This window comes from Argopecten irradians, chromosome 14 (assembly GCF_041381155.1).
Source record: "Argopecten irradians isolate NY chromosome 14, Ai_NY, whole genome shotgun sequence".
Lineage (NCBI taxonomy): Eukaryota > Metazoa > Mollusca > Bivalvia > Pectinida > Pectinidae > Argopecten > Argopecten irradians.
Genome location: NC_091147.1, coordinates 27,398,874 through 27,470,962, shown reverse-complemented (window position 1 = coordinate 27,470,962; position 72,089 = coordinate 27,398,874). Strand labels below are relative to the sequence as shown.

General features: G+C 33.2%; 2 protein-coding genes across 2 annotated transcripts in view; one reads left to right on the top strand and one right to left on the bottom strand.

Annotated features, from left to right (window-relative positions):
* Nucleotides 1–4,762, bottom strand: part of LOC138307126 (uncharacterized) — a 22,769-nt gene extending 18,007 nt beyond the window's left edge. The window contains exon 1 of the mRNA XM_069247756.1: nucleotides 4,684–4,762. Coding sequence (XP_069103857.1) covers nucleotides 4,684–4,762 — 79 coding nt within the window. The remainder of the gene's footprint in view (nucleotides 1–4,683) is intronic.
* A 47,316-nt stretch (nucleotides 4,763–52,078) lies between these two features.
* Nucleotides 52,079–69,806, top strand: LOC138307766 (zinc finger protein ZIC 4-like). The gene is made up of 2 exons (XM_069248637.1): nucleotides 52,079–53,451; nucleotides 68,700–69,806. Exons 1-2 carry the CDS (start codon nucleotides 52,584–52,586, stop codon nucleotides 69,221–69,223), a joined length of 1,392 nt encoding a protein of 463 aa, XP_069104738.1. The 5' UTR covers nucleotides 52,079–52,583; the 3' UTR covers nucleotides 69,224–69,806.
* Nucleotides 69,807–72,089: the final 2,283 nt, after the last annotated feature.

Sequence of the window (72,089 nt, the reverse complement as noted above, 5' to 3'; positions counted from 1 at the left end):
AGCAAGCTTTGCAAACACGTTCAATATGTACCAGAACAAAAATAAGTCTTTTAAACTTGAAAAGGAATTTTTCGAAACAAGAAGCAATGAGAAATCTGAAAAAATAGCCCGTCTCGGAAAAGAAATCACTTTCAAGAAATTCGTTGTTGATATTGAAAGCAAAATTCAAATTTCTGAAAGAGAAAATTGTTTTGTAAACTTTCAAACTCTCCGACAAAATTACCAACAGTATGCGCCTCCTTATTATAACCAACCATTTCGGCCAAACGATTTCGGCTACTATTAAAGCCTTTTTAGTTGCTTTGCGAAACTCGTGCTTAGACTATATTTCTTCTATATATTAAGAAGTTAGTAAATGACAATCTCTTGAGAACAAAAATATCCACTTTTATTACATATGTGTTTATTTGAAGGACAATTATTGAATGAACATTATTCATTTCCACTAACCTAACTTGTTTTATAATAAAATTCATTTAGACTCTTGGACAGAGTCTAACGGAACGCGGAGGAAGTTATCCTAAAGAAAGTTCGTACGTTTATTGTTCTTACATAATTGTTTATAATCTACCTGTGGATGTTTAATGGTTAATTATTCAAATCTTCATATCTACCTTATTTCCCTATTTTTGTGGAATTACCGCTAATTAATATGACGCTCAATTCTTTACTTTTATTACATATTTTCAAAGGTTGGATTTCCAAATAGAGAACAAGTGTGAGACAGTAAACTTATTGATGAATTGCCATCTACGGACATAATATACAGTGTCTACATTGGATTACCAATATCAGTGAACTTTAAATTTACCTTCAAAGCAATGTGCCACTATTTTGTTTATTTATGATATGAAAACCAATTCAAATTACCAATAAAAGAAACGAGTACAAGCCTATCGAACTCTTTGTTTTGTGTCCTGCTAAATTTAACCAAATACCAACGGTCCAAAAACAACAAAAAATCAGTCAACAATCATACACAACAACAAAAATCTTATGAAACAACTTTAAACCCACCAAACTTACCAATATATTCATCCTTCGATACGATGTTATACTCATTAACAGTATTCTGGGTCGATTGTGCATAATGGCTGAATGAAGTGACGGATTTCGACACCACGACACTTCTTTTTTTCAAATTATTTTATACATCAGTTGGCGGTCAAAACAAAGCAGAATGGCGCCTCTCAATTGATGTTGTAGACAGATATTGACGTGGTACCAAGAGAAGAGTAATTCGGCATTAGAACTTATCGTGTCAGCCAATTAAAATTATACGCTTATACCATGTGTAGATGATTATTTCTATTTATGTGTAAAAAAAACAAAAAAAAACAGTGAAAATTCACACCAAAAACCTGTCAAGCGTCAAAACATGGTTCGAACCTGGGTCTTCGGCGTGAAAAATCAATCTTTTATTAACGGAATTAAAGAAGCATTCTACGTCACCTGTTGAATTCTAGGGACAGTATTTATACTTTGAATAAACCACATCTACTTTCACCCCGTCTTTGTTATTGTTATCTCCTTAACAGAGCAACCTAGAGGAACCTAGAAGGACCGGAAAACTATACGTTCCTGTTGAGTGGCTCCATCCGAATCTCCGGCATGGAAAACTACGACTCTACCGACTGATCCAAAGAAGCATGCCTCGCCAACTGAGTGATGGATACCATATTTAACATTCTAAACAAGCCAAGACAATCCGCACATGTTTCAGTCGTGCTGTTACCATAGTAATTAAAAAAAGAGTACGATCTCAGCGTTTTAATTTGTTATCAAGATATATGCCAATGGAGTCAGAAATTATCACAAAAATCCTAAAAACAACAACAAAAATAAACAAAAAAACACGCATCTTCACTCTATCACTTCATGATCAAAAAGTTATTGTTGCAAATTATAATAATAATAATGACGTGTAATGTTTTCCATAATCTAGAAATTTATCAAGTATAAAAGTTTAGGATCCATTATTTAAGTATGGGATGTGTTTGCAATCACGTATCACAAATATTGATCATTTAAGAACAAAATCTTTTATGTATATTTTTTTTCTAAATAGATATTTTGCTGAAGGTTGGAATTACTTTGTATCATAAGCAAAACTGGTGAAATTTCAATGTTTCATTTCATAATTGTACACTTTATACATGTGTCTGTTCTAGTCCGATGACCATAAGAACTGTGGTTAAAATAATCTCCCGAACTTAATCTTCATCAGATCATGTTAACTTCGAACGAACAGTTTCGTAACGTTTTAACCGTTATGTTTGTTACAGTTTGCATTGAGAATTTATGTCATTTTTTCAGTTCCATCGGGTTAAAATCATAATTATTTTTCAAGCCGTAAGATTCCATTTATACTTTTGATTAATAAAAATTAAAAAGATATGGTATTTTTTTATTTATTTTATATTGATTTTATTTTTAAACTCAATACGCAACGTGGTTCTTTTTTGCGGCCATGACATTGTATCAAAAATTTGCTGAATAATTTGAAATATATAAACCTATAAAAGGATATAATCACAAATTCAATATATAAAAAATAAATTTCATTTGCATAATACATTTATTAGGTACATGGTGTGATTTCAAGTAAGGAATGTTTGCCATTTTGATAAAGCATTTGAGTGTTAGAGATAATAAAAATGAGTAATAAAATTCTAGATCAATATAATGATAAAAATACATAAAAAGTATAAAATACAACAAGTCATTGAGCTATGTTGTACAAAAGGTGATTAATCTTATCAATTGATAGATGAAAGTCTCAATTCTAGTTTGTTTTTTATATCTCTAATTATAATTATATTTCTGTAAAATGAGCAAGTAGATAAATAATGAAGTACTACGGAATTGCATACAATTTTGTTGAGTTTAGTTGACAAGAAATTATTTTATATTAATTTGAAAAATTGTTGTTAAACTGTGATATAATAAGCTTTATAATCTTTTGAAGAACAGAGCCATTTATAAAAATTATGTTTTAAATACTTACCTTTGGGTATGTAGATGAACACAACGAAAAGCATATGAAGAAACATCATGTCTTTCACTAGAAGCCACCTTCAGTCTTCAAAGTTGAAGGCAACACAAATAACAAAAGTGTTTGTCACTTACATTGAGTTTCTAAACAGCTTTGAGCTCCATCCCATTTACATCGACGCTAATTTACCTGGTTCGTTATCCCATATTAATTATCGATACAAAGATCAGCTATCGTTGAAATGAAAAGGATTGAACTGAAGGATACCAAGAACATTTTGAATTATTAAATACAATGTACAGTATCAGGGGGCTATGATAGCGGCTAGCATTAACAAATCTAAAAGAATCCATTTTTCTCACAGAAAAGGACAATAATATTATATTGAAACTAATTACGCATCTTTATCTATCTTTTTTGTATAGTTTGAATGATTCTATTCAGTATATAGAATATCAAATTGTCACCTTTCGTATCTGTATGTTTTTGTTGTAGTTTTGTTTGTCGTTTTTTTTTTCTTTTGTTCTTAATTTCATTTGGTGTGGTGTTAATTTTTGCTCTCCTGTTTTAGTCTGATATGATGTTACAAAAAAGGTCTACTACTTCTTCCACACACAAATTTTCAAAATAACAAGAAAAATCATATTAATGACTGCGATGAGATTACAAGGTTTAACAAATGGAAGAGTGAAGATTCCTTTCGCTGTTAGGACATATGGCACAATATAAGTCGACCAATACAAGGTGGCATAATATAACTCGCGTTTAAAAAAAACACATATTTTTTTTAAGATTTGAATTAAATTGTTCAAAAGGTAAGCTAATGTAAACGGATACCTCAGTTTGGTTTGTATATAGTGTTAAATACGGCCTCTGCCGCACAGAATCGGAGCATGCTTCTTCGGCTCAGTCGGTAGAGGCTTAGCGTTTTTCACATTGGAGACCGAGGTCGATTTCTGGTCGGGACGCTTTTTGTTACTCTACAAGAATTATCGATCTCGTTTTACAATCCCATTTTAAAAATAAAAAACCGTTTCAGAAGTGTAGTGGCCATTTACGACCAAACATCATTTGCAGCTATTGCAAGATTTTACTCCAGTTAACTTGTTTTGTTGTTGGCGTTATAGTTTGATTATTCGTTTAGATTTTAACTGGTGTAGTTTGGTTTGTTTTCATGTCTTGTTTGGCGCATGTTTGGTTTCGTTTAATGTTATTTGAAACTTAAGATGTGCCGTCATTCTGTTCGTTTTGTTCAGCAAATTGGCAGTTAGCACATCACTTGAGAGAATACTGGATTCTGATTGGCTACACACATGGGTACTATTTGCAATAGTGCCCGAACAAGTGGCACGAAATTGAACGTGAATGTATTGGGACGTCACAATTACATGACGTCATTATAACGTTCCGCTTCGACCAAGACGTCAAGATGGCGGACAGGGTGTTGTTTGAGGGGATGGAAGCAAATGTTGCTTTTCTACAGTAGACAGTTCACTCATGTTTTATTTGATCTACTTTTAATCTTCATGAAGCTGTACCCCGTTTAATAGAAACATAGATGTCTACGAGAATTGATATGTTGCACTTTCAATGTAATGTAACAGTAGAGGAAAAAATGAAGCGGCCAGACCGGGATTCCAACCAGGGGCCATCCGAACATAAGTCGAGTGCTCTACCGACTGAGCTACCTGATGGTCGACCCAGTCCAATCCCGCTACAAAAGTCTTCGCCCTCCAAGACATACCAGGCCCTTCCAAACACCACCATCGTTGGTTAAATTTAGTTAGGCGCCAATTTTGTAAGAGGGGACAGTTACCCACGCATGCGCATAGAGACCTAGGGGTGGCAATGTTTACATTGACAACGTCGGTACGTCGTCAACAACATGGTGAAAAGTTGCAGTACGTTGGTTGTACAAACCAAGCGAACCGGGTAGCGAGAAATATATCGTTTTTTAAGTTCCCAGCAGTCAAACACAAGAGAAGATCGTGGATCAAGTCCGTTAACAGAAAGAATTGGCAGCCAACCGTAAATTCGCATGTCTGCTCCGAGCACTGTGTCACAGGGTGTGTAATCTTGATTATCTTTTTCTTTAATTCTCTGTCATGCTGAGTTGATGTAGTGTGTTGCAGAAGTCAAACGCAGAATTGTTGGTTCTGTACTTTATTCCGAATCACTAAGTGCACAGGCATCTGCTTCTGGTTTTGCATTTTACCTTTTTACTAGTAATTAGTAATATTATCAGTAATTGTAGAGTGATTTCCGTATGGAGGTTTCCATTTAAACATTCATAAGGCATATCTAATGTTTTTCTGGGATTAATTAGTCAAACTTTGTAGGTTTCTTTATAGACTCATAAAGAAAAATTAACATGCCGAAATTCCCGCCCTGTTACGGCACATATAACTTTAAAACTAGAATATTCTAGCATTTAGGCGTCGAAACATATTGGTAGATAACGTCAAATTATTCCGAGCAGAAAATATGCATGCAACAGTGCTTGCTGTAATTAATAAAAGTCCTTTCTAAACACTGTTGTTAACGTAGGTGTATAAGTTTATGGGCTTACAGCTTTTGAAGTCTCTCAATAGGTAGGACCAAAAAAAACCCGCTTATTATCTATATTGTACATGGCAAATATTATTTGTCCATGACAAACATAATCTTTGTAACATCTCACAGTTATCGAGAACAAAACATACGAACGTAGTCTTATCTAAAATTAATGAAATCGTTGTATGTTTTGTCCCAAGGGATAGATTTGTAGATTGTGAATGGAGTAGTTTATAGCAATGACGTTCATATTTTAAATATTGGACGGTTAGTAATGGTTGGTAACACATTGTACGTCACTAAGGAGGTTCCTCAAAGCAGCCAAAGCATCAATGTGACTGCAATATTGAGAAGATTTTCTATGGGACATCACGAACGAACGCATTCACCTACCAACAGGCCACATCAGTGACATTGTTTAAAGGCCCACTACCTTTCCGGAGCAAAACATAAAAGTTTCTTTAAAACATTAATAACATCAGGATATTTATAACGATGGCCTAAGATGAGGTAACAACAACAAACATATGCAAGATTTCCTGGGTAATACATGATAACAGTGGAGAGTCATGTCGCTGTTTTGCCGTCTGGCGCAGTGAAAGTCAACTACCGCGCGGTATTTACTAAGAACGACGGCGGGAAACATAAAACGACCCATATTATGGAAATAGAATTTTTATATTAGTCAAAATTGTTCAGAAGGTGATGATACGTGTTGTATGAACGATAACTTGATAATTTTGCGACTCTACAAAATTATCGATCCCGTTTTACATTCTCAAAAAATTAAAAGCCGTTTCGAAAAGATAGTGGGACTTAAATATTGTTTGTAAATCTAGTAAACCTTTTTCTGCCCAGTTTTCTTAATGTCACTTTAGAAGTCTTAAGTTTAGGGTTCGTAGTAACCATAATAATCATTATCTAAACTGTTTTATGCAAAATTTATCAACAAAAGTCTCAACAGTTCAAAAGGATTTTAATTTTCAATGAAAAATGATAAATAAGTAGGATGATTAATTAAGACAGCTGTAAATATATTTTGAATCGATGGAGGACAATGTATCGGTATACATGCAGGTGACATTATCCCAAGCTGTATGTGTTTAGGCGACTGGCGTAACTACTGAACCAATTGATCACCCTTTGGGAGTCATTAGATGCATTCATGGTATGCTTAATGAAGATGGGATGAAAAGCAAGCAGTTGAAGTAATGATAACAGAGGACCCATGCACTCAATTTTGCATTTACAAGGGATGACAATTCAGAAAATATTCGCCAAATATAAAAATGTAGTTTCAAAAAAAATGTAGAATCATTATGACTGTTAGCTATACGGGAGTGTCGCCATTAAGTGACGGATCGCTGATCAAGTGTAGTAAATTTGGTTCATAATTGTTTATAGAATATAATATATTTACGCAGAAAGGTAGATTCGGGAGCCACATAAATATTGGATGCGTACTATGTGATGCTTGGGTTTATCATTAATTTAGATAAACAGGACGGTTGGGGTTATAATTAATTTAAATAAAGGGATGCTTGGGTTTATAATTAATTTAGAAAATTAATAATAAACCTAAGCGTGGTATAGTACGTATCCAATATTTATGTAGCTCTCGTTTCTAAAACAAATATGTCAAAATGTACCGCGTCAAAATGCAAACGTTTTGAGATTCTGCATTGCCTTATTCCGTACCATACCTAGATCATTGTTTCGCCTTTTGTATCACTCTAGCCGTACTGTTGTTAATTAAGGTAATTATCTTTAAATTTCTTTTTTCCTCAATATTTTCATACAAAAGTACAAAATATCTACAAAACGCAACCCCCCCCCCCCCCCCCCCCCCCAAAAAAAAAAAAAAAACAAAAAAAAACAACAAACAAACAAACAAACAAAACAACCGCTTTATAGAGAAGAAATTTATTAATCAATAGTGGTTATTTTTATTTTATTCCTCATCACTTCAAGTTCCGTACGATCACATTCAACACGGGATGTTGATTTTGAGACGAGTTACCTCGCTTCCAGCGCTCCTCTCAGCAGATATAGTCCAGTTGCTTCCGCCAATTGCAAGTCATCGTACGTTCCCAACTGCAGGCGAGGGCGGATGTTGAAGTGGTATACAGTCTCCTTAAAGCATAAAATCACTTTCATACTTAGTAAGGAGTTTTGGAGTATTAAATTGAATGTATGTAGTGTGCTTTTTTATCTGGTTATTTTGCTTACTATTCATAGCTTGTCAGCTCCTCAATGATGGGAACATTAATGTTTGAAGTTAGTTTATTTGTAACTGTCGAACGCAGCTGTGTAAAGCTAAACGAAATCTATCGACATTACTATTGTGTATATACCTGGTAGACATGATTTTCATAGCTTTGTTTCTATGTTTTCCGTTTATTGGAATGTATTCCAAGTCGGCACAAATTAACTACGATATTCAAGGAGACTAATCGATCGTTCGAGCCCATTATGTAATCTTGTGATACTGAATGTTTCTCTATCTTGCTATCATCTTTAAATCGTGTATACACTATAAAATACAGTGTTTATATCTGTAGTGTATTAAGATGTATTTAAGCATACCAATTTCATATTTCTGAAAATTTAGGTTGAGATGTAAAAACATCAACATTTCAAATGTAAATTTAATGAGTGTATGAGAAGCATTGTATCTGGCCAAACTATAATAATCCTGACATAAGATTAACAGAGCAATAGACTAATCCAGTGACATTAAGCTTATAGTTCCAGTAATTGATATATGGTCCGATATTAATTGTAGTTCGTATGAAAAGTTCTAATACCAGATACCAATCGACTTTTGATCACAACCAACGCTCTAGTGGCCTCATACAAAATGTCAAGGGACTGTCTACGTGAATAATCTACAATAAAATATACACGCTCTAAATTGCTCCGCCAGCCGTTTCCACACAAATTTCCGGTTCCTTGATCCTAGAGATCATCAAACCGGCCAATTAATTACAACTCCGAACGTATTGCAACGCCATAAAATAGCGACCGCGAAAACAACAATCACTAGCAATAAATGCTATTTAAATTAATGAACTTTCAGCGACGAGTTGATAAATTTCGGTAGCATAAATCACCGTTATTGTCAATAGGCCCGGAGAGAAATCACTTAAATATTCCGCCATTCCAAGGATTCACACCAAAGCTAATAATATTACAATTCAAACATGACCGAGGCGGCTGATGGCAATGAAACCAACTTTAACGTGAAATACGCCTGAGTGTCTGCTTTAAGTGACAAAGGGTTTTGTTCAACTCATTTGCTCTCCCCTATAACAGAGAAACACGGAGGTTTGCAACATCATAAACATTTAATTTTCATTTCCAGAGGTTTTTACAACGGTTTCGTTTTATTAGAACACCGACGAAATGTAGCTTAACAAATTCAGTTATAAATTTTCCTTTACGAGGTGCATATTGACATTTAATGACCAAATAAAACCTCGCCACTTAAACAAGTCCATAATGAAACAATTCAGTATCATTGCCGCTGCTAGATTATTGAATATAAAAGAAATGCGTTTTGCATGTTTTACCTTACCCCCCTTCACGGTGTATCTGTGTAATGTTTTGATCCTATATGAACACAGCTCGATAATTAAGACAGATTATAGATATTGTCTATGGTTATATAGACCTTTAATGATGTTAATGTTGTGTAATATATACCAGATAAAATCCAATATCAATCGACGATTGATGTTTTTTAAATTTTTTGTATGTAATATGTTTGAAGATAGTATTGACTGTTTTCTGAAATTTCCAAATAAAATAGTTTTTCATGTCAAATCCTCTATTTTTATTTTTACTTCATTCATATATGTTCGAACTTTTGTAAACTGAAACAAAACCCCTTTTTGTCACGGATTGAGTGCTGCGCTATCCTCGACATCGCCCTCTCATGTGTTGTAAACATTTTGTCATTGTCCAGTAGTTTGTCCTGTGACTTGCGTGGTGTATATTTGCAGTCTGTTACCCTTTAACATATGGGGTTACTAATTCTGTCCGCTGACCAGAAGTGTTCATTATTTTGGCAATACAATAATGTAAAGTAAATTTTTAAAAATATCTTTTATTAATCTAATCGCAGCATTAAACCACAAACCATGCACAGTAAATCATTACAATACTTAAAAATGTACAGTATGTATTTCAATAGGTTTTAAGTATGTCCTGAAGCTGTGGGTGTGGTTGTTGGGAATATCGTACAGTCAGTTATTTACGCGGATGAAACTTTTCGCGATTTTAACCACCGACCACGAAAATATATTGTTCGCGGTTTTATGTTATCGCAACTTGGATAATAGGGTAAATATATTTCTTTTTTTTGCTAATAAAACTGTCGTGATCCTAGCAATGTGTCGCGAAATCGCGAAAATGTCAACCCAGCGAAAATAAGTAGCTTCACGGTAGCTATGGTATTTATACATAGGTTATTGTTTTCAAAGGTATTCTCACATATTATAACAGAACAACAATTGTATCCTAGAAAGTCACGTGATGGTTTTTTTTTTTATTTTTTTTTATTTACTTTTTTATCGCTCATTTATTTAGTTACTTCTGCTGTTATTACTCGTAATATTTCTACAGTTAAATTGGTAATATCATTTATAGAGTTATAAAATATCCTTATGTCAAACGAAAGGAGAAGTATAGAGATTATTATAATCTACCAGCGAATAATTAAAGATACCACGAAACACGATACGCTGTATAGGGAGATGAAACTCAACGAAAAAAAGACCAAATGACCGATTATTTTGTTCAAAAAGCTTAGCTTCATATTTTACCAGTCGCTAACTAGAATTTTAACCTCCTATTTCGAGGATTTATTATTTTGATATTGGTAAGTAATATGAACGGGTTTGGATCGATAAGCGACACCTCACTTTGTATACTAATACGGTATTGGTTCAATGATATACATACAGGATTTTACATGAGTGGCTATGTGATATGAATTTTATCAAATGAGTTCAATAACTTGATATGCCACGAGCCTTTGTTTTTTACCTTATTTTTTTCTCTCTTTTTTGCATCTGATTTATTTAATTTTGTCCTTTTATTCTGTAAATTTTCACATTCATTTAAAAGAAGTTTTAAAACAAAAATTACTATTTCAGGTTTTTATCTCTCTATATCTAATCAACCATGAACGCGATATCGACACATTAATTAGCCGGGTGTACTCTCAGTATAAACTATTCGTCCATAGGATGATTAGTGTCAACCGATGTCCTCGCCGAGAAATCTCGGCAGGGAGCGAGATTTTGTCGAGATGTGTTTGAAAACAAATAATGAAAAATCTAAACTAAACACAACAACAATTAGAAAATAAATAACACTTTGTCCCGATGTTAAAGATTAGTTGTTCATGCCGTGAATAGGATGTTTCTTGATCTGTTTAGCGATTGCTTGTACCCAACACCTTTTGTAATAATTAGGGCCATTAAGCCTCTGTCGACTTAAAATACGGTCAATTAGCGAGGTAAGTTTGATTCATCATGTGATTAAGATTTGATAATATGGCATTAATTTTCTATAAACGACATCCGAAACCTTGTTGCGAGATAAACAGGCCACCTAGTGGAGCTAGTATGGTCTTATTATCGCCCTTGATGAAAGAGGATAATCCCTTGCACACCAGGAGGCGCGCTGACACTTCGGTGAAATCCGTCATACTTTGTTTTTACTCTGTCGATGTCAAGTTGATATCAATCGAGAGGTTATTTTAGCGGTGTTTTCTTGTGGATAAAACATTCAACCGATTTCCAATCTTTTATAAACATATGTTCGGATAGGACGAACAGCTGTTTCACAAGGATCCGTTTTGCTACTGATCAGATAGACATTTAAATAAGTATATATTTTGAAACGAAAACTGAACATGGTATACTTGCACTATCGAAATACTGTACACGTGGATATTTGCGCGAGGGTTTTAAGCATTTTACTACGAATATCTGACCCTGTTCGTAATATTTTACATTTGAAACAATGTTCTACAAAGTTGGAGATGTATTCAAAGTATAGCAACGTCGCGAAATACTTACACATACATGTACAAATCGCAAAATTAAACTCACGCAAAAATAGCCAACCATTATTCAAACTATATACCGTACATGTTATTTTGGTTTATGTTTTATTGAACGCCTATAGTATTTGCTTTTTATCAGTTTAATTCATATTGACTTTTTCTTCGTCCATAAAGATATATATTCTAACATGTACATTTACTCATTTTCAAAATTGTCTCCATAACCCTGTTTCACGGTTGAATACATTCTATTGAATTGGAATAGGTAACAAAATGTTATAGAACATGTTAATTGCATGTTGATGCTGTTTAAACTTCAAAATTGCATTTAAGATGCACCGTGGCCTACATTTTAAACGTGTTATTAACTGTTCCTGAGACGTCGACATGACTGATATTTCGAAACAAATGCGAAATCAATCTGTCCATGAGAATGAACTTCTTTGTATCTTGATTTAATTCGCTTTTATATGGAATTTCGTTTTATAATTATTGAACATCAAACAGGCGCCATGGACAGAAAATGACGAGTCCTCTGAAAACACAACGCTTAACAATTGTGCCATCTTGTTTATAATTAAAACTGATTGGAAGGCCGTGTAAAAATTGCGCGTTAACTCTGCGCTATATTAGTTTTGTTAATCGGGGATAATAGCCAAAGGACATTACGCTCGGAATTAGAGGAAACAAACAAAGTGCACCTGCTGCGCATGTCGGAACTACGAAATCTCGCTCTTCATCATACGCTGAGATTTAGCGAGATTGCTACGGCGCTCCGCGGGATTTAACGAAATTCCTCTGTTTAGGCAGTGTTCCATGTCGGCAGTCGCGTGTGTGCTTTACCGATCGAATACAGAGTTCACAGTGTGACATCGAAAGTTTTGAATTCAGAAGACATCTGAATCGCGCCACTACATGTACCATATCCTCGAATTAGAAAAACTCGCGAGAGCTGCACCAGACACGCACTGCGGTTGTGTAACCTTCTATGAGGTCTTTCTGAGGACGGATGACGACACCCGCTCCCCAAATTTGATGAGATACATGCATGAACTATGAGCATTATAAAACATGTCGCTTAACTTTACAGATACGTAAACAGACGAAAGGACGCGTCTACGATCGATTCAACGCTGCAGACATATAAATGAAACGATTTGTTTACGTGATATTGAAGATCATCCTAAAATAGATCCCCAGATATAGAGTTTACCACCACTCTTTTCTTCAATCGATACCACTTCTAAAAGCATTGTTTTTTAATGATCTTAAGTATTCATGTAATAATACTCATGATTTTCGTTTCGTACCAAACTTTTGCTAGCACAGAATTCATCACAGAGGTACTATGTGAACACCATTAACTTTTATTTCTTATCCAAATATACATAGAAAATATGCCTTTAGAACTTATACGATTTCTTTTATAAATAACAAGAAAAGACAACTAGACATTTCATCTGAACATATTGTATTCTGTTGGGAGTTGAGAAACCTTCGAAAAATATCCAGCGGTTAGCCAAAAGTTCATTGGTGGATCTATGATAGGACATTTTACAGCATGAAATCGTCCCATATGGCTTAATTTATCAGCATACTAAAATGATTTTATAGATCAAAATATTTCCTTGTTGCTTCATGAAGACTTGAAGAAATCCTCAAACTTCACATCTAAAGAAAAATAATTGTAAGCATTACGAATCGTTATTATTCTATTAAAAATGAAAATGCAATCAGAAAATACACCATGTGGTCTAAATTAAATCTGCTATAATTAGGTTTGGGAGATTGATATAACGGTAAAACCCGTGAACAAAAGCATACAATAATGACCTTCATTGTCACCTTGTGTTATGTTAATCATCAGATACAAAATAAAACTCCTAACCCTACATTTTGGGTCTATAAACATTACTCATTCTTAATTGTGTAATGTTGGTGTTTATTTTTATTCGTCTTTTCATCATCGCTGATCACTATATTATTTTTTAAACTTAAATTTAGTTTGTTTTTTTTTATAATTTTTTAAAACATTTACGGAAAATCAGCATGAGTTATATATTTTTATTATAAAAGAATTTAAAAACAATGAAAATAATTTCAAAATGAAAAATTGAAAATAATGGAATCATGTGTCAGCTAAGAAATATTATTGAAAATGTGTTATTTCTAGCTGGCTTCTTTTGATTTTGATTTTTCCTGTGCTTGAGAAAGAAGATTTGTGCAAACCGAGAGACCTTCGTATTAATAAATATATGTAAAATCTCCCTACGGGATTGCCATTTATAAAATCAATGTCAATAGCAATTAAATTATTTGACATTTATTTACATTGTAAAAAAGGAACGAGTAATTCGGGGGATATATTTAAAAAATTAAAGAAATTATGAAATATATATTGAAATAGATTATTATCACCATTCACGTTTCCTTAGCAAGATGCTTTCTACTGTAGATATTTTACAACATTTCACACCATACTCGGGATCATAATATTTTATTTTAACACAGTCCACAGTGATATTTCACAGATGCCCAACCTCTGAGGAATGGTGTTTTATGTCTTTTCTCAAAAAAAAAAAAAAAAAAAAAACCGAAGCAGACGAATTCGTATTTTTCTTCAGGTACAACAGCAACTTTCCTAACGCCATTACCACCATTGGAAAGATTCAGCTTCGTATTTCACTTCAAGATAAAAATATAAAAAAATTATTAATTTGCATCCCGAAAAATTTACATGACATTATGGCATATATAGAATAAAGCACTGATTGCACATGTACCAAAAGCAAAAATTAAGTATTTTTGTGTTAATTAAACATATACATACAGGATTAATCATCTGTTGCTCAAATGATGGGTATCATTTATGCTCTGTCGGCGGCTGAGCATCTAAACACTTGATTTCTGATACCCGCCTTCCATCGGCGTCGCTCTTCCCTCTGTATTCATAGAATAATAGTCCGTTATTTACTATCATCCGTCGATAAGATCCCGCATCTTTTCTTATTTGTAGCTCAAAACGATTAGTGAAAAAACGATTCTATTGTTTATGAACATGTTTACAAGCATTAGTTTGACAAATATCGTTAGTTTTCAACGTGATTTTTTTTGTGTAAATTGTATTTAAAAAAACAAAACCGAAACATCGCACTTTTCTTTCATGTTTGTTCAATGACTTGAGTCCCATCTGTCACTGTGGGTAAGTTTGTTTACCTTTCAGATCGCCCATAGCAACCTACTGTCATCGTCAAGCGTCAAGACGACTCAGATGATTACTGACAAATGTCTGCCTCCTTGAGCAGCTTTGGTCGATCCCCTCGGGAGTCTACAGTGTACTAGCCGCAGGGAAAATCCGGATTTTCGTTCTTAAAACGACCTCTGTTTATTTGCACAGAATCTGAAGAAATTGAATCTATAATTAAGAGGATTTGCGGTAATCTGTCAATAATTTGGGTTTAAGTCACTTCTAGATGTCTTTGTGTTTTAAAATTGTTTGCTGAAATGAAACTTCATTTCAAAATGATTGTAGCCTACTATCAAAATTTGTGTTATAAATTGATAAAATAAAGTTAATTAAAATAAATTCTTATATTAAATTCCATATTAATTAAACTACATGTAAGTACCTCCTTTATCGGGGACATCCAAACGTATTTTATCAGTTTAATCAGAAGCAACGTTACAAGTAAAATTGTCATTGGTCATAATATCATAACATAAATATTCCAGCGAATGAAAATAAATGTTACAAAAACAGAATTGGATTATATAGACAAGGCGTTGCAAATCATGACAATATTACGATGTACCCGAGTTGTTGAGTTGATCACACAGCTTTGGTTTATGAGACCAGGATGATTTTTGATAGTATGTTAATATATCATGTCGTTTTTGTTTGGTTTTTCTTTATTACTTATACATTTATTTGTTTATTTATTTATTCATTCATTCTTTTGCGTATTGATTTATATTTTGTAAGCCCATATCACTCCCATATTTCACTTCAATATACATGTATATATTTTATGAGAATATCACGTATTGTCCTCATCACAATACTATATAATTCCTTTGTGTGTGCACTGGTGGATTTGTTCGATTATAAGTAGCCCGTTAGGACTTGTCTTCGTTTCCTACATAGAATACGATATACCTAAATACCTACTACCACAAAGAGGGAAGAAACGCAAAGCAAGAATAGATACGTTAATGGATAAATGCTAAAACACACTTCATATTTGTGTAATGTAAACATCTTCCCGTATACAATATTTCGTGCTTTCCTCATTTTCAATATATTTGTGAATACGTAAATTCACAATCTACACAGACCACCTCTCGGCAATAGGGCATATCTACGGTTTGTACCTATTCGTAAATATTCGCGAGATTACGCGAAAATTCCTAACTCACTAAAAACAACGTAGTTAACAGAATACAAATAAGTGGATTATCAGGTAGGTTACACTTAGTAACCTACACGGTTTCCATTCAATGGATAACCATACATGGTTTCCATACAGCGGATTATCATACACGGCTGACATACAATGATTAACCATACATGGCTTCCATACAGTAATTAACAATACATGGCTTCCATACAGTAATTAACATCTACACAATACACGGCTTCCATACAGTAAGTTACCATTCACGGCTTCCATACAGAAAGTGACCATACAATGTTTCTTTACAATGGATTATCATACACGGCTTCCATACAATAATTCACCATACACGGCTTCCATACAGTTATTAGCCAAACACGGCTTCCATACAGAAAGTGACCATACAATGTTTCGTTATAGTGGATAACCATTCACGGCTTCCATCCAGAAAGTAACCAAACACGGCTTCCATACAGTAATTAACTATACACGGCTTCCATACAGAAAGTAACCAAACACGGCTTCCATACTGAAAGTGACCATTCAATGTTTCTTTACAGTGGATTACCATTCACAGCTTCCATGCAGAAAGTAACCAAACACGGCTTCCATACAGAAAGTGACCATACAATGTTTCTTTATAGTGGATTACCATTCACGGCTTCCATCGAAAAGTAACCAAACACGGCTTCCATACAGAAAGTGACCATACAATATGTTCTTAAAGTGGATTACCATTCACGGCTACATACAGTGGACTACCATACATGGCTTCAATACATTAAATAGCCATACATGGTTTTCGTGCATTAGATTATTGTGCACGACTTCAACACAGTTGACTACCATACATGGCCCACGCAAACTTAGTAACTTACACGGTTTCCATACAATGGACTACCATGTATGATTTCCATATAATGGATAACCATACACTTCTTTTATAGAGAAAGTGACAAAAAACGGCTTCCATACAGTGGATTACAATACATGGCCTCCATACTCTTAATAACCTACACGGTTTCCATACAATGGATTACCATACATGGTTTCCATACTGTGGATTACCATACACAGTTGTCATACATGCTAGCCATACATGGTTTTCTTGAGTGGATTTCCATACATGGCTTCCATACATTGGGTAACCAGTCGCGCGGCTTTATTTCCACGGCCACTCCCATGTGTTCATAGTCCCGTCACCGGCAGGGATCTGAACAGAGTAATGACATCGCGCGCAGCATGGCGCCTCGCGAGGACTTCCTCTCCTAGTACGATCGTAAAGGCGTGCGGTATGAAAAAATCCCTAACCGAAAGGAAATTATATCTTTTCGGGCCAATTTACGACGTCGAAGATTGCTGGCAAGGAGAAACATACACGAATTAGTGGGCGAAATTATAAATTGATTCATCTGCTTTTCTCCTCGTCGTAATAGAATTTGTAAATAAGGTCATTATCGGGTATCAAATATTGATGATGCTGAAAAGTGATTTTACGCAGAACGGAAGGGAGGAATGGAGATTAATATCAACCTTAGCGTTAAAGGGCCATCATCAATTAACCAGAAATACGTTCCAGGGGAAATTCTCTCATCAATTCCTGGGAGCTACTTTTCATGTATTTCTGTTCTCGTGTGATTTGTCATTTATCGCATTGCTTTGTTATTTTTCCAGGAAACGCATTCTTCTCCTCTTGTAAACTTGCTGTAACAAAATCGAAATTTATCTATGTGTGAAACGTTTGTTTGGTTCTAATGAAAATCAAGAAATAGTATTAATGATGTTAACATCATTTGCGAGCGATTGAATCTGACCATGGAACTTTTTGACCAATTTTACTATATAAGTGTTGTGGAAATGTGCTTCTCAAATGACATACTGTATATATAGTTTGGATTCACATGAAAATCATAATTTCCCTGTCTGCATATAATATTATATGTTATAGAAATCATTATATTCTAGAGTTATAATAAGACGATGACTACATTAAACAATGCACTTGCACATGTACTTTGATTATTGTTTTCTTACCAACATATATGTATATTGTGCTTTCTTTCAAATTTTTCGTTTCATTTCCAATGGATTACCATCGCTTTTTTCCAATCTTGGGAAAATATGTTATACAGTTTATGAAATGTAACGAGATATATAACATACAGTATTACATTTCAGGTAAACGGACAGAAGATATAGTGTCTCCCTGTAAATTTATCTTTATGACTATGTGATCAACATCGTCCGTGATATTCCGTAATATGTCGACTGATTTAACGAGACAAATAAAGCTCAAAGACAGACTACACAACACCTCGAGTTGATCAAGCCATCAAAATATATAACTGCACAATTTCAGGCAGTGTCGCTTTAAGATAGCAGTTTTTGACAAAAAACTATAATATTCGTTTCTTTTGCTCCGATTTCGAAATTTATACCCGCCATAACTGTCATTCAGTTAGTCTACCAGAAAATGATTTAAAGTTTCCCCTCACTCTCGGGGCATTTATAGCCGGTAGTTATGGCTGAACAAATGTTCCAAGATTAAAATGTAAATAATGGAAGGCCATCTCTGGCTTTGATAGAGATTCGACTTGATAAACTATTTTTTATCTCGGAAGCTCATTTTCACCCCGAATCGCGCCGCGTACTCAGCAGGACCTTGTTGTACGCTACAGGAAACTGCTTGGCGGGCGCCAGGGTAAATGTTATAACTTGATAACATGGACGATTTCGATATTTTTATCATATACGAACCAGATAGTGGAAATTGAAGTCCAAATTTTGAAGTAACTATTTCTTGTTATTTATCTGGAATATTTCATTTTATTTTACTCTTTAGATTGAAACATGGTATACACACACATATATATATGTAGTTCTGTTATGTTTTAATGCGCTTTTGTTTATCATTCTTGATTGTTCCATTAAGAGAGCGTGGAATGTTTAGAATTCATTATGTCGATAAGGGTATTGGTTCTAGCAATCTGGCTAAAATGGTTTTTGATTTTTGAATTAAGAAAACGTATCATATAAATGTACTGTAACCGCGCATACGATTAGATTAAGAGCTTATAGTTAAGATATAGCCTGATTCATTTAAGATAAAGGAAAATTTTGATGAGTTTCATGGTGTAACTTAAAATACGTCATATTACAACGTACACTAAGAGATTTTGTATTCAAATCTTAGTGCAAAACAATCCACGACTGATTATTTGGGTTTAATCTTATTAATATGAATAAAATGATTTGATTGATGGCGATATTTCAATAACAAGCGATATGACGAAATGTGATTAATAAGAAAAAAAATTACTGGTAACGTTCACTATTAAAATATGCCTACTGAAAAAGCAATCGCCAAAGACCATCATGTCCTTAACGTTTGATAAGACAATTTGATAAAGTCTCATATACACCAACTTCCTGGAAAACACAATATGAAATATCCTCAACATAAACTCTAACAGATAATTCCTATATATTCGACTTGCTTAAATATGAATCATATCCGACCAGTATATGTAGTATAAACGTGAAGTGAAATGTGAACGTCATTATACTGTATTATTTTCGCGGACCAAAATTTTCGCGATTTGATCTAAAATCGAGAAAATCACCTGTTAGGGATTTTTAAATTTCGCGAGATGGATTTGAGGGTAGATATCATTCAACCATTTCTTATTATTTCGCGGATCACATCTTCGCGATCCTATCAGTGTGTCGCAAAATCGCGAAATATCATCCCTGCGAAAATAGGCTAAGCAACTTCCTCAAACAATATTGGAATTGATGTACAGCATCAAAGCTTAAAAAAATTAAGATCGAGATTTCTCTGTCTAATGAATGTTTTATTATTTCTCTTTCTGTAGGCTTGACAACAAACAGCAGAAAGAATGTTTTGGCGATTCGATCCATCATTTTAAAACTTCTTTATAGTTGTCAACATCTTCACAGTACGATATAGGAGTGGTCTGTAGATTAAATGTTTATAAGTACCCCGTTGTCGCCGTCACAATTATCACTTAACTTATAAGATATATTTATCACCTGCAACATCGGGTTCAATGTTGATAATTTACGAGATTCGTATAATATGTGGACTGCTCAACCCCGAAAAGAATTTCTAGAAGTAGCTCTAACATAACATTTGAAAAATCGGTAGTGACCAACCCTTTACACAGCTAAAAGTAATCAAAACCACAAACCAGAACCAAGTTACCTTATATTAAAATGATTTACCACAAAATATTTTTGGGTAGGACGCTTATCTACATATTTCTATACTAGAGAAGTTCTGTCGAATGATTTACAAAGCAGTATATCGGTAGATATTTATAAATATTATTTTCCAATGACTAACTTAAAATTTTCAAAAGTAAAATAGGTATTGTAAAGGGAGACTGGTGACCAATTAAAAGCAGATTGAATTATTGAAATCCAACTGAAAAACTAAATGGAAATTAGACACATGTTTAAAGGAAAATGGAAATGATGAAGCTCTTTCAAAGGAAGATTTTCTTTACCGAAAAGCGAATTAAATGTATATTGGGAATAATGACCTGTTTCAAAGAAAACTGAAAACAGAAAAAGTTAAATCAAAAGAAAATAGAGGACCATCACTGACAATACTGAAGAATATATAGATGTTTTTGCTTCATTGATCATATTTGACTTCATATTGTTCTCATTTGATAAAGGAAATATATTGATGAAATTAAGAAAAAAATGCTTACAGTATATCTATTGGATATGCGTTGGTCTTTCCTCATAATGTTTTATAATAAATGTCACTAAACGTCCACATGACAAAGACATTAAGTAAGATTCAGTTCTTGAAACGTTCGTCAATAATTGACATCTGCAGTTTGCAAAATGTATATCAGTTCCTTTAATTCGTTTAAATAACATATTAAAAAGAAAAAATACCTTTACAAGTAATGTTTAACAAAATGGGAATTTTCACCAAATGCCGATTTTATCCGCGAAATAAACATGATAATGTATCGCTTCTTTTACCGACTTAATTTTTATAGACGTAAAAACGTACAATAAATTTTGACTTATCGTTGAAATTAGTACATCAAAACCGAGGGTATATATTTACTAGCGAATTATCACCAGACATAAAAATATTGAGATAAACAAAATGTGTTGTTAAATAGATTTACTACAATTTCCCCATTTTAACACAGGTCATACACTCCATATGCATACAGAATACATTCTGATAAAAACTTTCATATCTCCGCCATCTTGAATTTAGGAGAGCTCTCAGGAGGAAGCTCACCTGTACTGAGAGATTGCGCACCTCCGCCGCGCGATTCAATTAAGTGGTATCTTTAATACCCAGCAACTGTCGAAGAAACTCCATATTTTATTTTACATATGTCAAAACCACGCCTCACGCTGAGTGTAAAGTATCTCCATTTAATTATCTTAGCAGGGTAGATTTGAAAACGAGACCAGTCAAGTGTTTGAGCTAGCGTCTTCCACTTGGGGTCGTCCAGATGGACGGTAGGGGTGAAAAACGAAAATCCCAAGCAGCATTGAAATTGAATTATGGGATTTTTTTGTCATAGAAATACATAAGCTTTAACATTTCATATGTGTATGCACTTTGATTAAATTATCATGTTAATAAACCGAAAACCATCATCATCCTATCAAGATTAGGTTTACGATACGAAAACTAATACGTATTTAGATTGAGTCTAGGAATTTTAATCCCAATGCTATTTCCACTACTTTCGGTGACCGATAGCGCGTCGCTCACCACAAGTGTGGAGAAGTAGATCTTAATTGTATGTAATTATAAGATATCCATTACGCTTCCCATATATGCAAAGGTTTCGAGTACTTTCCGTTTTTGAATCAGTTTGAACCTCATAACAGAGTTGTCACACCCATTAAACCATTTAACTGTCGTTTAGTACTCCTCTGTCGTTCAGGCTACATCTACCTCTTTTCCTAATTACTTGTGGTGCCCCCAAGTACATTTTTGTTTCATTTCCGCATGCATGGCGACATGCGAAATATATTTTATTTTTATATAATGTCTCCCAATGCATACTTGGATATCTTACTATTACAACCGAGACATGTATACTGCAGCCTCCAAAAACACACACTCATTACATACACGCAGTACATTGCATGCTTGTACATAATAGGCAGTCCTGAAATGGACTTGCCTGATAATAGGACGTTAAGCTGATTCCATTCAAGCAACCAATAAAATTTATATGCTTGTGTATCACATGTATTGGCAGAATATTTCTTGGTAACGTCAACTCGAGGTACTGCTTGGGTAAATAAGATAGAACCTTAACATATATTTTTTTTTACTTTAAAATTCTAGCATAATATATTAATTATTAATAACCTTAGGACTTATTAATCACAGTCAACAGGAAATGGCATTATCGTAACTTAGAACAGTTAGCAAATAAAAGAAAAATAAGATGCCAGTTTAAAACATACAATTAATCCTCATTAATGCTATATCATTTCTAACGACTCCCTTTCACTGAAAAACCAAATGTATGCAACCCCTTGCTCACATATTCAAACAAAAATGATTATACAAGCATATAAACGACAATTTCATAGAACCAACAAAACATACTGTAACAGTTATACCAAGACTACGACTTACAACAACTATACAAGGCTTTAAACACCTGCGAATTGTTCGAAAGAATCATAGAATATCAATGAATTTCAAAATTGGTTAAAAAATTATTTCATTTCGCTCCTCGAAGATTATGGTATCGCACTGTGTATTTTATCCCGATAATGAAAAAAAGAAATTCCTGAAATGAGTGGGATATAGGAGATGTTACGCGAGAGAGTTCGCCAGGTTGAGTCGATTAGAATGGGAAATTGGAAATGAGTTGTAAGAAAATTATCGAAATAGAATGACACAAATTCCTCAAGGTAGATAAATAAATGATATATCACTTTCTTCATATGATAATACTGTTTCGACAATATTTTCATAACAACATTATTATAGTACTATTCATAAGACGTACTCAATAATAATATCATTATAGTCTAGAAGGTTTTAATTACAAAGGTGCCATACTCATATCAATGAATACAAATATCTACTTTTTTGTAATTTGTTCGTCTAGTATTAGTTGCATATTATTTGTTTCGCATTAGTGAGAAATATCTTAAGGCATTTACATGTTTTCCTGTAATTACAAATTGAGAGTGGAATGATGAATTTGTGCTTGGTAATTACGGTTCTGGATATCTCCAATAAATATACTATATTAATGTATTTGCGTTTGTATGAGCAATATATTAAAGAAATTAGTAACTATGTACTTCTATCTGCATCTAAATATCTAAAAAAAATGTTGCCATGACAATTAAGAACACAAATGAAGTTAGACTTATTACACTATGATCGGTGTAATAGAGCAAGGATTTATAAGTGAGACCTCATATACGTCCTTGAATAGAGCGATAAGATTTCTGATCATATGTTATTTTTATTATTTCGTTAATCTAATTCATTTTTTTATTTAATATCATCGCGTTAATCTAATTATCACTGTAATTTGTATATACAATGTATCTCTCTCAACATGACACCTGCTAGAAAGGACTTTTTGCCTTGACCGTTATAGACAGATTTAATTGTTAATTTGATTAAAATGTTGACAATAATGCTACTATAAGCACAAACTAATAGTGCAACTATCAGGATTAAAACACAGTTTCACCTTAAAGTATTAAATGTATATAGATTGAAAAAGATTAACCAATGTAAAAGTATGAATTGTGTCTACAAAACATCGAACTAAAGTGTATAACGCAATGTCTATCGTAAAATGATCCATGAGGTATCGCTATTGCATTAAGCTATGTATGATGTTATATCAATTTGATATCTGGACTACAATAAAATTACTGTGCGACCGATTGCAGAAAATAATCATACGCGTGTTTGAATATAGCTAATTTCCCAGAATGATAGAGCCCGGTGGTAATCGGAGTACTTCTTTTATAATTAATCTTTAAATATTTAACGAAAACAATACCACGTCGAATATTGAAATAAATACGACGAATAGATTATCCCCATTCATTAGTGTAGCTCTCAGGCACTCGACATATGGGTGGATTATCATTACCAGAATTACATACCCGCAGGAGTTTTGAACGCTGAGTCATTATTCATCGTTAGCTTAAAGGCTTATTCTATGTGTTATTTTGAAGTTATCAATACTTTTTATTTACGAAAAAACTTCCGTATTTTCGCTATATTATTTACAATATCAACAACATATGTTACATTGTTGCGAAATTTAATACATATATATATAATATTTTTGACATTATAAAAATAATAATATTCTGATGACTAAACTTCTTCTTGCACAACGATCAATAAAAAATGTACTTGAAACCATTGGCGTGAAAAAAGAAAATCGATTAAAGCTTTGTTATCAACCCAACAATAGAAATGATAAAATATGGAGAACTATTCCAGGACGATGCCGTGAATGTCTACGAATTGCTATTGTAATTCAATGAAAACATCATCCTTCGCATGGTAGGACCTTTTTATCCATTTCTCTCTGTGTTAATGGTGAATTCCTGTATTTTCATTCCGAATATGCCCTGCAGCAAATAATCCACTAAGAACGTCTCCCTCATTCGATGTAGTCTGCTCTTGACAGTCCCGATAGTGAGCAACCGTTGATACAAGTGTAGGAATATGGTTATCATCTCCGATAATTCAATGTTTGTATACAATAACGGATACAGAAATAAATCCATTGTATTTCTCCTTCATGTATGTGCACAAAATGTACTTTTCCTTGTCATTTAGTGGTTATTGTTGTTTTCCTCGATCCTTGGTAGTCCTTATACTTCTAATGACATTAAAGAAATCATAACCTTTGCTTTTTTTCTTTAATTTAAAGAAAAATAGATGTTGAAATATTGAAAAAAATCAGTGGTAAATAAATGTAAATACAAAACGTAAACAAAGTGTCTCATTAAAATGATAGTAACAAACATATGCAACGTTTTCATAATTTTTACGTGATAATATACAGAATAATTAAACACGAAAATCTAATAAATGGACATTAACTTATTTATTTCCTTTAATTCTTTTTTCTATAATTCAATCATATATAAGATTTTTTTTCTAGAAAAAAAAAATCTTACTATTAAATTAAAATTTCATGGAAATTTGTTTTTCCTTAATGAAAACATCATTCACTTTTTAGATGATGAATGGATATAGATAATGTACAAGACATTATAAAAAGTAGATATATCTGTTGCTGTGTCCTTCTCTTTGTAATGCTAAGACCATTGATTACAAATAGATGTGATAGACAACATACTTGAACACATACAAATTAAAATATCTTAATTGCCAAACATAATGTAGATATGAAGATGCAAATGTTAATTTCACAACCTATTTTTATAATTTCATATTTTCTGATATCCCTTCATTATTTGGTGGAAATACATTATTTGCAATGAAATATTCGTACGTTTGAGATTTATAAACAAATGTCTTTCCTTTACGAATTTACATTAAGATTGCTGGATATAACAAATTTCGCACTAATTTGTTGAACAGAATTTTAGATATAAAATATCAACTCCAAAGATATTTTTACATACTTTGAGCCCAACTTCTATGAATTATAGCAGACCTGCGTTTTGTAATGAAAAATTGACATTGACATTTGACAAGGCGTCAAGCCTTTTATATTCACCGGTCTTAATTAGACTACACAGTTTCTCTAAGATGAAAACCTATAAACTATACGATACATCACTCTCACTATCAAATTCCGCTGGGAAGTTTTTACTGTAGCCATGGGTGGTTGAATAGCTCCCAGTATGGGAAACATATTAAAAAGAAACTGAAGGTCCACTGCCAAAATATTTTACTTAACAATAGTTTCTTGCTTTTTTGTTGTTGTTTCTTTCTGTTGATACATGTCCAAGCATGGGCAGAGTACATTTATTATCCTGAATTGTTTTCTGAAGGATATTGTCTTTGAGCCTTCTCAACGGCGATGTTCTTCATGTTTAATAATCCAATATGAATACGACACTCAAGGGCAAAATCAAAACAATTTTGGACTCTTATCGACAATAAGATTAAAATGCTAATGAAATAAAATATAATATTTTCGTAAGTTTCATATTTCTGAGATTTCGAAATTTCGATAGAGTGTCTATGGTCACACAAAAATTGGAATTTCAATTTTAATACAAATTCAAATGTTTACATGCGAAAATAACTAGTTTATACGGTAGGCAGAGAGGTGTTTAGAGGACAGAAAGATAACGGGGAAACGATTATTTAGTGAGATGAAAAAGATTCAGCATTGTACGGATAGTCTTTGGTTTTTATTCTTCCATTAAAAACCAAATTAATTTTGCGGCGGCTTAATTTCGCGTTGTCTTACCCGTCGACCTAATCCAGAGCTAAAAGTTTAGAACCAGGTGTTTCAGACTTACGTGCGTTTTTTGTTTCATTGTCGACACCCATCAGTCAAATCATGATTATTATTAAAATCAGGATAGGTTAATAACAACAGAATTACCATGCATACCAATTATACGTCTGATGTCCAATATCTTGGGAAATGTTACGAAATGAGACGAATCGATTTAAACTGATTTCTTGTTTATTGAATTAAGATACGTTTAACAAGTTTTGCATTTTCTTGGTTTTTGGAATTCACAATAAATCCTTAAATTTCACGGGGAAATTAAATGGTTTGTTTTTGCCGCTGCAATGTTCGTTTTACGTTGAGATCCAAAAATAATATAATGATATTTTAACATTTAAATAAGAAATTGAAATTATGAATCTTGCTAAGATGGTCATCTAGTGCATATAAATATTCCATTAATACGTCATTAAACGTTCGCTGAACTTACTATGCCTCAATATAACCTTTGTTGATTTCAGCACCAGGAAGAGAGGAATCATCCAGTACGAAGCCTGCAGTGTTTATAATAAACTCTAAATCCCCCTGATATTAGAGGTGGAGTAGACGCGAAAGAAATACATTTAATATTAATTTCTCTTCATCCATTTGGCCAATTATGATGAAAAGTAGATTCTAAACGCAAAGCAAGTCTATTAAGGAAGACCAATTTCATTTTCCTTAATCCTCCCAGGCGCTTCCTTGATCCTAGTATTGAAAAGACATTGGTATAACCAAGATTTCTCAAGTCTGCTTAACGGACATTCTTTTCGTGATACAGAATCTTTTATTTTATTAAATAAGCAGTCCAAATATTTGTTTAACTATGCAGAAAAAAATATCAAAATTGTGAAAGGCATTTAGCTATTTCTAAATTGATGGTCAAAACTAATCTTTATTTTGAATTTATAAAGGTTGGTGAAATTGACAATACATGAGACGGTCAATGTGGATTTATATCTAGACGAAAGAGTTTATATGCGGGCTGTGACGTTAGTCATCCCACCGTTTCTCTAAGCTTTCAAGCTTTCGGAGGACTCTAACTGCTGGTTTAGCTCTTAATGTTATCACTTTATCGTGCATATAAACTTATAGAGTCCTGGGTAGCGATGGTGAGTTAATGAAACATGTCAAAACCATAGAATATTCCAATAAACATGGCGTTATTGTGCTTACTATCTGCTATTTGTTAGCGAGGCGAACCTCGCAGCTTCGCTTCGTCTGCATCTGACATATTCTTAGCTGTAAGCCATGGCACCGTCGTGAGTCCTGCCTGTAGCCCAACGGGCGATTTTTGTTCTGAATACGCGTTGAAATAGAAACTGGTTAAGAATCCTTGCTGTTCTCTCGGCAAGGATTCGAACAGTCTATGAAACTATCTCTACTGGAGAGAAAGTCAGAAAGCTTCATTTTCAAAATAAAAATGCTTCGTTTTCCACGCACATCTCGCACAATCGTCTTGTAAATGTAAAGGTTCAGATGAAGGGACCAACATACATTGTCACATTTCTGTTGTATCTAACACTCAGTCGTGTACCAGTGTTTTCTTAGACCGTGATGTGTGCTTGTTAAGTGTCATGTGATATGTTCTTAACATGTAACTGTGGTTAAAACTAATTGTTTATCGAAGTACAAACCATTAACTAATTACAGTTAATTTACGGAAATTTAAGTTACATTTATACTTCAATCACCGGTTACTTATTAATATCCGTGTTGGATCATGTTTAACCATACTAGTATCTTGTTTAAGGAAAACTACACTGATTGCATGAAGGATTAGCGTCGTATTCACCCATGTGGAACATATCTAATATTCAATGAATGTGAGAGGTAAGTTTGTTCAATGGGGCGTGCGACGATTTATTTCATTACATTGAGAACTACCATATATGGATACTATCTGCGGTCAAGTGAACTGGATTAGACTAAAGTTACATCAAGTTGAACTTCGTCTTTATTTTGGAGTCTCTGATGGTTTGACAAGCTCTCATTGTGTTATTAATGTATTATCGCATCAATGCTGTAATATCGTGATTACATGGCTTATATCGCTGGATTAACTGGTCCAAAGCCAAAATGTATTACTCTCTTGCCTTTAATCAATGACAAAATATTCGTAGCTTATAGATATCTTCAAATATCAGATGTGATGGAAATGTATTCACACAATGGATAATACACTCCTATGTAGTGACTGAGATATCTGATACATGGTTTTATGACCGATACCATCATTTCTCTCCTTACAATGTTTTTTTTCTGATACTTATTTAATACAAACGATTTTTTAAATCAATCAAAAAATGCCTTTAACAAAATTGTTTTTAGATGTTATTTTAGGCTAAGTACATTCACTGTTACATCCCTAAGTAATCAATTTTAAACTCCTAATATTTTTAGTTTTTAATGTGACAGTAAATTGTCCGGCACTTTTATGACAAGACATCTCGCGGATAATTATGTGACTGTATAAGTATACCAAATGTTATGTAAAAGCCAGTGTTTCATTTTCAACAGTTAATTAATTTCTTTCTTTAATGTATTATTATTATTCAAAATATTTTGTTTTCTGGTTACCTGCATGCGTATGTACTTACTATTGCTTTAAAATCGCTCTTCAGTAAATCCATAAAACATGTGTACCTGTTGTAATATCCTTTGTTTTACTTTATTGTTGTACCTGTTGTAATATCCTTTGTTTTACTTTATTGTAGGTAAAAATAAATATATGAACAATACCTATTGTCGTCGTTTGCCAAATTGTCGCTATCATGAATGCAGAATGGTGCATATTCCTTTTGAAATATTTCCATTCGTAGTTATTTGATTGTTTTTCAATCGTTATACAGTGTATTGAGGACTCATGACCAATACGTGTCAACATCTTAAGATATTATAGGTTACAAACTCTTGGGGTAATAAGATATATTGTTATACTAAAATTTATTATTTTCTTAAGCATGATTATATCTTGATTTTTGTACATGTATAAAGAGTATTCGAAAATAGGATTATGATTTTTTTTCTTTCTCTGAATAGAGACATGATTGCCTCTGTATTCAGATCCTTTAGTTATACGATATGTAACAGCTGTTTTGAAAGTCGGTCCATTTTTATTTTGAAAGTGGTCATAATAAGTGATATTTGACATGCTTTGTTAAGAAATTCCAATCGTCTATCAGTCTATGCATTAGCTTATAGTTTTTTTATTGGATTTGTGTATGTCCATCAGTGGCTAAAAATACTTTCTACATAAAATATACCAATGTGATAGGATTATGCGTAGGGGTATTTCCAAACAAAATCACTGTTCCCTTGCATTTTTTTCAAAATTTCACGTCAAAATTGAACATTGCATTCTCGAGTAAAGTAAAAGCTTTAACCTTGAAATTCATTTTATTACAGATACCATATTAATTTGATATTATAGCAGGTTTCTATTTTGGTTTAATATATGGCTGTAATAGTTTATTAATAACACTAAATCAAATGTTTTTATCTTGGATATAGGAATTCAGCTAATATCAATCAAAGTATAATTCGATTTCAAATACTTTAAAGACCTTACAAATAATTAAGAAGCCTGCTGAAATATTAGAAGGAATATTTTAGTATCTGATATCTGATATTATTAGATCGCGCACAAAATGGCTCCTAATTCCATATCAATATTGAAATTTGCAAACTTCTAAAAAACTTTTTTTTTCCAGATTTTATCGAGCATTTGTCCTTCGATTCATGATATTTTTAATATTTCTCCTGAGTTAACGTTCTAGAATTAATTGTCGCCTTAAAGCAATGGTCCCTAAGTTTTCTCTTTAAAGCTTAGCCTATACTTCTATGGAGAATATATTTACATCAGCAATATGCTCATGACCTAACCTGATAAACCAGTTATGGATTACCGCAAAACCCACGAGAACTAAGAATATGTATTCAGTCCATTTCGGTAATAATTCGTTAATTGATTGATAGAATAGCACGTGTGATTAATCACATTTCTTACATGCATTTTTTGTGTTGAATGTCAACACTGTCTAAATGAAGGAATGTCCATTGTTTTTTGATATCACATATCGGCTTTCCTGCTGCCAGATTCAAGTGAAACGGTTTTGGTTTAATTAGTTTGAAATGAAAACAAAATAATATAAATTTTCATTTATACATACAAGTTACACCAAGATATCAAGCATAACAATAGTATAAAGTTTGAATAGCATCCGGATACAAGTAGTAGACACTTAAAACGAATCCGTCTCTAAGTAACCATTGTTAGAGAGGCATAAACAACAAATAGAAATTATAAGATTACTCGCTGACTACATTTGGTATGAACCGCTTTCAGAATTTAAACAGATCATTTTGCAATGTATCAAGACTAGTAAACTGAATTTTATAAGAAAATCTTACATTAAATGTTAACAAAGTTGAAACATATATTCCACACAATAGTATCATGTATTCTGGTCAGATTTCAGTTTGAATAACGGAATGTCAATTTCATGAAACATCTGAAGTATGAGATATGGAAACAATAACTTAAATGAAATAACGTTATCAGGACGCAGAAATCTTTCTCTTATAAGCGGTTATATAGTTCATGAAAAAACCTGCATTAAATCGTCAGAAAAGCAACACACAATATCTAGATAAATTGTAGAAATTATAATTTCTCTTTTACTGAAGAAGTTTCTATTATGGCACAGTGTCCTTTTGTATGTGTTTTATCATATTTAATAATACTTCATTTATTACTCCCATATATTTGACATATATCAAATGATACGCATTTATGATTTTAAAAAGAAACTTTATTTTTGTTTAATATTTCACGAATACGATTTGATTTTAAGTATTTCAAACAAGGGTGCCTATTTCTAAGAATGGCTTTCAACGGACACATATTCACAAATAGATTTGATAAATCTTCACCTAAATAGAAGATAATAAACAGATTTCGAGAAAACTTTTTAATATATTTTAAATCTAAAACGCTAGTAAAATTTAATTGCTTTTTGCAATCCGCTGAACAAACTCATTTCAAGAAATAATTTATTGCGCTTTGCTCAAAACCATCATTTATTAATGTCGTTTTTCAATTATACTTTCTTCGACCAGAATGCAAAAACATGAACATTTTATTATCGCTTTCTATTAAAACTAATCTTATAGCGATATTCGCCCAGATAAAATACGAACCTGGCCGGTAAGTTAAACTATCAAATTTTCATTAAGAAGATTTGGTTTCGCCCCTGTATTTACTGAGTCTTAAGCCGAGCAAACAGCACGATACTTGAGGGGAAACACTGTAGGGCGGGAGGGAGGAAGATAGATATTTTAAGATTTGGCCGTATATCATTATGGTAGGTATACAGTTTCCTTATTAACGATGGTACAAGCCGTTATGCTGATTTCCTCCCCATCATCACTTTAGCACGCTGCAGGGAGGGGGATAAGCGCACCAGGCTGTTTACTACCGGGGCGCCAGTGCAGGTTAAAATGCTGAGAAACTGTAAAGAACGAAAATGTATTTCAGTTTACGTTGAAAACGTTCTTCGTTTAAATCTACTGTAAAAATATCATTAAGTTAGCAAAAAAGCAATGAAGAGACCATGATGACATTTGTGAAATACAATAATAACACTATTATTTTGTTTGTTTTAGTATCAGATTTAACAACAATATTTTAACAAATGCATTTATTGTACATTTACATGTATGCACATGATAATTATTAGTAATGATTAAATATTTCCTATACATTTTTGATTGTAGTATTGACGTAATAAAAGAATAATGAATTATGTATACCTATTTATGACAGAATATTTTAATTAATCAGTGTATTCATGTTTCCATCAGCAGATGAAACAGTCATCACATTGCTACTCCAATCTGATTTTCACATATCAATGCATTATAATACAGAATATTTGTCTGTTTATTTGTTGTTTGTTTGTTTGCTTGTTGTTTGCGATCACATTAATAAATGAGATTGTACGAGTGAAACAAAAGAAAACTAGAAAATCATTTTCCGATCCTTAATTTACATAATATGTAAAATAATCTAATAGAATCCCTTCAAGCAATGGCACTATACTCCCTTTCATTAATTAATACGGTCATTTTGTATGTAGAATATATAAAAAAATCAGTTATTCTAGACAATGTGCTTCAGAAAATAACCTTTATATTTTTTTAGCTGATTTATTTCGTTTCTGTTGTAATGAGTTTTTGAAATTGTATTTTTTTTTCTATTATAGTATCACGTCGCAAAGTCTTGATGTGCATTCTGTTATGTGACACATTTTTATTGTCATCAAAGTTAAAGATTTAAATACTGCTCTCAACTAATAATCAAAATAAAATTATACTGTTCTTACATAGTAATAGTCAAGTAAAACCTAATTGTAATACTAGTAGTTGTCCGCTTAACAATACCCTATATAGGCTTGGCAAAGAATGGTGCTATCTATTGTCTAAATAAGGCTCATGACAATTCGAAATTAATGATTTTTTTTTTATACATGATTACTAACAATGTTTCATGTTACTCCACCAACAGTATATGATATGTGTATTTATCGACATTACTCCAATAATACTTTCTTATAACAAACAATTCAGAATAATTGATTTTGAAGCTAAATCTCAAAATTATCTGGAATAATGCTGGAAGCCAGCATAGCTCCAATAGGCTGCGCATGAAGCCAAGATATTTTTCGTAGAGACCTAACTTTTATACATATACAATATATCATAAGCGTATCATGAAATATATAAACGTTTACCACATGTGCTGCTAAATACTTAATTTGTTAATTAGAAACATAATTAATTGAATTTATTATCCACTCAGAGAAATTATTTCTGTTACTTTTGCGAAAATATGCAGATATCATAAATGATATCATTAGTTATAGTATGCGATACTTTACTTGCATTTGACAGTTTATTAACCTAATTTAATGTTTTAAAAAATCATAAATTTATTTTTTAATTTTTAAAGTCTTAGAAAGATAAATTCAATATATACAGTCACCTTTAATAGTGTATCAAAAAAATTAATAGTGTATCAAAAATTATTATTATTTTTTGTCAATATTTCTAAAAAAAAACTTTATATTTGTGAGGTTTTTTCTTCCAACAAACGAAATAATTAGAATAAATATGACATCTGTTAGATGGCCACTACATAGAGAAGCTGCTCATGTTGTAGTATGAAAACAATGTCTATTAGATTGTATTATCCATCTTACAATAACTATTAACCACAATCTTTTGAAAATTTTAATTAAGATAAATAAAATGTTAATTTTAATAACGCGGGTCGTCTGATATTTCCAGCCGCCGTCCTAAATACCGCGCGGTAGTTGAATATTACTGCGCCAGACAGCAAAACAGCGAAATTAATCTCCACAGTTATCATATATTACGCAAGAAATCTCGCATATGTTTGGTGATGTTACCTCATCCTAGGCCTTCGATATTTATTTTCGTGCGTAATTAATGTTTTTAAGAAGCCCTTAAATTTTGCTCCGGAAAGGTAGTGGGCCTTAAACTATTAATATATATAATATAGTCATACAAACTGCTTTAAGTCTTCGTGGATATATTCCTGTTTGCACTTTACGTACATCTAAATACAAGTTTATGTTGTAAACCTACCAACTTTATGAATCAAGAAATATTTCAAATTTCAAGAGATTGATAGATTTACTTTTTATCAAAGTTAAAGAGATATAACACATTAACTTATTTAAACATGATATTTGTAGATATATATACATTGTACACTGGTCAAACAATTCGCTGTAAAAATAGATATATTTCTCAGTTACTAGTATATGTGTTAACCTCTAAATTTGTTAACCAATATTTACTTTCCGAATTTTTGAAGTACTTTATCCGGTGCATACCACCTTCAGTGTAAAATTAACAGCCAGTACATAACGGTTTTTTAATCATATAGGACTTTCTTTAAAAAACCCATTATGTTTTGATAATAATACAAAGAGAAATGTTTATAAAACTAAAGTGAAAACAGTTGTCGTTTTGGCCTTTCAAAGCGTTATGGAGTTTTTGTACTTTGCATTCTTGAAAAATGCTAATATGATATTTTTTCTCATTTATATTTGACGCCTTTTCTCACGTTCAATTAACGTTAGATAATTTTTCGCACTCAAAACTTTCGCAATAGTTTATTCTTTATCATTTTAAATGGAACTCAGAATCAAAATACTTACACTTAAAAGTAGCTGAAAATGGGGTATCTAAACATGTTCATTCTACTTATATTATTAAATAAACTATAACGACTTTCGCAGTGGGAATTAAGCAGGTTTGTATTCTTAATGTAGAGACGCATATTTTGTTCTTAGCATAACAGACCAGTAGGAGAAGAGAAGAAACATGGCGGCTAACCTACACCCCACTGTGAACGCTTCTCTCGTACACTTGACTCCCCGAACAACGGCGATTTAGCCATAAGCCTCTCTCAACAAGTTCTCTAGCACATAAGCTGCTACAGTACATGTTGAATTCTTTATTATACTGTTGATGTATCACACTGATAGTCGATAGGGTACCTGATTCCTGTCCAGAAGGATCCGAACTGACGTTTAATGGCCGACGTTCGCTCTTCAGCAGTGTGAAAACACGAATGGTCATAAGTCACGCGATAAGAAATGGCGGGAGATATGGGGCACTGGTCAGCCAATCAGCTGATAAGGCCATTCTGAAGTTTTCATCGAGTTTGGATTATGAGGGTATAAAATATGTTATATTTGACATATGCCCCAAAGATTGTGGTTTTTATTAACTCAGAAGTCTTTGAAATACGTCTTGGGCTATTTGCGAATGTCATAAGGCATTTGGCCAAAAGAAAACCGTTCTCTATATCTGATAACGGTGATTTGGAAATTGATTTCATATGTGAAGTCGTCAGAGCAAAGATTTAGCTAATCATTCCACGGACTTTAATATTTCATACAGTATTCCCAGGGTGACCGATCCTTCAAATCCTTATACACAGATAGGTGAACAGATAAAGAAATACCAACTTTATGAGAACTATGGCGTCGAGATTATTTTATATGATATATCTTTCAACTATTTTGGTACATTTATGCCGAAGATATCTCAATAAAAGAAATTGTATCCATCTTGAATCAAAATCGAAAACCACAAAACTGTACCGCATCATAATCAGCTAACATTCTGTGGTTTGCTTCTTGGTACGATGTCATAAACTGTTTCCTCATGCAGATCAAATCTTAATGTAGATATTCATAAACCTGTCAATCACATGTAAAAACTATCAATGATGATAAGTGTTATTTCAAACAAGAGTATCGTAGTATGTCCATTTCAATGAACTCACACTACACAGACAAAATATGCTATGTTTTTTTTTATGTAAATTCATGTCAATTTGGCTTAGAAGCTCCAAATCAATATCAATATAGTTCACCTAAAATTTGCCAGAATTTCACATGTCTTTTTAAGTCATATTCAGATAAAACGTACATGAAAATGACCGTAAATTGAGTTTTAGAAACCAAACTAATCTGAATTCACAATTATTTTTTCAAATTAATATGACATCCACTTCATCTGAAATAAATATGAATTATTCTTGAATTTCAAGTCAAGCTCATTGCATATAATATACGCCTGTAGATATTTTGTCTTTGTATAGTGGTTGGTAGGATGTTTAATTATCAAAAAAAACGATTCTTTCACGCCATTTTTAGTAAAAGGAGTTATAAATATAAACTTTATTTTACATCGATTACGAAACAAGTTATACAAACTATGCAAATCACTCTCGATAGCCCGGATGTAAGCGCGCGAAGGATCTTAGTGTGGGAGGAAACCGGAGTGCCCGGAGAAAACCCACGTGATCGGGCAGGTGACAGTAAACGGAGTTGAGGATATATCTCTCTTATAGAAAATAAGCTGAACAGGAAATATTTAATTGAAATATCACAATACTATTAGAAAATATGTCAATCTTGTAGAATGACAAGTGTCTAAGATCGAAATATTATATCAAATTATTATTATATTAAAGATGCTCCACCGCCGACAGAGCATAAATGATATACATCATATGAACAATAATTGGTGGTAAATCGTGTAGATATATGTCTAATTAACACAACAAATAATATGAAAAAAATTATTTCGCCTTTGGTGCATGCGCAATCATTACTTCATTCCATATAAGAAATAGTGCCACACATTTTTTTCGGGATGCAATTAATTATTTTCATATTTCCAACTAGAAGTAAAATTAGAGGCTGAAATTTTTATTTGGTGGTAATGGTGTAAAGTAAGTAACTTTTGTAACTGAAGAAAAATACTAAATCGTCTGCTCCTATTTTTGATAGTGGAAAAAAAACCATTTGAAAGCGGTAATATTGTGTCTACTCAAATATTTTTCTTCAAAACGAAATACTACAAAAAAGTTTTTTACGTGAAATATTTGATACAGTACAAAATTCACTCTGTATGTGTATAGATATGTTATATCATAATAATAGAGAAAAAACTGTAACAATTTGTCACACAGATACAACACTGTAACAATTTGTCACACAGATACAATACTGTAACAATTTGTCACACAGATACAACACTGTAACAATTTGTCACACAGATACAACACTGTAACAATTTGTCACACAGATACAACACTGCAACAATTTGTCACACAGATACAACACTGTAACAATTTGTCACACAGATACAACACTGCAACAATTTGTCACACAGATACAACACTGTAACAATTTGTCACACAGATACAACACTGTAACAATTTGTCACACAGATACAACACTGTAACAATTTGTCACACAGATACAACACTGTAACAATTTGTCACACAGATACAACACTGCAACAATTTGTCACACAGATACAACACTGTAACAATTTGTCACACAGATACAACACTGTAACAATTTGTCACACAGATACAACACTGTAACAATTTGTCACACAGATACAACACTGCAACAATTTGTCACACAGATACAACACTGCAACATTTTGTCACACAGATAAAACACTGTAACAATTTGTCACACAGATACAACACTGTAACAATTTGTCACACAGATACAACACTGTAACAATTTGTCACACAGATACAACACTGTAACAATTTGTCACACAGATACAACACTGTAACAATTTGTCACACAGATACAACACTGTAACAATTTGTCACACAATACAACACTGTAACAATTTGTCACACAGATACAACACTGTAACAATTTGTCACACAGATACAACACTGTAACAATTTGTCACACAGATACAACACTGTAACAATTTGTCACACAGATACAACACTGTAACAATTTGTCACACAGATACAACACTGCAACAATTTGTCACACAGATAAAACACTGTAACAATTTGTCACACAGATACAACACTGTAACAATTTGTCACACAGATACAACACTGTAACAATTTGTCACACACATACAACACTGTAACAATTTGTCACACAGATACAACACTGTAACAATTTGTCACACAGATACAACACTGTAACAATTTGTCACACAGATACAACACTGTAACAATTTGTCACACAGATACAACACTGCAACAATTTGTCACACAGATACAACACTGCAACAATTTGTCATACAGATACAACACTGTAACAATTTGTCATACAGATACAACACTGTAACAATATTGCACACAGATACAACACTGCAACAATTTGTCACACAGATACAACACTGTAACAATTTGTCACACACATACAACACTGTAACAATTTGTCACACAGATACAACACTGTAACAATTTGTCATACAGATACAACACTGTAACAATTTGTCATACAGATACAACACTGTAACAATATTTCACACAGATACAACACTGCAACAATTTGTCACACAGATACAACACTGTAACAATTTGTCACACAGATACAACACTGTAACAATTTGTCACACAGATACAACACTGCAACAATTTGTCACACAGATACAACACTGTAACAATTTGTCACACAGATACAACACTGCAACAATCTAACAATTTGACATGCAATCATTTTGACGTGGACTACAGTGTTTATCTACTGTGTCTGCCTCTTACATGTACTTTCACAACATGCCAATACTACGTCAGTACCTAGTACTCCATTCAGTACATGTACTATCTACTCTTGCTACCTTAACCACCAAAAAGGTAGACGAAAATGTTGTATCAGAAAGTACAGACGACCTTGTGGCAAAATGATAAAGTCTCCACTGAATTACCAAAATGAAAAGAGTAAAAAGCCTATAAATCTTTGAGGCCCTATACTGTCCATACTAATGTGCCAATAAATACTATCTATGGTGAGCATAAGGGCGCTATTCAGACTTCAGTAAGTGTTAACTTTGAAGACTGAGTACTTGTATTTTTTGGAGTACCAAAACATAATGTAATGAAGCGTTTTATCAATTTCGCTCATTCATCCTCAAGAAACTGTTTTCATTGGCAGAGAAAAAATACGTATGCCGTTATTAGAGATGGTAGGGCAAATTTTCAAAATGTTATAATGATGAAATGTTTACTAATATTTGATATCGATTATCTTCTATGTATATTATTGTGCTTCGTATTCCATATGATTGGTATTCTTTATCATTCGACATGCGGACGGGATACTCTTTTGAGGCAAAAAAACAACTGGAGGACTTTTCTGTCAAGAAAATTATTTAAACATCGCTATCGAACATGATGAGAATATTGTCATACCAATATGTAACATTGTGTATGTATAGCTGTAAATCATTTAGAAACATTTAAAGAGAAAAGCCATAGTCATCTTTGTCGCTTACCTGTCGTTTACCTATCCGACATGCTTATGTCTTCAAATAATTTAAGATGCTCCGCCGCTGACAAATGGTACGTTTTCACTATCAGAAACAGGAGCAGACGAAATGTTTTTTTTCTTCAGTTACATAAGTTACTTACTTTACACCATTTCCATCATTGAAAAGTTTGAGTTTCTAATTTTATTTCAAGTTAAAAATATCAAAAAAAAAATATTGATTGCATCCCGAAAAAATTCCATAGCACTATTTACTATTTGAAAAGAAGTACTAATTGCCCATACAAAACACCAAAATAAATTATTTTATATCATTTTTGTATTAATTAGACATACATATACATGATTTAACACCAATTATTGTTCAAATTATGAATATCATTTATGCTCTGTCAGCGGTGGAGCATCTTTAATTTACTTTTGATAATACCTCATTTGAACAAAGTCAAATTATCACGGTATAGGTTGACCTAAATTTCAACTGAAAAGAAAATGAGGCCACGTTTTCAAGAATAATTATCAATGTCAATTTCAGATGAAGTGCATGTCAAGTGATTTTGAAAAATACTATTTTTTCCTGTGAATTCGTTTTAGTTTTGTATCTAAAGCTGCATTAAATACCAATATCCAATGATAAGACTCCATAACAAGCATAACGAGGATACTCTCAACAATTCACATGATTTTGTCATCAAATTCGTTGACCTTCTTCAGACCACCATGTTTTGTTAGGCTGTCTGTTAAGACAACAAAAATTTATATAGTAAATTATAAACATACACTTGAATTATGTCGTTTTGATGCATTAGACGCGTTCATGCATTAAGGGTTTAACATTAATACTTCTTATTGTTTTATTTGGGGATGTAATCTTTGATCTATGAAACTGGAATTAGTTCCGTATTATAGATTTAAGAAGATAGTGATTGTTTGGTTGTACTTTCTAATCATGTCTGTGCTAAATTCCATGTTGGATTCTTAATGCTATAATTTCTGAATAATCTGAATAACGTGCAACATTTAAGAATGGTAGCACAGAGAGTATTACTGGACAATTTTGTAGTCCGTTGGTTACCATATTTTTTATCATCAATGCTATCATATATTTTTAGATATGTTTAATGACTGATTTAATCGTGTGTTTTTTACGATTGCTGACTAATTTAAAATGAAATCACCTTTATCGATGTTGCACCAATCATATTTTAATTCAACATCAAAATAAAAATTTTGATGAAATGGAATGCTGTTTCAAAATTTCAAAATAAAACGTGTTGTAAATTGCCGGACAAGAACTTCACAGGGAAAAAAATCAGATTTGACGTATATGATGAACGAAAAATATTTAACATTTAAGAAAAAAGTGGAATAACAAAATATCATTTAAGTTAATGGAATTTGCATTAGAATTGATTTACATATGCACTATATTCGTTTCAACTTGATTTGAAATACAAAATGCACATTTTTGCGAGATTTGCGAGAATATTTCCCTGCGGTTACAGATAATTGACGGTTCTCTCCCCGTATCGGCATCATGACCCCGTGCAATAACATTAACCCCATCCATACACATGAACTCGATGGGGCTTTTTACGGATTAGGATTTATAATATGTGTTCAATCCTATATATTATAACCAATTTCATTTTCTGAAGCTTTATCTAAAATGCCGGTGTTATATTTCGCCTTTCTGAATGCCGCACAGTATTTTGGTTAATGCTACTTTCAAAGAGCATTATCTCTATATAGTATATCCTTCCGCGGGTATTTAAATCTGTATAGGTACCCGAACACGATTTATAATTTCCATATTGAATTTATGAAAAGGATTAAAATATCATCAAATTTTGTTATGAATTTATTAATAGTGTGAAATGTGATCTCATTTTTAAATCTAACACGAAATTTCAGTAGTTTAATCTGTTTATTTCATGGTTTTTGTTGTGATAATTGTTCAATTCTCTTCGACCACCTGACTCTTGTACAGCCGTTGTCGCGGTCAGCGTTTGACCGCTGATTGACTACCTTATGTCTATAAAAACACAAGTGAAAATTCCTCAAGTGAAAAATTGAAGTCTGTTGTTAGAAACCGCGGGAATCTTTCTGTTTCTAATTGTAAACCCGCGTGCGGTCACAAAATCCTGGACAAGGGAACCGTACGCTCGCAAAAAGCTAATAACCTTTTACTGTCTGGAAAAGTTATGGTATTGTATTTGCACGCGACCAAAACAAATGAAGTTAGTGACTGCGTCAAGATTAATTCTACTGTAGGTAAATTATTCATGATAGCAAAGGAATCATAATTACGTCTCCTGACATTAGAGATTTCCAAGTTACCGATGAAAAACGAGAGTAATTCTTCGGTTAAACCAGCATTGATTTTTCGCGTTTTTCCGTTTCTATAAAAAGACTTCTTACAAAGGAAGATAATTATCTAAAATTGTGTATACATGTTACATCTGTAACAGTCAATGGAAAGACGTAATTCATTGAATCATGTCTCACTTGAAGTAATTCCCAAAATATTTATTGTTATTAAAAGAATTTAATTCATTTCATTGTACCGTTTCTGTAAGCAATACATAATAAATCACACTATATTAAGATCAAAATAGAAAAGGGAAAAGTGCGTGTCTATGTCAAACGGTCAAACATATTTTTTTTTTCGTCGAATGAAAAAAAAAACCTTTTGTGTGTAGAAGTGACTAAAGTGTTAAGATTTCATTTGCACTAACTTTAAAAAAAACACAGTTTCCAACTTAGACCACAATGAACGTGCTATCGTTTTAGACAGTGTTTTGGTTTTAATTGATCATATTTTATGTGTATTGTATTGATTACGATCGTTTCACTCCGTCATCATCAAAGTTACCTCCCTTCGTTTCACTCCGTTATTATCAAAGTTACCTCCCTTCGTTTCACTTCGTCATCATCAGAGTTACCTACCTTCGTTTCACACCACCATCATCAGAGTCATTAAAGTTACCTCCCTTCGTTTCACTTCCGTCATCATCAGATTTACCTCCCTTCGTTTCACTCCGTCATCATCAGAGTTACCTACCTTCGTTTCACACCATCATCATCAGGTAGCAGTGTACAGTAAGACCGAATGGCCATGGGTGAGATTTTTATTAAGCAGAAAGCCCCTGTTTTATTATATGCATAAAAAATTAAAAAAAATGTACATGTCCTAAAATTGGTGAATTCAATCTAGAGAATTATATGCAAGCTTCACATTTGCATAAAGAAATTCCCCAAAATGGGTTCGAGATTAATGGTTTAGAGGATATCCGAATGTGCGTCTAAGATAGAAAAACTCAATACTGTAGCAGCAGAAATTGATAGCCGGGGTACGAGGTAAGATTGCTCAAAAGTTTAATGATATACCTATGTCAAAATAGGCTCAGTTCCGCTATCATGGCAGTGATGCTTGGTTTTAAACTGTGTTCAAGAACAAAAATTCTCCTAGAGGGGGTGTAATTTTGGGTTGAAAATCCCAGTTTTTTTGCATTTTTTCAAAAAAAACAAATTTGGTTACCATGGTTTTTACAGGCTCACAACACCACAAAAAGCAGACTTGTCCAAAAATGAACTCTGCATAACAATTGCAAATGTTGTGTAGATTAAAAATATATATACTTTGATATAGATGTCATTTAAGGTTAAAAAGCTGTGTGTACATAATTAAAGCCTGCACTTAATTTTGCTGAATTTTTCAAATCTACTGTACACTTCACTTCGTTATCATCAAAGTTACCTCCCTTCGTTTCACACCGTCATCATCAGAGTTACTTCCCTTCGTTTTACATCGAGTAAACGAAGGGAATTAATTCTGATAGATCAAATAATACATTTCGGTCACCATCAGACAAAAAAATCTTATATTGGAAACAATTAATGCTTTGAACACAGAACAGATAGAGAAATTCAGCATTGTAGATAAAGAAGATCCAGGGATGCTACTAATGATAACTGAAAAATTAACAATACGAAAAATATTCAACATGCAATTTAGTGACATTCTATTTCTTTGGTCTAGATGTTATTCGAGGAAAGAAACAATATTGACGAGCACCAATACCCTTGATTCTATATTTACTTACTTACTGCTATCTCAGTCATTGCTTATAGAAAAGCTGATTATTATATTTCGCTCTGGGCATGATGATGTAAATAGTTACTCTTTGTTGTCAATAAGTTTGGCATTTGCTTTTCTAAAACGAGACAGTGCTTTAAAACAAACCATACAGTCAATGGTTTGATTAGCCTATTTTAGGGGGATATTGCAACTGACCCACTTAGACTTTACAAAAAATCTTTACTCGGAGCTGGAACACGTAGTACTACATATTCGGCCACTACAAGATCAATATAGATATATACTTGCATACAAATTGATTATTTCTCATTCACACCCTACAGATTGTACACAATACCGCGTTCATATTTCATTCCATGAGATACTCTATCTTCGACGCCCAACTGAGTTCATTTCGAATGCTTTCAATGTGTACTAATATACTCGGGTTGTTAGGAAGGCATCGGCATGATTAATCACGCATAGGGGTTACGAATGTGCTAATGATTCCAGACGAGGCGTGACCTTTGATCCGCGCCATTTTCAAGGTCAGTTGTGAAAAACACAGACTTCCCAGACAGTCTAAAACTGTTATCGAGAAGCACGGTATTATATGTGTAAATTCACTAATCATGACATCAACAAAATATTTGTAATGCTTTTATTTCTGAAAAGATTCGAGGATTGTCATAGACCTATTAAACTTTACTTATGTAAAACATCAGAAAAACAACCGTTTCGTGTCAAATGTTCATGGCAGTCTGAATTTGGGAACACGCATTAAATCCATTTGAATCCATTTCATGTAAAAAGGGAACCAAAATTGATTAATAAAATGGCTCCTTATTTTCTTTTTCACATAAAATCCGGCTTCAACTAAAGACGGAACTCGGACCAGTCTGTCTTTTATTATAATATCCTTGTACTATATGCCGTTGGTGATATATTGGCTAAAATGTTTCCATAGCAACTTAGTAAGCATTTATCATCGAATTAAGATTAGGAAGGTCAAAATGTTGATTTTAATTCTATAATTAGCATATTTGTAATGAATTTATATCTGTATTAATCAAATGATTAGTTAGAATTAGTTCAGCGATGAGTGATGTGATGTCACTTCCTGCCATATAAATGATAATCTCCTATACGTGGCAGTCATTTCCGGTGTCCAGCGCAACGGTTCGTCATTAATCAACTTGGCATGTAACGGTCAGCATTTCGTGTCCGACTAATTGACTCCTGTAGTTGATTATGCTGACCACCATACATCGCATAGAAATTTAAATCTTCATTGACATAAAAAATGGGAGATAATTTATGGGATTTTATTTTCGGCCATTATTGTTCATTTTTCAAAATTAAAACCAATTCATCGCGTCTGTAAAGCAATATGGATGAATAGATGGTTTAATCTAGTTGAATTAATATTAATGTTTAATTAAGGTGGATTTTTATTATCTTAACAAACCGCTTAGTCGCTGAATTTCCTCTGATTGCGACCGAATATTTGTCGTATTGTCAGATATCTGGGTTGGCATTCGACTGGTCAATACTAACGATAGCTGTGGTCCTTTAATTACGTTGAAGGTTTTGGTGATGGGAAAGCCAGAGTTCTAGATTAAAACCACCGATCGCGACTCAAAAAATAGTAATAAACCTATTTGTGAACTCCCGAAGGTCTATATTGTAGTGGTAAATTTGAAAATGAATGAATGAATGATCGGGACGGACGAACGGAAGCACGAATAAATAAATAGTATATGCACTATTAGACAATTGCGAAATCCAGATTATTTTTTCTTGCAAACTGTATCGTCGAACGACGTTGTACAGTCGAAAAAACCGCTGTCTCCAGAATTTCTCACTTTGTTTGAACATCATTTTTGATCTCTGGAATTGAATTCACCATAGAGACATGTAGAAAAAAAACGTACTAAAGGGAGATAACTCGATAAACATCCATATTTTTTTCTCATGTCATTAGAACTCACAAAGCGGTTGTTGTAAATGTGTTGTTCTAGGATGATAAGATAATCGTGTATCATCGTTTATTGTTATATAATCTTCACTACCTCACAACATTATATATCTATAATATCTACATCTGTACATGTAGAACTCCCTACTTATAACCAAGGCGACACGTAAACCTATGGGGTGGCTTTGAAGATAATTTTATACCCGGGGATTCAACTGAGGTCTCCCGCCCCTCCCCACGGGGGTACTGCGTGGCATACTGAAGCTCGGTAGGCCTCTCCGGGGAGTAGTCATTATCCATGTAAAGGGAGGAGCAATTAATTTGATGCGCACTTGGTAAAATAGGATAAACAATTATACATGATTATTCTAAATAAATACTTGACATATTTCAGATTATACCATGTCTCCGAATGTTCGTAAATAAATCGTGTATTTTTGCATTTGATTTAAGCTGTTGCATTGGTTTGGTAGTCAGGCAGAGTTCCAGTAACTGTCAGATCTTATATTTTGATATACATATAATATTGTTTTTTTTTGTTGTTGGCTTTTGTGTGTGTGTTTTTTTTTTTTTTTTTTTTTTTTTTTTTTACATTTTGTTCGAGTTCTATGTAGGATATGTAGGTTCTATTATCAATCGAACTGAAAGTTTTTTCTCTCTTATTCAACTTTAATTCGGGATATATACATAATGTATGAACTTTAATACGTTATTTGTATACAAAATAGTAAAGGAATGTCTTTTAGGGAAATCTTTTTAAATACCATTTATTTGTTTTCTTTCTTTATGTATTTATTTATTTTTCCTATTATTATAATTATCTTATCAGATGAGTCAAATGTAGTACCTTTGAGTTACTGTCGCAATTGGTATCTCTTCCAACTCCACGTGTCTTTGCTTTGATTTGTCACTGTCGCCTTGACAACCGAAAAGCCGTAATTTATTGTAATAACAAAAAAGACATTGTCTGGATACATAAAAATATAATGTAGAATTATATTTTAGATAAAGATTTACTTCTCTTTTAAAATTTTGAGTGATCCTACATTTTCTTTAGGTATATTTTATCATATCAAAATAGAAAAGTGAAATAGTTTCACTTGACATTATACATGCGATATTTTCAGTATATCAATTGTTAATATAAGGACAATCATGAATTATCGAAACATAATTAATTTAAGTTAATAACTTGGAGCTACCAATTTAAACTACGCTGATGTTTTATAAAACAGAATCGTTTGAGATATTTTTGACAGTATGAGGGCATGATGTCAAATTAACCGCGAGAAAAAGACTATCATTTGGAAGATTTGAAGTAAATTTCGACTTGCGTTCAAAGAAAATTATCACAAACTATCAGAATAAATTAAATATAAACGAGACAGTCAACATCAACATTCAGACCAAATCCCGTTCGGCCCTGGAGGTAATTTACAGTAACCCAATTAGCGAGTTTAGGCTAAACAACCCGTTCAACAAATACCAGTAATTTTTGGGTGTCTTCTGTCGAATGCGCCCGTCACACTCCAGGTAATTAGGATGCGTTTGAGCGAGAAAATACATAACATGGTAAATTACTTGTGTGAAAAACAAACACGTGACAATCGGAGAATAACTTTCACCAAATCGTCTCGTTTGTTTGGGTCTAATTTCGGTAATTGTAGTTTGTGATTACGGCGATGGAACTCTTCGGAATAGAAAATAGAAAACCACAGATATAAATTATAGCTCTTTTGTTATTTCTTCAAGACGAAGATGGCGGTGTGGATGTTTGTCGTGAAGATGAGGGTACAGAACAGCTGTATACTGTTCATACTGGGCGGGTACTTCATAATTCATAACGTGAAATGTTACACTCTGAATATTATTATTTTATTTATGTATTATACTAATTTAGCTGATGATATTTCGGAAGATTTAGATCTAATATAGTTGGGTTTTATTGGAAATTGATTTAATTCAAGAACAATGTGTCTGACAATTTGTGTTATTTTTCTTTACAATTAAATAATTATAGCTTGCATTTTGCTTTCTTTTTTGATGTTATGGTAGGCTCCGATCGTGAAGCTTTAATCTTCTATCATGTTTTAAGTTTGTTTATTTTCTGTTTATATTTGTTTTGTTTGTTTGTTTTTATTCTTATTCGCTATTGATTTTTCAAAGACAGTGATTTTGCTTATACAATGTTTATATGCTATGTACATAAAATGTCATTACACTGCATAGCAAATAATTTTCAGGTTTTCTTATTTTTCATTTACAATATAATTCATTACGTATACGTACAGTTACGCTAGATAAGTAACACCAAAATTGTTAAAAATTGCGAATTGGTACAAATTAAATGCAATATTAAAAAACAAATGGTGATATGAGGGTCAACTTGAAAAGCTTAATTCTTTTGAAAAATCAGGTCATTTTTTTATGGTTAGAAAATCATTTAAGTAATCGACAATAAAAAGTATTCATCAATAATTCATTTTCTGAAAAAGATTGATTTTAGGGTTGGAGTACCACAAGGCTCCATTATTGATCCACTTCATTTTATTGTCTTATTCGACGTCTTTTTGCAGACGAAATATTTCTTGAAATTCTCCACTTCAAGAAAAAGAAAGATACGCATCACTGTATTTATTTGAATGTCGAAATTATAGCCGTGTACGAAATTATTCAAACCGTAGTTTGCTGTTAATTGACAATGGGAATTTGGCTTTGTGGACTGTAAAATGTTTCAACATATGCAATCTTAAATTAAGTCCAGTGGAAAACACATATATGTAAGCTTTTAAGCAGATACACAGTAGGCCTATATGCGTTAGTTGTAGATTTATAATTATGTTTTTTCAATGTAAGTTTCTTATAAATTGTTGGTTTTGTATCGGGACTTCAAAAAGCCGCCTTCAACTGTATCATCATGATAAATCATATTTGTTGTTTACTTTGATGATATATGTACAATGTAGAGTCCGACAATAACATAATCCGAACATATTTATTTCCGATGCAATAAAATATGTTAAGTCAAGTAATGATGAGTTGAGATCTAACTTTAAAACTGAAAAGCAATGTTTTTGTTCTTTTCGATTCGCATGAGTATTTCGACTGTTGTTTTTTTTCGATTCGTATGAGTGTTTCGACAGTTTAACAGTTTAATACCATAGTTCCGGGCGATGCATAATCATGTGAAATAAATTACAATTAAAAAAATGATAATATCGAAAATACCAATGCAACATTTTTACACTGTACTCATCCTAATACAACCAGCATATTGTCATTAACTCTGGAGTTGAATGTTATCATAATAATTATTGCATATATGCGCCACTGATGAACCACATAGTTAAAAGTAATAAAGAACTGAACTAAACTGATTTGTCTAGGAATATAAATCAATAATAAGTACTTATGTGTAAACAAAAGTGATATTCATCAGCCGTTTTGTTATGGTAAGACTTATCATCAAATCTGAACAAACAATCTCTTCAGTCACCGATCCGCTTATCAAACGTACGGTATTTAGTAACATGTATACGTTTATAACAGACTTATTTAGAACACCCGTATAATCCGCTTATGTCATATGACAGTTCTATCTAATAGCTGAAGTCATGAGCCGGTTGACATTTTCCGGAAGTTGCTTCATTTTTTGTTGTATGTCGACAGAAGACTTGATTTGTACATTTGGTTGTTTTTGCACAAAAACGACCTTTGATATGAATGGATATGTTTTTACCCGAAAAAAAACCACAAAGTGCATACAAGAGTATTTATATAATAGATCTTTATGAATTAATTATATAGATGTAAATAAACCTACACCATTTTATTTCTGTCGACATATACAATGATATTTTCCTGGTAATTAGCAAGCACACGTTACAACTTTTTTGACTGAATGATATTGAAAGCCTGTCAGATTTTATCCGGAAAAAAATGCTTGGTCGGCTTAGAATTTAGATTTTGGCCGAATTAGTGGTCATTTGAATGGGACCATCCGATAAGTATGTAACAATAACCAAATATACCTCACTACCAAGGAAGCCCACAGTAGGTCATTATCTCAACCAAAATTGTTTTCTTTGGGAGCCGATTACCGGCGATTTTCTCGTAATAGTATGTGTCACCTCCCCCAAAACTATTAATACGTATTAGATATACGGTCTGACCACAACCGATTCACTTTCAACACTGTAACAAAGATGTCAGAGCTCCGGCCATTCTCAGACTGACCGCAGGGATTTACAAGTGGACAATGGCCAACATGCTTCCCTTTCAAACTCACAGTGGTGGTCAAGACTCTCGCTATTGTATTGAAACGCTAGGAGGAAGAGTATAGCAGGGGACGACTAGCCTCGGCTAATTGGCGTCTTTCCCACGATATTTATTTACTACTTTTATATACTACGTGTGTATCCATGAACCTGTACTTATAAAGGACAGGTTTTGTATTTTTTTCTGGTCTGTGATTTTTTCAGTCGATCTACGTTGAATTTTTCTGGTCAAATATATTGCATATATAGTTTCCAATTTGAAAATACATGAGGTACTTTTACATTTCAGCATGACATTAATGATTACAAATAAAATAGAATAATAACAAGAAATATCCATCGATATTCAATATTGCATTTTTCCAATCTAATTGAGTTCCGAATGGATCTCTCTGTAAATGGGTTCCGATTGTTCTTTGGGGAATCAGGGAATCGCAGAAAAATGGTAATTGTTGAACGTGTGGAAAGCTTTGTGGTATATCTAAAATTCACTTTGTTAATGAATAAGTTTTCCATTAATCGTAGCGCATATAAAATTTATTTCTTATTGAAGAATTCAAATTATTGAAGATTTTGAATTTTGGTTTAGAGACTGTATACATACAAAATTACCCACACTCTATGCACATTGTATCTAGAGCTACATCAATGTATATATCACGACAAAAATTTACTTTAGCATGACATAGGGCACGTATTATCACTTGCAATATATAAACAAACTAATTATCCTTGTCGAAAAATGAATCATGTGGTATTATTGTCTAATAATAGAGTCTATGCCGTTAATAATTTTCCGGAATAAATATGACAGCTCAATTATTATTCTAAACCCAGGTTCTCGTCAGCGTAAACTAGTAATGACTTAAAAAGAGCGGTCGACAGAAGGATGGAGTCAATGTTTGTCAGAAACTACATCGTGTACATACAATTTACCTTCATAATGTTCCGTACGTAAATAGCATACACATTGTTCTTAAATTACATACAGTACCAAGATGGCGTATATATACTGTAATATTGTGATGACACAAATTGTACTTTACACAAGCTGAACCCAAATGTTCTTACATTGTACCTAAGTAACATGCGATATGTGCCAAAATGTGAATACATGAATTTGCCGAAACTACGTCCATTTATTTTACCAGAATTTTATTATTGGTAAAGAATACCGTGTACCCAGATTATACACACATAATTACGTGAAAAAAGAAAGAAATAGACTATGTCATAAAATACAAATTGAACTCACAAGGAATGTATTTACCTGTATCTCTGAAATTGTATATATACAAACAATGAACTAAAAAAAACATTATTTAAAATTACGAAAAATACAACTAATGATCAAATATCCCCATGTGACAAAACTGTACAGAATGCCAAACTACCTACGCCAGAATTAGCAATTTTACGCATCCCCTATATTTTCCAAAAGGACTAGTGGTTTACAAATCACAAAATGTAAATAAATAACAAAATAATCAGTGGTTTTTTTTAAAATATGATTTCCGAAAAATCTATCATTTTGGCCATGCGGTATGTAAATTTCTACATGTTTATTGTTCATTTCAATATAAGACACATTGTGTTTAAAATGTAACTTGACATATATGAAGGAATAATATATTTCTATTCTAATTCTATTTCGATTTTAATGTCATTATTCTTGATTATTTGTGGAAATATCTCCTTTAGCAACTGTACTACTGTAAAATATCTATCTGTATATAATTGTTGAAATTCTTTTCAATGATATACATAAAAAGTTCGTGAAATCAACTATTGAATCTTAAATATTTTTTCATAATGAGATACAACTCACTCGCCGGATTTCGCAGTTATGATAAATAATTAAACATTTTTTTTCGTAAATTAAACGCCATAATGCCACAGAACATATTGTCATTCTTCAACATAAACTTTGAATAATATAAATTACCAATGCCACGTGTTATATCAAAGATATGATATCCGCATATTTTTGTCTTAATATTATACATTTTTTTGTGTTTTTAAAGTATACAATTTGTAAAACCATAGGCTTGGATATATAAATATCTGGTGAAACTATAATTTATGTATAGCGTAAATTATTTCAATATACAACTTTTTTTTTACAAAAAAACTATAAACATTTACATTGTGGAATGAAAATGCCTGTTAATAATGATGTGTACTGTGTACTGTTGTTAATGATTTTATTGTTAAGTAAACATTGTCAGCTTGGAATCAAAGTCTACCAAAACCCATTGAATAGCACGAACATGGAATGGAGAGTTTGTCAGTCAAGCTGTCAAAACCACAAGTTGCGCTCTAACGAGACACGCCCACCAGTATTTGCCACGCCTACTGATGAATATCTAAAGGACGCCCATATTGATGCCGATTAACCAATGAGAGACACGCCTCTTGTCCCGGATCTGTCTCTTTATTCAAACGAACTCTGAAACGTTTAACAATGAAGTTTCTACATGGAATAAAAACTTTTAATCTGAAATTTACTAGAAATACGAGTAGGTAACGTTTATTTCGAGTCAGAGACATAGGACGCCGCCGATTTTATCGAAAAAGTGGATTGTTCGCCTTTGTGGTTTAGCGGACGAAGGTTATGTTTGGAACGAACGTGAGTGAAGACCCCAAGGAATTTACAAAACGTGAGCACCGCGGGATCCAGACTGCTGTGTCCTCGTCAGCTATACATGTTACCCTGAAATGACTTATCATTGAGGAAGATTTGAATGAACTACCAACTACCAATACACATCATCGTGCAGGCCATGCGACACAATTAACTGTGTTTACGAGTTTTCAGTGGTATTGGATTATATGTATGTTGTCATTGGTCGGACTGCGATATTTAGACAATGATTAATCCATTCATGGATGCACCCCATGCTCCCCATCTACCCCCAGGGGCCATGAAGCTGTCACCCCCTCACTCAATCCCCGAGGGTGGGGGAATTCATGGACAGGCTGCTCATCAATTCGGTGCACAATCAAACGGGTACGGACTTTCTCATTCACATGTTGGTAGCTACGCCGCACGCGATTTCCTTCTACGTAGACCGGACATTGGACTGTCCGAATCCGGTACCACTGGACATCCGGGTATGTTTGTTCCGTCCGCTGGAAGTTTCCATTCCACTCATCATCCGGACTCTAGTGCAAACCATGTCCTGTTTCCGAGCCTCCAGGATGCCGCGGCTCATCACAATCCGGGGCACCATCATGTCAACAGTGGCATGCGTTTTGGAGCCACAAACATGTACTCACGTGCGGAACAGTTTAATCACATGACCGGATCACGCGCGGACCATTTTGGAACCACTCAACCCTTCAACGTGAATCCTATGGGAGCCATGAACCACATGGGGCCCCACGGGCCGGGAGCGTTCTTTAGGTACATGAGACCCCAGATCAAACAAGAACATACTTGTATGTGGATAGATCCCGAGGGACCGGACCCTAAAAAACCCTGTAACAAAGTGTTTAGTACTATGCACGAAATTGTTTCACATTTGACAGTAGAACACGTGGGGGCCGAACAAAGCAATCACGTATGCACGTGGGAAAACTGTGCACGTGAGGGAAAGCCATTCAAGGCCAAGTATAAACTAGTAAACCACATCCGTGTGCATACCGGAGAGAAACCCTTTCCCTGTCCGTTTCCGGGATGTGGAAAAGTGTTCGCACGAAGTGAGAACCTCAAGATTCATAAAAGAACGCATACAGGTTAGTAGCAAACACTGTTACAGAGGTCATTCTCAAACGACCGTCAAGGCCTTATGTTTTAAAATGATTAGCAATTAATTTTAGAAGATTATCAATTTTCATAAAGTTGAGTTCAAACAATGCAACATAATAATAATAATGGAATAATAAAAAAAAAAAAAAAAAAAAATATTGTGTGCAGGGTGTCCGAATTTTACATATATATTAAGATAAAATGACCTAGAAGCTCTAACCTACTTTTATCGTGAAGACAAAATCAGTTTTCTCCAGTCTATCTTTAATGGAAAATTGCATTAATTTTGTATTCAATTGATTGATTTTAAGTTACAGACATTGTATATATATATATAGTTATACACATTGAATGCACACTACATATATATATACTATACTAGGGTTATCTTTAAAAGGCCGTTAGCCGATAACAACAATTAAATTAAAGTTTCAATATTTCAAATACACTTATCTTTTCAATAATATGTAATTGTTCGTAACCTATTATTTGACAAGAACTATTTAATGAATAGATAATGTATGTCAATGAATGACTGAATTAGTACTTGTATTTGTTTACTTAACTTTTTAACAAACCACATTTCGATCCCATTGTTGATAATCACGTGATATCAATCTGGTCTATTGGCATACCCCTTTAATATATTTTTTTTACATTATGAATATGATACATTTCTAGAGTAATTCATTTTCGCCATAAGCAATTACAAACTAATGAATAATGATACAACCTTCGATAGAAACTTCACACTTTTATTTGTTTCTTTAACACTTATTGTGTAATGAAATCTGCTAAAGTCCATACATACAATACAAAGAGTAACATAGAATTATCACAATTCATTCGAAAGCCAATCGCTCTTGGCGAAATCTCTCAAACTCTGTCCATTATCCAACTATAAGCGTATTCGAGATAGATTGTCAGTTAATAAAGAGCTGTTCGTTTAATCTTCAATTCAGACAAGCGTTTCTATTGAGGTTTTCACACTTAAGAAAATTAACTCTAGGATCGAACATGGTCGCTTGAGGGTCTATACTTACGGCATCTTCTGTAAGCAATTAAAATAGGTGTTTCTAAATACTTCTTGTGCTTTAGATACCAGCTCTGGAAAGAATTGCTTCAAGTTCTTGATAGAGGGCAGGTGATCCACTCGTTACATTTTACATAACATTTACAAACATGACTTTTAAGTGGCCGCACTTGAAGATGACTCAAGGGAGCCTCTCGTTCAAACAGAGTAATTTGTATATAGATATAGTTTTAAAACAGCACAGTAATAAACGTATACTTAAAACATAAGACTTTTAATATGATACAGGTATCTATAAGGTTTTTTTGAAGAGGGGGTAAGATATTTATTTAAAATTTACGAGATATTGATATCATTGGATTTCTGAAGTTGACATTAAGGGTTTGATGTTAATTTAAAATGATGATATAAAGGAAACAATGCAACAAACAATTCCAAATGAAGACGCTCTAATAATTATCTTGTCCCATTGTTTATCAAGACAGCTACTAAAGAAACTGTTGTTATAGCTGTTTACTTTTATTGTGATATCCATAAATATTTTACAAGTACATTGCAATTACATGTTTATTGTTTATTTTGAATTACATGTATATTGTTTATTTTAAATAAAATGTACATTATGCCAAAAATGTTTAATAACTTCGCATATTACAATAAAACGTTTATTGTACTAGTTTCTATAGAGATAGCCTAACTTCGCTCATTATCATGAAAACGTTTGATTTAATAAAATGCTTATATTGATATTGCAATCAAACATAACAATAAACTTGTTATTTCACAATCGGTACTTTTTTGAAATGGAAGATAACTCATACGATATGCAATGACGAACATGTGTAGCAAAATTGTTTTCTGATTTATGTAATGGTGTGGTTCGTGAGGTCGCGAGTTTTAGCATCTTGAAGGAACATCGGTCATATTTATAGCCATTCTTAGCTTTTATTAGAATAATGTTGATGCCCTTACAATTTTAACTTTACAATACAATACAATACATGTACGATGTACAAAAATGTACGTAATTGTGTATTTTAACTCGTAATAATTCCAGGGTGTTGGTACAGTAACCGACTAACCAATTAGTCGCCCAATTTTCCTCGCGAGGAACTTTAGACATTTTGATTATGTCTTAATTGGACAGGAGATGTCGCGGTCAAGCAAATGATTGACCTTATCTTTATCAACTGGCCAGGCTGCATGACTGACCTCTGTTCTTTACTGTCCACTGCAGTGTAATAATATCATGGACATCAAGATTTCCTCAAAGCTGTATATACTATAAATCTTATATCAAATAAGAATATCATTAATTAAAAGATTTTAGATATAACTTTCCTTAGTGTAAAGTTATACGTGCCATAACCGGGTGAAAATTTTGACATGCTGTTACTTCATTAATCTATTGAAATCCATAAGCATTGGTGGTTTAAGCTGTGAAAACCATTCAAAGACACAGACAAACGTTAATTCTAATCGAGTAGTATACATACGTCATAGATCATGTATTCGTTTTTGATTCTTAATATACATTATGAATTAGCACATAACGTGACCTTTTCTCGCGTTTTTATTGGCTCGGGTACAATGCCACCCCTCGACAACACTATGAGACCATAGTACCCTCAAAAGAAGGCAATAATATATATAGAAATTACTATAATCTATCATATAGTTTCTAATCATCGGAATAAACATGTTTTAAAACTTATGAATTTATCATCTTAAAATCAATTATACCCATGGAAGGTATCAGTAAAGATAGTTATTCATACAAAATTTAATTATTAGCTAATTATAGTTGATGTTTTATCATATTAGACTGACAATAATTAGATATGATGACCTCGTGAAATGACGATTTCTCCTTAATGTCTGAAGTTAACACACACTAAACTATACAACGACCGGGAAACTTTCAACATGATGGACATTAAAGATAATTGAAAACATGTCTCGTTAAAACAAAACTCGAGAACATTTGTTTTACATTCTTGATGATGACTTGCAAATTCATCTGAAAATAATTAGGAAAATTGACGATAATTACCTCCCCTTCTCTCCATCCACCTCTCTGACGTGTGTCCCTAACTCTTTCAATTTCATCTTTAACTCTTTGCTATTCAGTTACTTTCATTTCATTTCATGTGATTTTTCCGATATCACTACACGTGTTTGAACATACACTGTAGCTACTGTTTCATTTGTTCTTTAGCTACTATCATTCCATTGCTCCATTGTCACTATCGTTTTAATTGCGCTTTAGTAACTATATTGTTTAGTTTTTCTTTTGAAGCTCTTGTTCCAAATTTGTTCTTTTGAACTATCGTTTTACTTTATGTTTGGCAACGTTCATACAGCTATCACTTTATTGCGGCATGTAACTATTGTTTAATTTGTTCATTTTTACTATGATTCACTATCCCTTGAAAAAATACCAATTCACGTGTCGATTTCCCACTATTTTAAACGATTTTATATGGAAATCATATTTTTTTTTATCTTTTTATTTTTGTTAAACACGCTCCATCTTCAATGTTGTAATGCGCATTTTCTTTTTTCTTCTGTTTTATCTTATACTCTCTTTTGGAAACAGCAGAAATAGCCTGTCAATATTTCATTATATTTACAAGTTTTATCCGTATGCGGAGCCTCGCCTTCTAAAGCCCAACACCACCCCATCAAATTCCCCGGGATGGACGTATTATAGAAATCCCCCGTTCCCCATTTCAGAAACAAATTAAACTCATCGAACTCCCTTACTAGGAGTTGCCTCATATAGCCCTGACCTTCTCTTATTAATCTGCTGAACTCACATTCCACACCCTCCCCCACCCACCCACGCTGACGTCACACTCCCCCACCCTCGCTTACGTCACTCTCCCCCGAAAACGCTTTAACGACCAACACATCAACATTAAAAAAATCTGATCGGTAAAACAAGATACATTAAAGTCAAACTTGACTAAGATGTACATGTACATGCGTTATGACAATATGACCGACGTATGGAATACATATTAAGAAAACAAGACTCCATCACCTTTTCTGGGGTTTGCTGGATTTTGTTTTCTTGCTAATGTTACATACATTACAGGAAGATGTATGGTATATTGGGTCGGGGAATACATTTAACACTTACGGAAATGAAATCAACCAGTGTTTGTGTGGGTTTTTTTCTTTCTTTTTTGTTCCTAAAACACTTTCGCACGTGCGGAGCAGATGTGTATGTAGCCCATGAAACGTGACTGAAAAATTCAAGGGGAAGTAACTTAACATATACACAGGGTTTTTGATAATGTCCTTTTTTGTCTAATTTCATTTTCGCCTAAATAAAAAAAAATATCAGATTTTTTTTTATTTAAAATTAGCTTTATATTTATATATTTAGCGACTAAGAACAATTTAAGTTAGAGTTTAAGTTATTTTATAATACCATTTATTTCAAAATGTGTTGAGGTTAAACGGTGCAGTGACCATACCACGATATTTCGAATTAATTCGACGTCATTTAATCACTGATTTCTGTGGCGTCATAATGTGTATTATGGAATTAAATTATGTTTTATTTTGACAACTTAATTATTTGTGGTTTAGCTGGCGTATAATCCAGTTGGGTTAGCTTGGTCGTTAGACTGTGAAATGGATTTGTGGTTACCAGAGAATGCAACAAAAAGGACGGAAAAGACTTAGAAATCTGCAGATATTTTTTTATATTTTTCATATGCGTCATATGGTATTTTTAATAGATTCACTTTCTAGATCCTATTATATTAGACATAAATCACCATAACTATCTTGATTTTTATTCAAATCATGCAAGGCATGTAAAGCTAAATATCCCATTTAATTTAGCGTCCCGTCTAATCACAATCGTAAGTGATAAAACTATTTTAGCTGAACGCTTAGAGAACTTAGTTTTTTATCTGCGCAAACAGCATTATCCGCAAGAAGTTATAGATTATGGAGTTGAAAGAGCAAAAAAAGAAGGACCTATTCATTTAAGGAAATCGAATAAAGTGGAATCCAAAAGCAATATAATACCTTTTGTCAGTACTTTTAATCCAAACAACTACAATATTTTTCCAATTGTAAAAGGTTGTGAAGATTACATGAAAAATAGCGACAGAATGAAATTGATTTTATCTAACAAGAAAATAATAAATTGCAAGCGTCAGCCTAAAAACCTTAAACGTATTTTATGTGCGTCAAAATTTGATTCGAAAATGCAAAATACTTCTGTCACTAAATGTATGCAAAAGCGTTGCAAAACATGTGATATTATTATAGAGTGTAAAAATTATACATTCAAAAATGGTTTTAATTTCAAAATTAAAACTAATATGAATTGTACATCCAAAAATGTCATATATGCACTTATTTGTAGCAAATGCTCAGATTTTTATATTGGTCAGACAGGAATGGAATTGAGAAAGAGAGTTACATTACACCGACAACAAACCAAAACAGACCATCTCAGATATTTAACAGTAAACGAACATTGTCATATGTGTGCTAATGATAATTTTTTTATTTTACCAATATATCAAATGTCCAATTCAGATCTTTTAAAAAAGAGAAAATAAAGAAATGTATTTCATTCAACTTATGAAACCTGTGCTAAATTCAGAACGGGACAAAGGAACTTCATATTAGTTTTTATTTCGTCCTCATGTTTTTGTTATTTTCTTCCAGAACCATTCACAATATCTTTATGTACCATGTCATGACGTAATCTTACTATGACGTCATTGTACTATGACGTCATGTTTTACAAATAAAAGAATTCAAACCCCTGAAGACCGGCATGAGCCGAGAAAGCGCTAGGGAGAAAAACTGTTTTTATAGTTGTGTTTTTTTATGTATATGGAAACCATCACATGGACATTGTTCTTTTTTATTTATATATATATATATATTTTTTTTTTTGGGGGGGGGATACAATAATTTTGTCTTATTATGATGCCCACCAGTATGGATTTTGAAATAAGCTATGTTTCTACTATATAATCTTATAATTATGCCAAAACAATGAACATAGTGCTTGGGCATTCTATATTTTATATTTTACAGAGTTATGTCCCCTTCTGGGTAGGACTGATGTATTTGTGAGCGAAACGTTTATGTAATATTTTTTTTTCTGCTACTCAGACTTTCACCTCAAAACTTGTCACATCTTTTAAAGATCGTAGCTTTTTAGAAGAAATTCGAAAGAAACAGCTAGACCATTTATATATTTCTTTTAACTGCTGTTTTTTTTCACTGGATGAATATCGTTTAATGTTAAAGCACCGCTTGAAATAAAGTTTACGAAACATTTGTGGGTATTTCAAATAAATATCACAATCATATATACGCATGATTACCCTAGCTTATTTCAAATCAGTTGATAGATAATGACCTAAATATTTTGTTTGATGTTACAAATATTCACCATAAATCATTATGTGTAGTCAAAAACAGTTGTAAACACTTGAAATCCACCAATTCATAAACTCAACTTGATAAAAATCCTTCAACATCGATAACTCTTGTATGTCAATCGTTTTGAGTCTTGAGGGATCAGAATATGTCTGTATCTGATGACGGCAGTTTAACTAATCGCTGATAAGGGTACAGCAACATGTAAGACAAATGACATTAAAGGGTTATGAAGCATGGCCCACATATCATATTAAGCTTGGAAGGGTCGTTTGTGAAATATAACGTCAAAGATTTATACATTTGTAAATATTTTCAATCGTATGAAAAGTTAGTTTTTAACCAAATATTGTGTTCTGAAAATCACATTTTATATTCTGATTTTTTGATTGGAAACTACATTTAAAACCCCACAATGATCAATGTTTTGAAATGCACTTTGCCGTGTGGGGACTGCTCGTAGGTCGGTGGACTTTCCGAGGGAACCCGGCTTTCATCATCCTTCTTAATTGGGAACGGCACTTTCGAATAAGACTGACTGTTAATATATAAAAAGACACAAGACAATATAAACTAAAATGAAACAGGAAATGACTTCTGTGGTAGGCCCTTCTTGTATACAGGCTAATAGAATGATTCCAGTGTCTTTTTTATAATGACACTGTTTACAGAAATTCGCGGCCATTTTACGTGTGGAAAAAAATGTATATGATTTGAGTATTTCAAAAGTGAAGGTAATATGCGTACAATATCTTTGTATTAATTGAAATTTGTTTTGCCACATTCAAGCCATACAGTATGATTATTAATGATTTTTTATTATTTCATTTGTATGTTGCGAGTAAGGTTGGGGCAGTTGCCTTGTACTGACCGCTGGTCGGTGATTTTTCTCCGGCACTCCGACTTTTCTCAACCAACAAACGTTTCAAGTTCTTAAATGCCCCTGGTTGTTAATAGGACTTTTAACTAATAAAACTAAACTAAAACTATCCCAAAATGATCCATGTTTGTCTATAGGTTTCGATAAGTGGGGAAATAAGTTGGAACACAAAAAAACTGTTTAAACAAGGATTTTTTCATATATAAGAGCGATAACAAGCTCCCCTCGGGGAGCCCCTGAACACGAGAAAACATGTTTACATAAAACAACTTAATGCTCGTCACAAATATATGTTTATAGCTCATCATAAACCAAAACACTTGGTTCGACATGCCCACACCGATCCTATACGTACCCCCACAAACGTCTGTACTTTCTCACGGTTATTAAAACCTTGGCAGAACCTCATTTACACGTTATACATGCATTGACTCCAAGGAGGGGCTGAAGAATCTCAAGGGTGCATGGTAGAATTCGTGTAATACACATTTATATAGCGGCTACCTCTGTATAACGACCACCTGCTATACACGACCATTTGTTTGGGAACTAAACGACCAATTTTGATACCTTAAAGATGCTCCACCGCCGACAGAGCATAAATGATGTTAATCATTTGAACAATAATAGGTGTTTAATCGTGTATATATATGTCTAATTAACACAAAAAATAATATAACAAATTTATTTCGCCTTTGGTGAATGCCAATCAGTACTTCATTTCATATAGGATATAGTGTCATGGAATTTTTTCGGGATGCAATTAATTATTTTTCATATTCCTAACTTGAAGTAAAATTATAAGCTCAAACTTTTCAATGGTGGTAATGGTGTAAAGAAAGTAACTTTTTTAACTGGAGAAAAATACTAAATCGTCTGTTCCTGTTTTTTATAGTAAAAAATACCATTTGTCAGCGGTGGAGCATCTTTAAATTCGAACTGTTTATATAATGATTTTTTTGTTTGTGTCTTTTTGATATTCTTTACAGCGACGTTTAACGGTATATTTTTCGGTTGCTTACGTTTTGTGTTTAGGGGGTAATTGATTTTATTCTGTTTTAACCAAAAACTTGTGATACAATTAACAAGTCAATGAGGCGAGTAAAGGTAACAATTTTCGTTAATTATTTTGATGTAGGCTTCATAATCACTCGGTCAAGCATATAATAATTGAAATATTAATGATTTTTCACATTTGATTTAATACTGTATCATTATTTATGATAACAGAATGAACATATACAGAATAATGAAACATAACAAAATAAATTGCAATCGTGATGAATAGAATATTGGACTCGTGTTTACAAAAGTTACTTTGTTATGGAGAAGAACACAATAGTTTTACTAAATTTTGGGGTCGCAATAAAAAAAATGCGCAAACTACATGTACATATAAAATTATTGAAATTGTAGAAAACGATTTGTCATCAACTTACAATGCTTCATACTATTTATCAAATATTTCACCAGAAAATGTTTGATACATTCCATCATAGATATAAATATATGTAGCACTTGATTTGTTTTATCCCCCGAGAATTCCTGTACATCGTTTCTGTAACGATACTACGATTAGTAGCCGCGAGATTGTACGATTTGTAGCCAACATAAACTTCAAATAGTCCTAAGTTATATGGCCTGTAGATTGACATATGATATTGCAGATAAAATATATTTTTACAGACAAAATGTCAAATGTATTAGGTCTTATCTTTCTATGCCATCTCCCAAATAATCTTACATATCAGATGTGGACCGTTTCTGCGCATGCCCAAACATTTTTTTCTTTATCCAAAATGTATACTTGTGTATATTGTTAGAAATAAATACGCAGTAATCGTTTTGGCCGATTAAAAGAATTTGGCTTGTTTGTTAACTTACGATTGCAGTTCTGATCTTTGTGAAAGATTTATTCGTATTCCATGATTTTTTCTTGATTTTTGTTTTGGTAATTGCAGCAATTAATTCCTTAAACATAAAACAGAGTTATCTACCCTTTCATCTAGATATCGACTCATGTTGATTATGACGTCATTATTTCACGATTAAAAATACACAGTTTTCAATGACGTTTCTTTCACAAACTGCTTTTATCTACCACCCTCAATGGCAATATTCCGAAGTATAGAATGTTTTAAATATTGCAATTAACAAACATATATATTTTGTTAGGTTGACTGGATAGGCCATTTGAATAACATCACTGAAGGTTGACCGGGAGCCGATAGAGGGGGTAGAGGGACAAAATGGAAACAGAGGGTGGGATTTGATCTTGTGGGGCGAGCTGTACTCAAAACCCAGTTTGTTATTACAACGTATTGTCAAATATATGCAAAATTCATGGGAAAAGTACCGCGTCATTTGATTTGTTTTGTATTACATAAGCAATTTTTATACTCGCATAAGCGGCATTAAGCCAAATGAGTTTTGTTACGTTCAAACTTCTGCGATGTAGCAGGTTGCGGGTAGTAGATATAATATATATGGAATTAACCTTTCACATTGTTTATGCAAAGTTTACACGAGAACGTCAAAACGAAACTGGAAAGGCTAATGAAAACCATTCGGCACTGATATGAAATTTCGAACCAAGATACTGGATCTTCGCACTGAATCAATTTAACTGCTAAGTAAATAAACACATTTATCAGAAATTCTTTCTCACTAGTGAAGGGTGTCACTAATAATAAACCCGGGTGCGGAAAGCAGGTTCCGCTTTACACACGGTGCTGATCGCAAGCTCGGAATTTTAGATGGCAATTAACTTGTGCCCATTCAAACACAGTGTTGTTTTTAGTCGAATGACGTCTCGTATATCAGAATTGACATCCTCGATATTCAAGGAGGTACTATCACTGCCATTATTTTCATGGATATTACGATAGTGATATTTAGAAACCACAATAGTGTCCAGGATTCAGAATTGCTTCACTATTGTACGAAATTATCATTATCCCTAAAATGTACTGACTCCGACTAATCTATATCCCTGTTAGTAAGTTTCAGATAAAATCATCGTCGGTGACCCCTGGGACAGCTCGATCTCAAGGCACCGCTCCAATGACGTCACTCTATAAATGTAAACCAATCAACACACATGTAACTCTTTTAAAATGAGAACTCTTCATGTTTTGAGGTAGAATATTTATGACATATCAATACTGTTTATGTACAGCTTCTGTGAAGCGTATATTACCTCCAATCTCATTGGCTAAAAATCGCAAGGGGTTCCTGTCGGGGGCAATCGAAGAAGGTGCTATCCTCAGAAGCATTTGGAAACTCTTCGCAAAATGTATAGGCAAACCCTTCGGGTCCCTCTAATACTATAAAGGCTACTCTTAGATTGAAACCATTTGGACAATGTTAGCAGCGACACCTTGTGGTTAATATAAAATCTACTACCGACAATCCAGTCTAATGATACATGTATGTGGGTCAGTTATTGACATACATAGCCAAGCCATTCTTAAAAATGTAATTAACAGTAATGGACCGAACGTTAAGCGAAATGAAATTCGGAAAATATAGGTCAACTCTTCGGAACCCTTCTGACAACTTTGTACTGAAATGTAACTAAAGTATAAACACATAAAACTCATCATTGATGGTGATGATGTCACGGAGAAAGTGCAAGACGGTCCGAACATCACTTATTTGTTTTTATATGTTTTTAATTTATACTTGTACTTAAATGTTGATTGATAAGATTTGACCCCCGATAATTCCACAATATAAAGGTTTCATACTTTACACGATTTAATGAAGCAGATTCCATTTTTATCTCCTTTTCTATTTAACTATCGGATATGATGGGCGTACTTTTATTAGACGTCGGTTCGTCTTTGTTGTTGTACTTTAAGAGTCCGCTCCACAGGAGTTGAGTCAATATAACAAGTTCCAATAGGTCATCAGCATTATGGAAGGACTAGTTTTGCCTTCGTAGAGCTAAATGAAGATTTGATATTTTGTCTTACATAAATGTGCATTCTATTGTGTAATATATTTACAGCTGTTTCGTAATCTGTTTATATTAGACAGAAAGATGTTTACACAGACAGTGGTATACGGCACTTGTGTTGTTCTTTTTGTCATGTATATCCAATAACTTGTCCTGATCGTAAAACTGCATATTCTCCACATTCACTCCCCCATGCTCTGAACAAAAGCCTGTTGTCCATACTATATTGCCAGTAACCTATCCCCCCATTACATACTCTATTCTACATATACAAATCCTAAAACCCTATTGCCAATAAGTATACAATTGCCTGTTCCCCATTCCTAGTCCCCAAATTCTGTTGTCAATAACCTGTTCCACAAACTCCAACCACCATATTATGTTCGCTCCAACCTCTTTTCTTTGACATATTATGGCCTTCAACGTTTCATATTCTGTTCGTTCCAATCCCATCACCAATATTGTACATTGATTATGTCTTTCAATTCATCGTTGACGTCTTCTTTGGCCACCTCCCTCCCCTCCCTTCTCTGCTCCGCCATCTCCATCTTCCTTCCATCACTTTCCTTCCTCCTCGTTCCTTTCTATTCCATATCTCTTCTTAAGCCCCCCCCCTCTCCCCATCTTCCTTCATTCTCTCTCTCCCCTCCATTCTTTTTTTCTTCTTTGTTATCCACCCTCAGTCTCTTTCACCTCCTCTTTCACATCCCCACCTCCCCTCTCTGTCTCCCCCATTCTTTTTTTTCAGTCCTTGTTCATCGTCTCAGTCTTCCCACTTCCTCTTTCCATCCCTCACCTCCCCTCTCTGTCTCCCGTCCATCCCCTTCCCTCCCCCATCCATCCCTTCCCTCTCAGTCTCCCGTCCATCCCCTTCCCCCACCCTTACCCTCCCTCCACCCTCCCTTACCCTTCGCCTCCCCTCTCTGTCTCCCCCGTCCATCCCCTTCCCTTCCTCCATCCCTCCATCCCTTCCCTCACCCCTCCTCTCCCTCTCTGTCTCCCGTCCATCCCCTTCCCCACCGTCACCCTCCCTCACCCCTCCCCTCCCCTCTCTATTTCCTGTCTATCCCCTTCCCCACCCCTCCCTCACCCCGATCCCCTCCCCTTTCTGTCTCCGACCCATCCCCTCCCCTCTCTTATTTCGGTCAGGCAGTACTGGTAGTATATATGATACGGAATGATAGAGAGATAGTATCAGTTGCTCCGGCGGAGGAGACACGGAGATAAGTTAAGACAGGCTGACTGTCTAAACATTGAAAGCTTTCTTATCAGCCATAATTATACAGCGAGACACTAATTAGCCATCTCTAATGCGGCAGGATGGTAAAGTACACACGGGAGCACAAACTCATCAATTTATCAACCATGTACAGGTGCATTAAGCATATACTTTTGTAATATGTTCATTTTAAAATCATAATCTACATTTTCTAAATATTTTTGTCCTGATTAAATGTTCATCATAATTATTTTGGTCCGAAATATTATAATCCAGCAGATTTCGTTTTCAAAGATTCAATTTATTTACTGTTATACATTAAGTATTGACATTGTAGTTATAGGAATTTCTATCATTTCGGCGGATAAGTAAATGCATATATGACAAGATTAACTTGTAAAATACGAAATCTGATTGAATCGCTTATTTCTTGCAACTTAACTGATATTTTGACTACTAGGGAATAGACCCCTGTTCCGAATAAATAGTTTTTCTAATTAGTTGTTATATATCCGGGAAAAGGTTGACCGGCGGACGATTTGTATTTGTAAACACCACTTTGAATATGTCATTGTTCTGACAATAAGTGGATGTTACTGTCTTCTTCACAAACTAACCATGCTCTTAGTATCTAAGTGATACTGGATGTGTCAGTTAAGGGCCGTGAATGACACTTGATTGGGAAATGTAATCTTGTTGATGCTCCAAATGACTGCCTTACATGCCAAGCAGACGATTGTTTCAACACTTCTGACCACTTAGAGATGTTGTTCACAAATCTGCACGGTTTTGCCTCGTTGATTGGGAACCATTGAGGTTTTGGGTGAATATCGATAGATTTATTATATTGATTATATCACATCAACTGAGAACTCGTATAATGTATTAATTGATAAGGAAATCCTATTTTTAATAACAAAAATGCAAAATCAAAACCTTTTCGCCAATTTATTGGATTTGATTATTCCATTACGATATATCCTATAAATTAAGTTTAACAATATCCCTAAGGGAGCCCCAATAAGACGCTGTCAGCTTCTGCAAACAAATTAATTGTTCGATTGGCTCCGAGGACTCTCGTATATCATCGCGAGAGTTACGTGCAAGCAACTACGAGAACTCATTGTAATTGTAGATCCGGTTGCTTATAGAAAATGCAGTGATGATAACCCGATGTGTAAAGTTTATAATAAATATGTAAACACATACTGAATAATTCGAGGTATGTTACTGTCAAACAACGGTATGTATGCCCATTACATATATCAATAACAGCAGCATACCCCGTACCTCCTCAAACAAATTGTAAAATAAAAAAGAGGTTTTAATTCAATGTATTTTGTCATTATTTCTTAACATAAGCATTAAATAATGAATTTCATGAATGAATTGCAATAATACGTCTACTTTTGATTCCACAATAATACTGTTCTGAATAACTAGATCGAAGTAGATAATGCAATATTTTATTTTATTCTCAATATTCCATCTGTTGCCACTGCTGTGTATATATAATGTCAGTGATAGTAACCCCTGGAAAATCGAGGACTTTTAAAAGGACAACCTATGAAGGAGCACAAACGATACTTCTATTGTACTTACAACTGACGGATAATAACAGAAAACGACCGAATTGCATTTTATTATTTTGTACTGAATTGACAATATATATAATGAATAGTGGATTCTCTCGAATTAATTCCGGAAGCTGGATTATCTCGATTGATATGATTCATAGCTTTAGAAATGATACGACAACGTCTTCATGTAGAGAATGAAAATCAATTGGTAATTATCGGCTATAACATCTCACTTTCATGTCAAATACATAATCTGTGACAATCGATTGGGGTTTGTGCAATTGAATCAAGTTGACCATAATTTCTCCAGGGTTTAACCAGAAATCGAAGTATATATAATTAATCAATTATCATAACTTAATCGTTTATTTATTATTTAGCCTTCAATACTATAATTGTTTAGTTTCTTTTAAAAGCGACACACGATCCGAGGATTATCTATAATTACTAACTATTTTAAATATGTTCTAAATTACATGTGATCTGGATTTCGCGTGACCGTCAATTTAATCGCCCGGTCTTATAATTAGATATGTTCAGGAAAATTCCGCCTGATTGATATGTATAATTATGTTATTTGAATGTTTCTGAGCTTGGATATTTCGTGACTCAACGATTTTTCAATATCACATTTCATAAGAAAGCGATCTAATTTGTTCGGTGGAATTATTCATGTTTGTAGCAAAATAAAGATAAGTAAATTTTATATCTTTAAATATCTCATTGCATAACAAAGTATAAACAAAAGATATATTCTCACTCGGAATAGCTCACTCTTGTTATTAACTTAATGAATCTCATTTTCTATTGTCAAGTACAATCTTAATATCAGCAGGGTATTCATTTCTGAATATAATCCTAGCCTTGAAAGCTATTAGATTTTGAGATTTGATTTAGGCTTCTAAAGCACAAATTCGCAGGTATCTTATATAATGTCTAGACAATATCAAAACAATGACTGAATTTAACAACATGCATCTTTAATCTCGACAATGATTTTATCATCTACATACGATGGATATTCATCACTTGCACAATTATCTGTATAATTAATGTCTTCTTAAATTACTTCCAACTTAATTAAGTCCATTTTTTTTTATTTTACTTTTAAAATGTTTTGATTTTATCTCTTTCACAGGCGAAAAACCATTTGTATGTGAATATGAAGGCTGTGACCGGAGATTTGCGAACAGTTCCGACCGGAAGAAGCACAGTCACGTGCACACTAGTGATAAACCGTACAACTGCCGGATCAAAGGTTGTGAAAAAAGCTATACTCACCCAAGTTCTCTTCGAAAACACATGAAAGTTCATGAAAATTGTTTGGAGTTTGAAGAAAAACTATCTGACGATGAAAAATGTAGAACAGATATTCAAGAAATATCGCCTTTATCAAAATCTTCATCCCAAAACTCAGCATCACCCGGAAGTAGAAATCAATTCACAACAACATCTTCAAAATGTACTTCCGGGGTGACGTCAAACGTCACTTCCGGTTTGCCTCATTCCCATCCTCCGCCCAATTTTAGTGAATGGTATGTGCGTCAAGGGTCGACAGGAATTGGAAATCTTAGTTCACCTCATTTGTCCGAACAACAAACTTTTAACGCCATTGGGCACGTACACAGTTTACAACCTCCGCCCATTGTCCAGTATTCATGAGGACTGTTGTTCAAGTGGTAATTCGGTCATTAGGTAATGCAGCTATCTGTCTATCCAGTTAAAAAATGTTGATTTCATGTCATAAGTTAAACCGAAAAAAATTATTATGTTCTCAAAATACCTTTTTTATTTTTTTTTTTCTGACAAACAAAGGGGTATTGAATATTACCAGCCAAAAACGCACTCGAAAGATTCACACAGTGTTCCTTCCATAAGTTCCGATAAGTTCGCAATGGCGGATAACTCCGCCCATGTTTTCTTTAAAAATGTGCCATTAACAATCAGATTGTCTCTACATTTTGATTCACATTTTCATATTGTGAATTCATGCTTTCAAATCATTTAACTGATTTCATTAAACGTTCTCAGGGATAACAGATTGGTATTTATATATTTTTTAAATATCTATTAAACATTGACTAATCATTGCAATGTATGAATGCTATATATGGCGCCTGTAGAACGCCATTCATAAATTTTCTCTTTGTTTCATCGATCGCCACAGAAATGATATCATTGCCAGTCACACATTGATTTATTATACATTTATAAATGTGTTATATATTTTATTAAAATTGTTATCAAAAAATTAAAATTATATTTTGTTCTTTTTCAACTTGATGTTCTATCAATATTTCAACTTTATGATAATCCAGGTGTAACATACACACCATACCGCGTGGCGTGATTACCATGATGCGGCAGGTGAGGAAATGATAAATTGATATCAAGGTCGAGATTTTAATACAAAGCCTTCTGTTGTGACCAAAAAACACAAATGTATTTATATAACGAATGCACCTTGTTATCGCCACTTGAATAAATTTGAAGTAGTATGTGTCAAAAACAAAACAACGCACGTGAGAAATCAGAATATAGCGGTAGACAAGGTATGGCTATCTTCCTAGAGAGGAGAGCTCAGTCTTTTCCATTGCGGTCATTTTCTGAAAACGAAATTATCATTTATTTCAACAACGTGTAGGTATAGCTATAGTATATTGTACACCAATTTTCTTTCGCTGCTATTGAATTTCGCGATTTTCATCGTAAAGCATATTCCCACAGATTAAGTTTCGCGGATTTGACATTAAATTGAAATGTATTTTCTAAGTATAATTGTGGGTTGATATCAATTCTTAAAGATTTTTGTTTTGCGAAATTAAATTAGAAGGTATATAAAATTGGTGTTTTAAGTAAATTGAGTGATTCATGATGACAGATCATGGTTGATGAACAATGAATATTTGACTCAAGATTACCCGCAATATTTAGACTCATTTCAAAGAAAAAATGGTGATATTTTGAGGCAATGTTTTCAGTATGAATTGAACGTCAATTTAAGGAAACTAATTTGTTTTTACTCTTAACTAGTGAACTCCTGGTTCACAATGGATAATGAACCATGCTTTCTACTATCTTAATAAGATAACGAAATCTTTAAAACAATACTTGTTTCTAAATATTATAAATTGTAATTAGTTTTTTTTTTAATTTATTTTTGGAGAAATTACTGGTGCCTTGCTGACAGAGGCTTCAGAAATACATAAAGATGAAAAACTGATAAAGCACAAATATGATCTTACCTACTGCAAGAACATATCTTGAAAGGTACCTCAATTTAGACAATTAAATCCCAAAAAGGACTTTTTGTAAGCTATTAGAGACTAACACCCTACCAATAATGAAACTCAAAGGCAATAATGTAATAGTTTATTATTATTCTGTGTTATAAAAATATTTAGATTATTTTTTCTTAAAACGATAAATGTGGGATGATTATGCATTTTATAGAGCTGTAAAAAGATGTGGAATATTAATGTTAACAAACTGAAGCATATCTCCAAACAACCCAGTTTGATAACGTTCAAAATATGGAAATATAGTTTTACACGAAATAAACCCTAATACAAAAACCGAGCAAAAAATGAACGTAATCGTTCATCAATTTGTTATATATCATATTTCAGTAGTGAAATGTATTCAGTTGTACCTTACAACAGTTTCAATAAATACAAGAAGACAACATGAACGCACCGCAGTCTCCCAAAATCTCAACGCAAGCAGCACTTGTTAGAGAAAGACGGAGACCAACACTCAATGTCCTTATTTAATACCTGCAAGGCGAAACCAATGGATGAAATTTACGAAAGTATCACCAAAAATCTAGATAGCAATTGTTTAACAAAATCAATATATCAATAATGTTCTATTAGTTCATCTTTCATTAAATTATATATCTTTGCAAGAATCATAATTAGTTATATTAAAGATATTGAAGTCTAAAACATTATACAGTTTTATTTTTGCTTAACATCTAATAGTGTAATTTGTCTAAACGGGATGTCTCTTTGACCAGCAAATTTGGCTAGTATATCAAGGTTTCTGGATTACACGGGATTTACGATATTTTGTAATAACTATAAAATGCCATGTAAGAATACAGGACACATTGGGATCCGGACTGGACAAGTTAGACTCTATAGTCGGAAAGGGACAGATTTATATCAGGAGTGAAGGGAGTACGCAGAGAAAAACTACCGACTATGGTCAGAAGAAAGCAATGGTTCTGTTTGGGTTTATAACCACCCACATCCAAGAGTAAGTGTGTATATTATTCAGGCATTTGATAAACTCTACATGGCGGAATGTGTGTCTGCACCTTGTAATACAATGTCTGAAAGAGAAACTATCGAAACACGAAAAACCTATTTACTGTCATGTCATTTGATTTTTTATCCAATCAGAACAGCTGTTACATTCGACAAGGACACCATATACTCATAGTTTATGCTAGCTTACAAAAGCAATCGGGCAAGTTCCAGATTTGTGAATCTAATGTAAAGCTACATCATCTTCATACTTTTAG

Excerpts from the sequence above, each read along its gene's own strand:
- LOC138307766 (XM_069248637.1), top strand. The coding sequence starts at position 52,584 with ATGATTAATCCATTCATGGATGCACCCCATGCTCCCCATCTACCCCCA. Across the intron at positions 53,452-68,699 it reads TCATAAAAGAACGCATACAG|GCGAAAAACCATTTGTATGT; the intron begins GTTAGTAGCAAA and ends TCTCTTTCACAG.